This window comes from Megalobrama amblycephala, linkage group LG16 (assembly GCF_018812025.1).
Source record: "Megalobrama amblycephala isolate DHTTF-2021 linkage group LG16, ASM1881202v1, whole genome shotgun sequence".
NCBI classification, from domain to species: domain Eukaryota; kingdom Metazoa; phylum Chordata; class Actinopteri; order Cypriniformes; family Xenocyprididae; genus Megalobrama; species Megalobrama amblycephala.
This window is the reverse complement of record NC_063059.1, coordinates 37155949-37216994: the sequence shown is the minus strand read 5'-3', so window position 1 is coordinate 37216994 and position 61046 is coordinate 37155949. Positions and strand designations below refer to the sequence as shown.

General features: G+C 38.5%; 1 protein-coding gene across 1 annotated transcript; it reads right to left on the bottom strand.

Moving 5' to 3' along the window:
* Nucleotides 1-25681: 25681 nt before the first annotated feature.
* LOC125248701 (PH and SEC7 domain-containing protein 2-like) lies at nucleotides 25682-54458 on the bottom strand. Its single transcript, XM_048160821.1, has 5 exons — nucleotides 54362-54458; nucleotides 51777-51934; nucleotides 51477-51621; nucleotides 42039-42182; nucleotides 25682-28046 (listed from the first exon to the last, which is right to left on the bottom strand). The coding sequence occupies exons 1-5, from the start codon at nucleotides 54380-54382 to the stop codon at nucleotides 27840-27842; spliced, it is 675 nt and encodes a 224-aa protein (XP_048016778.1). The 5' UTR covers nucleotides 54383-54458; the 3' UTR covers nucleotides 25682-27839.
* Nucleotides 54459-61046: the final 6588 nt, after the last annotated feature.

Sequence of the window (61046 nt, the reverse complement as noted above, 5' to 3'; positions counted from 1 at the left end):
GGCTGGGCTCTTTTGATTCGCCAGCCAATAAGTAGTGACACAGCAACTTCATAGCCACGCCCTAGCAACCAATTACAGCACCCTAGCAACCAGTGCCGAATTTTGCCACTGCAAGCACCATTCACATTTTCTTCAGGAAATGTACATTCTAGTATTGTAATTACTATTCACCTGAACAAAACTTTGGCGCGTAACTCGTCCCACACCGTTTGTCGTAGACCCACGAATGAGGTGTCAAATCGACCGGCTTATTAAGGAGAGGTGTGCTAGGACTTTTCTAAGCGATCGGGTGTACGATGTTTGCACAGCGTACGAATAAACGGCTGAAAAAACTCCCATAGACTTAAACATGGGGGCCAAATCTGTGAGATCATATCTTTGGTTTAGAAGGTCATAGAGACTTGGGGCTGGGCTCTTTTGACTCGGCCTATCAAGCCGCCAATAAGTAGTGACTTCATGCCCACGCCCTAGCAACCAATTACAGCACCCTAGCAACCGAGTGGCGAATTTTGCCACTGCAAGCACCATTCACATTTTCTTTAGGAAATGTACATTCTAGTTAAGTTGGCTTGAAAAAGCCAACTTATTGATCTACGTCTTAAGCTTATTATTATTCTTCTTAGACTAAATTTCTAAATGCTACTCCTCCTAGACTGTTCAAGCTACAACCACCAAACTCGGACTAGACCTTCAGACTGTTCTGACTTAGTGTGCTATATCTTTTCAGACTGATCCGACTTACGGTTTTCCTAAAAATGCTGATTAAAACTGAAAAAAAAACTCCCATTGAAAATCTGAACATTCCATCAAACTCCAACTGTCAAAAATTCAAATCTAAACACACTGAAGCCCATTAAACTCAATGAAGCTTCCATTCTATGTACTATTACTGAGCCATTCAAACTCATTCAAACTTATCTATCTATCTATCTATCTATCACTTCTCATCTATCAATCTATCTATCTATCACTTCTCATCTATCTCTCTTCTCATCTATCTCTCTATCTCTGTATCTCTTTTCTCATCTATCACTTCTCATCTATCTCTCTTCTCATCTTACACTTCTCATCTATCTCTTCTCATCTATCACTTCTCATCTATCTATCTATCTATGACTTCTCATCTATCAATCTATCACTTCTCATCTATCTCTCTTCTCATCTCTCTATCTATCTATCTATCTATCATTCAAACTCATCTATCTATCTATCTATCTATCTATCTATCTCTTCTCATCTATCTCTCTTCTCATCTATCACTTCTCATCTATCACTTCTCATCTATCTCTCTTCTCATCTATCTATCTTCTCATCTATCTATCTATCTATCTATCTATCTATCTATCTATCTATCTCTATCTATCTATCTATCTATCTATCTATCTATCTCTCTTCTCATCTAACACTTCTCATCTATCTCTCTTCTCAGCGATCTATCTATCTATCTATCTATCTATCTATCTATCTATCTCATCTATCTTTCTTCTCATCTATCACTTCTCATCTATCTTTTCTCATCTATCACTTCTCATCTATCTCTCTTCTCATCTATCTCTCTTCTCATCTGTCTTCTCATCTATCACTTCTCATCTATCTCTCTTCTCATCTATGAATTCTCATCTATCAACCGCCCCGAGTACCCTAGCAACCGCATAGCAACACCCTAGCAACCGCCCGAGTACTCTAGCAACCACCCCGAGTACCCTAGCAACCGCATAGCAACACCTTAGCAACCGCCCCGAGTACCCTAGCAACCGCATAGCAACACCTTAGCAACCACCCGAGTACCCTAGCAACCGCATAGCAACACCCTAGCAACCACCCCGAGTACTTTATCTGTCTATCTATTAAAAACTCATTCAAACTTATGAACTCAAACTCATCAAATCTATCTATCTACTAAAACTCATTCAAACTCATAACTTTAAAACTAAACTTTATAAACTACTTTAAAATTTCTGGACCAACTTTTTCAAGCCAACTTAAAGTTTGTCTACAAACTTTTTTATCTAGTTATTATTATTCTTCTTAGACTAAATTTCTAAATGCATCTCCTCCTAGACTGTTCAAGCTACAACCACCAAACTCGGACTAGACCTTCAGACTGTTCTGACTTAGTGTGCTATATCTTTTCAGACTGATCCGACTTACGGTTTTCCTAAAAAAGCTGATCAAAACTTGGAAAACTCCCATTGACTTTCATTGAACTGCCTTGGCTGATCTGAACATTCCGTCCAACTGTCAAAATTCAAATTCAAACACACAGACTCAATTTAACTGCCATTCCTATTTCCAAGCCATTTAAACTCATTCAAACTCATCTATCTATCTATCTATCTATCGTCTATCAAACTAAATCTATCTATCTATCAAACTTAATCTATCTATCTATCTATCTATCTATCTATCTATCTATCTATCTATCTATCTATCTATCTATCTATCTATCTATCTATCTATCTATCTATCTAACTCATTCAAACTCATCTATCTATCTATCTATCTATCTATCTATCTATCTATCTATCTATCTATCTATCTATCTATCTATCTATCTATCTATCTACCTAACTCATTCAAACTCATCTATCTATCTATCTATCTATCTATCTATCTATCTATCTATCTATCTATCTATCATCTATCTATCTATCAAACTAAATCTATCTATCTATCTATCTATCTATCTATCTATCTATCTATCTATCTATCTATCTATCTATCTATCTATCTATCTATCACTGGTAGCTGCCAAGTCACTCCCTAGCAACCAAACAGAGTACCCTAGCAACCATATTGGAAAATCTATATCTCTGCATCAGAACATCGTACAGACATGGGGTTTGGTTTGTATTGTCAAGTAGCCTTTGGAGTATCATCATTGGTAGCTGCCAAGCCACTCCGTAGCAACCAAACAGAGTACCCTAGCAACCGTTTTGCAAAATCTATATCTCTGCATCAGAACATCGTAGAGACATAAGAGTTGGTTTATATTGTCAAGCAGCCTTTGGAGTATCATCATTGGTAGCTGCCAAGCCACTCCCTAGCAACCAAACAGAGTACCCTAGCAACCGTTTTGCAAGATCTATATCTCTGAATCAGAACATCGTACAGACATGGGGGTTGTTTTATATTGTCAAGCAGCCTTTGGAGTATCATCATTGGTAGGTGCCAAGCCACTCCCTAGCAACCAAACATAGTACCCTAGCAACCGTTTTGCAAAATCTATATCTCTGCATCAGAACATCGTACAAACATGGGGGTTATTTTATATTGTCAAGCAGCCTTTGGAGTATCATCATTGGTAGCTGCCAAGCCACTCCCTAGCAACTAAACAGAGTACCCTAGCAACCGTTTTGCAAGATCTATATCTCTGCATCAGAACATCGTACAAACATGGGGGTTATTTTATATTGTCAAGCAGCCTTTGGAGTATCATCATTGGTAGCTGCCATGCCACTCCCTAGCAACTAAACAGAGTACCCTAGCAACCGTTTTGCAAGATCTATATCTCTGCATCAGAACATTGTACAAACATGGGGGTTATTTTATATTGTCAAGCAGCCTTTGGAGTATCATCATTGGTAGCTGCCATGCCACTCCCTAGCAACTAAACAGAGTACCCTAGCAACTGCAACCACCAAACTCGGACTAGACCTTCAGACTATTCTGACTTAGTGTGCTATATCTTTTCAGACTGATCAGACTTACGGTTTTCCTAAAAATGACTGTTAAAACTCGGAAAAATCCCATTGACTTTCATTGACGGAATGTTCAAATGAGCCAAGACTTTCAAATTCCAACTGTCAAATTCAAATTCAAACTACGGAAGCCCATTAGACTCAAAAACTCAATTAGACTCAAGTGCCATTCTATGTACTATTTCTAATCCATTGAAACTCATTAAACTCTAACTATCTATCTATCTATCTATCTATCTATCTATCTATCTATCTATCTATCTATCTATCTATCTACTCATCTTCATCTATCTACTCATCTATCTATCTATCTATCTATCTATCTATCTATCTGTCTAACTCATTCAAACTCCTCTATCTATCTATCTATCTATCTATCTATCTATCTGTCTAACTCATTCAAACTCATCTATCTATCTATCTATCTATCTATCTATCTATCTATCTATCTATCTATCTAACTCATTCAAACTCATCTATCTATCTATCTATCTATCTATCTATCTATCTATCTATCTATCTAACTCATTCAAACTCATCTATCTATCTATCTATCTATCTATCTATCTATCTATCTATCTATCTATCTATCTATCTATCTATCTATCTATCTATCTATCTATCTATCTATCTCATTCAAACTCATCTATCTATCTATCTATCTATCTATCTATCTATCTATCTATCTATCTATCTATCTATCTATCTATCTATCTATCTATCTATCTATCTATCTATCTATCTATCTATCTATCTATCTATCTATCTCATTCATTCAAACTCATCTATCTATCACTTCTCATCTATCTATCTATCTATCTATCTATCTATCTATCTATCTATCTATCTATCTAACTCATTCAAACTCATCTATCTATCTATCTATCTATCTATCTCATTCATTCAAACTCATCTATCTATCACTTCTCATCTATCTATCTATCTATCTATCTATCTATCTATCTATCTATCTCATTCATTCAAACTCATCTATCTATCACTTCTCATCTATCTATCTATCTATCTATCTAACTCATTCAAACTCATCTATCTATCTATCTATCTATCTATCTATCTATCTATCTATCTATCTATCTATCTCATTCAAACTCATCTATCTATCTATCTATCTATCTATCTATCTATCTATCTCATTCAAACTCATCTATCATCTATCTATCTATCTATCTATCTATCTATCTATCTATCTATCTATCTATCTATCTATCTATCTATCTATCTATCTATCTATCTATCTCATTCATTCAAACTCATCTATCTATCACTTCTCATCTATCTATCTATCTGTCTATCTATCTATCTATCTATCTATCTATCTATCTATCTATGTTCAAATCAGAAGGTCGTACAGACATGGGGGTTGGTTTATATTGTCAAGCAACCTTTGGAGTATCATCACTGGTAGCTGCCAAGCCACTCCCTAGCAACCAAACAGAGTACCCTAGCAACCGTTTTGCAAAATCTATATCTCTGCATCAGAACATCGTAGAGAGCAACACCTTAGCAACCACCCCGAGTACCTTAGCAACCGTATAGCAACACCCTTGCAACCACCCTGAGTACCCTAGCAACCGCCTTAAGTACCCTGACTCTATCTATCTATCTATCTATCTATCTATCTATCTATCTGTCTATCTATCAAACTAAGTCTATCTATTGAACTAAATCTATCTAATAAAACTTAAACGTTCAAACTTCAAACTTTTAAAACTACTTCAAACTTTCTGGACCGGCTTTTTCAAGCCAACTTAAAGTTTGTCTTCAAACTTTTTTATCTAGTTCTTCATGCTCCCTCCCAAATATTCTTTCACAATTAGGTAAAATTAGGTAAAAAGTAGGTAAAACATGTGTCCTGACAGTCACACTGTATTATCACATTATGTCAAATTCATGGGACCACAACTTCAAAATAGTACAATGAAAATCCATGCCATGTAATTCCTCGAGATGAATCACACCCTCTTTATGGTGAATATGTGTTTTTACCATCTGGACGAAGGTATAGGGTACCGTTATTACGGACAGCCCATGCACAAAGATCTTTCATATTCTTGAGTATAGCTCTGCTAAATGAATTCCTGTGATATCACAGTTGTCACTGTACACCTATGACAGTAATTACAGTTTTTCTCAGTCGCTTTGGTGCATTTCTCACATCACTGTTTACATTTGCACAACAGTTCATCCACAACAGCAATCTCCACAACATTTAGTCATGTGTGCACATCATAGTAGCAGTTTCTCATTCCTTCGAACAAATTGCAAATGCTTTTGGACATGCATCAATTGCTTTCATACAACTCTCTGCTGTTTTATAACATTATCATTTGCTTATGTCATGTCAGTCAAAATTAACTATACTTGTGAATACTGAATAGTCATTCCATATAAAACTAATAATCATCATTTCATTGCTTGAGTCATTACATACAAAAATGTTGAACTAGTTGTCAAAATCTGTCAAGCAAATTTTACACATTTTTTAAAATCTTTTTTTCCTGAAAATGTCTCCTAAATTGAACAATTTCTCTCAAGTGAATCTCAACTTTCACTGATGAGAAGGGGTGTGTGAAGCATTAGTTGCAACCAATGATAAGCCACTTCTCTACAATCTACAATGAATCCCATAAACCCCCACTTTACAAGCATATACGAACCAAGCAGATGTACCATTTCTACAATACTGTGACACAGAAATGGAAGGTCAGCCTCGTGGAAGAGGGGTAAGGGTGCGGGAAGAAGGAGAAGGGGACAAAACAGGGGAAGAGGAAGAAGAGGCCAAGTACATAGGCAGATCCCTGATGAAATCAGGGCTACAATTGTGGATCATGTTGTCAATCACGGCCTCACAATGGCTGAGGCTGGTCGAAGGGTGCAGCCAAATGTTGGGAAAACCACTGTAAATTCAATTATTCAAACATTTTGTCGGGAGAACAGGTGTGTATAAATGGACAGTAATTCAGCACTAAACAATCTGCACTGCACTACTGTCATTGTGTCATACATGAAGCTTGCAGTGGGACAAGAACTTGTCACTGTACATTTTACATTTAGACGTACAGCTTTACTGCATCACACATTTAGTGTATTGTAGTGTACAGTAGTGTTACAGTAAAGATTTGCCATATGTACTTCAATATTGTTTACAGTTGTGCACAGCTCTACCCAAAGGGAGTTTATGTTTGTTGCAAATAAGGGTGTAATTTTTCTTTTGCACAATGCTGTGAACAGAATTGCAAAGAGCATATGCAGTAAAAATGTGAAACATACATATTCAATACAGTAATGTGTAACTTTACTGTATTTTTCAAATGGCTGTGCAAATAGTATATAGTGCTGTCTTGAGCATTTTCAGGTAGTGTCACCAAGATCTGACTTTTTTGCATTGGAAAACACTGACAGAGTAAACTGTCATAATGAAAACATGATAAAGCCATTTGACTATCTTGTTCATAAACAATGGTGTCAGGACTTTTCATCTTGATGACACTGACACTTTCATTGACACGAATACTTGCTTTTGAGGAATGAACTATCCATTTTGAGCAAGTGACACGCTTTTGCAGGTTATCAACTAGGTTTTGCAGTTTGTACTAATTGTTTTGAGAACTGCATTAACTGTTGTGCAAATGTAAATAGTGATGTGAGAAATGCACCAAAGCGACCGAGAAAAACTGTAAGTTGGCTTGAAAAAGCCAACTTACTGATCTGCTATATAAATTTATTATTATTCCGTCTTCTTCTTCTGAGCCAAATTTTAGACTGCATCTCCTCCTAGAGCTTTAAAGCTACAACCACCAAACCTTCAAACTGTTCTGACTCGAGTTGCTATATCTTTTCAGACTGATCCGACTTACGGTTTTCCTAAAAATGCTGATTAAAACTGGAAAAAACTCCCATTGACTTACATTGAAAATCTGAACATTCCATCAAACTCCAACTGTTAAAATTCAAATCAAAACAAACTGAAGCCCATTAAACTCAATGAAGCTTCCATTCAGTGTACTATTACTAAGCCATTCAAACTCACTCAAACTCATAAACTAACTTTCTAACTATCTAACTAACTTACTAACCATCTGACTAACTATCTATCTAACTATATCTATCTACACACACTCACTCACTCACACTTACTCATACATTATCTAGCTTTTAAACTACTAAACTAAAACTTCAACTATTTCAAACTAAAGAGCTTCAAACTCCAAGCTTTTAAAATTAATCCAAACCTTCTGGCTAGGCTTTTTCAAGCCAACTTAAAGTTTGTCTTTGAACTTTACTCATCTAGTTCTGCTGTTGGTGTTCAATATTGTTTTTTTTTTTGTTGTTGTTGTTTTTGTATTGTGTTGCAATCTGTTGATGTTTGTTTGTATTTTCTAATTGTTGTTATTGTTGACAGAAGGGTGCCACAGATGCAAAAAGATTTTCAGAAAGGATAATAAATAAACTAAACTAAAACTAAACCAAACTAAATATCTGAATGTTTGCATGGTGATAGACAAGAACACTGGGTATAAGCCACTTACAGTATGAATCTTTCAACACACCCTCGAAGACAGCTGAGATATAGCGTCTATAAATGGGCCAACAAATGTCTCATTCAATGGCTCATTCAATTCAATTCACATTTATTTGTATAGCACTTTTCACAATACATATCATTTCAAAGCAGCTTTACAGAAAATGCATGTTTCTTTTTTCAAAATAGTCTTACAGAACAGCCTTTTATAAGAGATAATATTAGAAAGTACATTTGTAAGATAGTACCAATTTTAGTATTTACAAATATCAAATATGCATTTAAGCAAAATTAGTGTGCATTTTAAAGCAATGACAACTTGATCATTTTGTGATTATCCAGATCTGATGTCATTCATGGGTGTTGGGTCATCTGAAGTATTCATAAGAGGCTGGATCCAAACTAATCTCTAGTTACCTCAGGATATAGGCATTCTGAGGTTGAAACAAAAAAAGCAGATGGAGAATAATTAGCATAGCTACTGTTCATAACATTTCAAACAAAGATAATAATTTAAGTTTAATACAATATAAATGGAGTGCCAGTTTTGAGATGCATTATGTGAATGCTTGGTTTAAGAGATTTGTTTTTAATCTAGACATAAAATGAGAAAGCGTGTCTAAGCCCCGAACAGTCTTAGGAAGGCTATTCCAGAGTTTAGGAGCCAAATGCAAAAACACTTTACCTCCTTTTATGCACTGGCCCTAACCCAAACCCTAACCCTAACCTAACATAACCTTAAAGCTAAATGTGCTGAAAGCAGGCCTGGATTGTCTAATCAGGAGCACCGGGAGAATTCCCGGTGGACCGGTCTGTTTACTTGGCCGCGAGGGCCAGTGTTGTCATGGCACTGGGTTGAAATATGGATGCTCTAGAAACTGTCGACGCGGCCAAATGTACTAAGTTGAGTAGAACTTTTTTCCTTAAAACCAGTCAGTGATGGATTTAGGCCTGGACGACATGGGCAATGGCCCAGGGCGGCATCTTGCCAGGGGCGGCATGGGGAACCCGTGCAAGAAAAAAAAAACAAATTAACGAATGCGCGATCGGGTTTTTACCGCTCATTTGTACGTAACATCAATGATATCATGTCACTCTATGGGTAAATTAACCTGGTCAGGAGGGACTCGGAGTGTGCGCCCGGAGAAGACAACTCACTCAGAAGTATACGAGAAGAAGGGATGAGGTGACGTCTGTAGGGGGAGCGGGACAAGTTCTAAATCAACACTAAATGATGGTAAGGCAAAAGGTCTAAGCCACCGGAGGCCGATTTAAGTAACGTAAATAAATAAAAAGAGGGGAAACACGCAAAAGATAAAGCAGCTATTACTCATATTGTAATAATAGCAGGCAAATAATAAAATATAGGGCCTATCACTTATGTTATATTGCTAGCTATGCTATTACACATTGGCCAACAATATTAATTTTTCTGTCCAACTAGCTTACATAACCAGACAGTAAAATGTGATTTTGTAACATACTGTAACTTTTTTTTAAACAAACGTAATACTTTAATATTTTACTGTAAAGTTGTGCAATTTTGGGGGATTTATGGTATTTTGTGTTATTTATTTGCCTCAATTTGTAATAAATTAAATACATTTATATAAAATAGCAAAACTTTTTGTTAAATCAACTTTAATAAAAATCTACATTTCTCAATTTCATTCATAGTGATAGACATGAAAAATGTGCCTGGGTTTAGTGGATGATTGCTCCCATCTACTGGAAAGCAAACACATAATTAAATTAAAATTAAAATAACATGAAGTTTTAACTGCAGCCACTAGATGGCTAGAGAATTAATCAATGGTTCACATTATAAAATCATTATTATAACAATAAAAATGACTCTATATCAAATTTTAGCATTTTTTGTACTATAATTTTTGAAGATATTTTTGAAAAATACAATTAATTACAAGGCTGTAGAGAACAGTGCACTATTGCAGACTTATATACTGAGGTTTTAATTACATTATTTTAATATTGTCAGTCGTGAATTAAAGTGGGCCGGTCGGTCTAAGGCATGAAACTCCAGGACTGAAAATGAGTCCCAATACAGCCCTGGCTGAAAGCCCAATAGGCAGCTGCAAATTTGGATTTTATTAGAGAAGTACTTCTACTATAATGTCCTTGTAGCCACTGCAACACAGTCTCTGTGCAGTCGAGAAACATCGTCGTGAAACGGGCTAAAATTGTGCCTTATATGCCATTGTGCATGTAATAATGGTTCATAAAAAATTAATTATAAATAATAATTTAATAATAAATTAATTGGCACAGAAAAAAATGCTAAAAATATTTTAATTTCGTTAATGGAGTAGCTCTACTATAATGTCCTCATGTCCTCTTTAACGCACCCTCTTTTGTGGCCAAGTAACAGCACCACAAATTGGGCAGAAAATGCAATATATGCCAAGTTCAACCAGGGCTGGAGTGGGACCCATTTTCAGCCCGGATTAAATGCCCAAGACCAGCCTCTACAAGCAACCCCCCAACCCCCAAAAAACAAGTGGCATGATATAAATAAAGCATCTGATCGGATTTAAATCCATCTCACAAGTGTTTCAGAAGGCATTTACACTTGGTCTTTTCAGGATTGAATAGCTATCCGATCAGAGAACATGCATGAAGTGACCAGGTGTAAACAGGCCCTAAAACTGTCAGGGAATTCAGGGTTGAGTCCCATTCAGAACTAAATTTCATTGAAAACTAAAGTCAGTTCTAGAAGTTGTATTTCAAAAATGAATTTAAAGATTTAAAATTAAATAAAAATAGAATGATATATTATACATATTTCGGTAACACTTTACTTGAAGGGGTGTGCATAAGACTGACATGACACCTTCATAATCTTGACATGACACGTGTCATGAATATGAAGGAGGTTTTATGCATGTTTATGACAACTGTCATTAAATGTCATTCGCTCAATTATGTCATTTTTAATGCAAAGATGACATTGTTTAAGATGTCTTTGTTACGACAACTTGACATAAACCAACACATCATAACCTGTCAGTGTCTTTGTCATGACAACTTGACATTAGCAAAACATCATAACCTGTCATAAACATGACATAGCAGATTAATTATCAAACTTAAAAAATCTACTTAGCTTTATGGGTTAACATTACATTACATTATTTTGGTAACATTTCAGTATAGGGAACACATATATAAACGATTAACTATGACTTTTCCCTCAATAAACTCTTAATTTACTGCTTATTATAGTTAATTGTTAGGTTTAGGTATTGGGTAGGATTAAGAATGTAGAATAAGATCATGCAGAATAAGGCATTAATATGTGCTTTATAAGTACTAATAAATAGCCAATATTTTAGCCATATGAATGCTAATAGTAATAAGCAACTAGTTAAAAGACCCTAAAATAAAGTTTTACCATTATTTTATAACAGTGTCATCTTTTTTACGAAATTTGAAATTGTCTATTATCTGACCTTCTGTTGGTGGAAACTTAAAAAAAAAAAAAAAAAACAAAACAAAAAAAAACATGAAATGAAAAATAGTCATGACGCTGTTATAAAATTATTTGTCAGAGTATTGTCACTTAATGACATTTTAATGACAAGTTCAATTTGTACCACTGTACTTGAGCTCAAGATACATATTCATGACACTATTATAATGGCCTCACGACAGCCAATGTCAAAACCAACCACATGACAGTTTAATGTAATGTTAACCCATAAAGCTAAATAATGTCAAGTTGTCACGACAAAGACACTGACAGGTTATGATGTATTGGTTTATGTCAAGTTGTCATAACTCGGACATCTCAAACAATGTCATCTTTGCATTAAAAATGACATAATTGAGCGAATGACACATTGGGCCCTATCTTGCACCCAGCGCAATTGACTTTGTACACCGACGCATGTGTCATTCCTATTTTGCACCCGCGCAAAGCGCGCTTTTCCCTCCACAGAAGCACGTCGCTAAACTAGTGAATGAACTTGCGCTCCCTGGGCGGTTCAGCGCAAAAAAGGAGGTGTGTTCAGGCGCATTGCCCGCGCATTGCTATTTTAAGGAGCTGAAAATAGACTGCGCCATAGACCAACTCAAACCTGGTCTAAAGTCAATGGCGCAATATTTTTTTGTTAGAGCGCGTTGGTAGAAACTGCGCCTCTGGGCGCGTCCACAGTGCGCGTTGACTTTGCTTATTACACACAGGGATGCGCATCACACAAACATGCCAAATATTAAAAACAAAAGGATTACAGTGTAAAAGAATATTATTGTGTACATAAATATAAAAATGTAATGATGAACAGTCATTGCGTGTATTAGAATTAGGCTACCTATTTTCAATTCAGCCTATTACTACTTATAATGATGAACGAAATTGGCTAATTAATTGAACAATCGTGCCAATACACACACACACATATATATTAACTGACTCATCGCGTGTACGCCATGTAAATAGCAATCCGCCATGGCGCGAGCGCATCTCGCTCTTAAAGGGAATGGGAGATGACACTCTGATTGGTTTATTTCACGTTACGCCCAAACCACACCTATGAATAATGAAGCTACTTCAGACCAACCCATTTTAGATTTGCGCCGGGCGCAAGAGCCATTTATCCCGCAGGGAAAATAGCAACAGCGCCGAGACCCGCCCACAAAGTTACTTGCGCTTCGCGCTTTGACACTTGCGTTTCAGATCGTTAAAATAGGGCCCTTAATGACAGTTGTCATAAACATTCATAAAACCTCCTTCATATTCATGACACGTGTCATGTCATGATTATGAAGGTGTCATGTCAGTCTTATGCACACCCCTTCAAGTAAAGTGTTACCCATATTTCATATAGAAAAAGGTTTTAATACTACATTTCATTATTAGTATGAATTCATTTCATCAAAATGTCACATTTCCAGAAGTATTCCAGGTTCCAGAAATATAAGATAACATTCGAAATGCCACTCATCAAAATTTATATTTAATAATTATAATATATTTTAATATATTATACAAACTACAGATTCAAATTGGGGAATCTGGTGTGTAGTGAAAATTAACTCAAAGGGGAAATATTAATAATTATTCATAACTCATTATGATTATTAATTATGATTAATTATGAATATGCAAATCCGTTAATCAGATTAACTGGACGTAGCTACATTAAAATTAACATCACAATCAGTTAACCTGTTCGTCCAGTGAACGCTCAGTGTTGATTGTTTATTAATTCTAAGAAATGTCAATTTCCAAGTTATGGAAAAATAATATTTCTTATTGTACTGTACTACTCAGAGCACGTAGTCCGGATCTATCACTTAAGAGGCAATTCATTAGCAGACGGAGTCAGAACCAAACGTGTATTGTGCACAATCTTTATTAACTAACTCACAAACACATAACTAAACTAACAAACACATAACATAACATACATAAAGGGTCACACACACACACACACACACACACACACACACACACACACACACACGCAAGTCAGAATGAGTAATGATAGAGTTGAACCGGAAGAGATGCTGTTACTAGAGCTACATGAAATGTCAAAGGCAATCTGGAAAGGAATCATCAGTTTCTTCAGCAATAGCAAGGTAAGTCTTACAAATTAATACTAACTCGCTGTTTAGTGTTAAAATGTACGATACTTGCAAGATGCCCTTAGGCTGAGGAGCATTGGCTCTGCCATCTGAGGAGAGATCTTGGGTGATTCAGTCCGAAGTTATTGCCAGTCTTTTCCATGTGGGATGAGGAGCACATGGCTCGTTTGTAGGCCGAGGCCTACAGGCCTTGCAGGCCTGGCCTAGGCCGGCCGCAAGTAGATCGATTCGGTCGTTCAGAAGCAAGGAGAAAAAGAGAAGAGAGGGAGTGTCACTGTTCGCTGGGTTTTTAACCTCTGGTCAAAGTCACACCTCTCAGTTGTTGACCGGACCAATGAAGATGTTGTAATTCCGGGTGGCAACACCCCTCCTGTCAGGGCTTTTACAACCCAGAAAGATTAACAAGCTGAGTTCTTGAATCAGATCTATTAAAGATTCTTGTAATACTGATGTGTTGCACAGGTATGGACATACCGCATACACAAGCATTTAAATCTTCCCGCTACGAACGTATAGACACTAAACATGGCATGATTGAAGTTACCGTGCAGGTCATAACATTTAACAATCATCAAACATGTAAATACAATGAGTACAATACAACATCAGTAATAATGGATACCATTTCCTGAGAAGGATTCATTTATAGCACAGTCTGTCTATACATTAATGCCATAGAGTCTGTGTTCTGTGTGGAAAATGCAGGGAAGATGCAGATTTTCTGTGTCTCTACTCTGTTCTCCATGCGGCAACCACATTCCTCAGCGCAATAAACTTGTAACTGAAAACTTCCCGGGGGATGGGGACAGACTCCAGAGTGAGCTTAAAACTATTGGTTAACTAACCAATAATTGTGTCTGATTTGCCTCAGTCATTACATAATTCCCCCCCTTTCGCTCGTTGTTGTCTCTCTTATGACAACAGTGAGCGACGTTGACGGTGCCGGAAGATCAGACACATCACTGGCACACAAGGCTGGAAGGCTGTGATGGGCCCTGGTTGTGTGTGTCTCCTGGAGTGGTGGTCGTTTCATGGCGGTTGATGCAGACAGTCTGCAAACTCAGGTCTCTGAGCTGGTGCTGCAGGAATCAAAGCATCCAGTGCCTTGACAGTGTGTCACCTGACAGTTAGTGTTGGTACCGTTAATGCGGGCAAGATGTTTGCTGGTGGCAAGGTTCAGGTCTCTGAGCTTGCTCAGCAGGTGTTGAAGTAGTCGTCTGGACGCCTGTGAAGCAGGTGGTTGTAGGAGGAGGTTACAGGAGTTGTAGTGTGAAGAGGGTTTCAGACTCACCTAGGTCTGATGGCAGAGGAGCAACCGGTGATTGTAGCCTCTGCTCTCAGTCAGAAGCAGCCTGAAGTTTGCAGTGTCACTCTGCTCTTGTGGCGTGGCTGGCTTGAGCAAGTCTGAGTGGTCTTGTTTGAGTGGTCAGAAGCTTGTGCTTCTGAGTACTTCTCAAGTAAGTACTGTTCAAGGGGCTCCTTACTAGCGTTAGAAGCTCCTGCAGGTTCGATGCAGGCATGTTCAGTCGCCCTTGTGCTACCTGACGTTTGAGATCATGCGGTGTCTGCAGGAAGAGGATGTTTCCATCCATGGCTTCTCCCTGTAGTAGGTCTGGTGCCTGGGTCTGTCTGAATTAATCCTTCTCCTTCTGTAGCTTTAGAGGATTTCAGGCAATTAGCTGATAAGGTGTCAAGCAGAAGGCTTTGGCTCCCCCCTCTGTACCTCTGTGCTTGGCTGGGGGAGGTTCTTCTGCTGCAGGCAAGAGAGTCTTAGTTCTCTTTGGGCCATGTCAAGTTCATCTTTGGTGTTGTCCAGCTGCTGGGTCAGAGCTTCAGTCCCAGATCTGGACACATCCAGAGGACGTTCACAGGTCCTGATTGTGTCATCTTTGACCTAGAGTTCAGAATTTGCTATTTTTAACAGTGACTATTTGTGAAAGAGTTCTTTTACCACGTCTTCTCTGGCTGCCTTTTCCAGCTGCTCTCGTTGCGGAGCAGCTGTCAGAGCCGTTTGCAGTTTGTGGCTTTTCTTCTGTGTCTCTATTCTGTCAGGGTCCTTGTGTCTGTCCCGAGCCTCCATCTCTAGCTGGTCTATGTGGCTTTTAGCATGCATCAGCTCCTTGTGAGTCTCTGTGATCTGGAGTTTGAGGTTGTTCACCTCCTGTTTCAAAACAGTTGAGGATGTGGGCCAGGAAGAAGTTGACTTCAGTCAGATCATTGTGACCATACCTCTGGTTTGAGTCATCTGCCTTTACTTCTCTTCCATCTTTGTCCAGTTGCTTTTGGTTAGGTTCCTCACGACACCTAACCAGTCCTTTTGGTCTGCCATCTGGGCAGTTAGGCTGAGCATCTGCAACATTTAGGCACGCTTGTGGTGAGAGTAAGGGCAAGAGACTACTGCAAGATCAAACAGAATTTAGGGCTAAAGGCACAGTGAGCAGCCAGGTGTATAAAATTCAGCTAGGTTTAACAAATGACTTAAGATGGTTCTTGTGGTCAAATTATTTCTTAGTATTTCTTACTGATGGCTCACGACAGGCTTGACCTCTGAACAAATAGGAAAGTAAAAGGGAGAGGACGAGGAGAGCTTTCCTATTAGATTCTGCTTATTAGTGGTGCTCAAAATTATGCCCTAGTAATTGTTCAGATTACTTTGTAGCTGGCTTATAAAATTGAAGCAACTGTTGTAAATAAACAAAATCAAGAAGGAGAGTATGTCTAGTTGCTTTTGGTTATATTGGGAAATTAAACCACACAAGAAAAAAGGAAGATGTAAGTAAATCACAAAGATGAAAGAAATAATACTAGTAAAAATTAATAGCTGACTGCTATTATAATTAAAATCAATAAAAAGATTTAAAGAAGTGACTAAAACAGCAGAATGGGTTTAGATCAGTTCACACTGCATACACACAAGCTGTAGTTAAAGGCTTCACATAAATGATGCTAACCGCTAACTGTAGAAGCTATTAGTTAGCTTAGCCTGAGCGGAAGGGTTGCTAGGTGGGGTTAGCTTAGCCACCTAGCCTGGTTTGTTTACACCATGGCATCACAAGGTGATGAGTTAGCACTTCCTGTGACAAGTCATTGTCATGGGAACCAATGCACACCACAGCAATTCAAACAGTTCATGAAGACTGTCTGCTCATTTCAAACTAGTTACGTACAGAGTTAAAATGTGAAGCTTATACTTTCAGATTTTCAAAAACTTGATATTACATTCAGTAAAATGCAAATATGTTTTGGCATGTAAACTCTTCTCTCTACTTTAAACAACGTCTTGTACTTGTTTAAAGGGTAATTACACAGTTTGCTGTAAGTCAAAGCTTGTTTAAGCATATATAGTTAAGTCCGTCTTGTGCAGGTATACTGATATTCCTTTCAGCGAGTGAAACACAGTTTTGGTCAAGAGGTAGCTATGCTTGTAGATGCAGCCAAAGTTTAGATGAATGACATCAATCTTAACTATAAAAGGGGAGCATTACCCAAATCTACATTTATATAACACTGTACTGAGATTCATTCATCAGAAACAGGTTAAGCAATACTGCAATTGGTATTTCTCCAACCAAAGCAGAATAATCAATTCTGGTACAGTTTACATGCCGCTGAGCTGAGATTCCTTCGTCAACACAGGCTTACGCTCTAATACTGAGATTAGGATTTCTTCGCTAAAATCAGATTAACTTTACACTGATACCATTTGAACATATGCTAAAATGTCTTAAGACTCTTTCTGTTACGGCAGAGGTGTCACTTCAAGCTATAGTTTTATCTGCATCTAACAAGCCAGCACCATCGATCTACATGCGAATCAAACGTTGTCAAACGTCATGTCGGAATTATCAATTATTAAACACACTTTTAGTTGGACGATGGTTTAAGCGAGTGGCGTTAGGCCATGCTGGCTTAACCGGCTCAATCTAGTGTCATATTTCAAAATAGCTCGTCGTGGATAGTCATGAGCATTTGAGATTTACACATTCACACAAGGTTTCCTTCCACTCCTACTGCAGACTCCTGCATTTCTGCGAACACACATTTTCATCTACTTTAAAAGCTTTATGCCCTATGCTGCCTAGGAACCTTTATAGAAGCTATGGGTAAAGCACTGCGTTTGCAGTTCAAAGTCATTGGGGTCTTGAGAACCCCCTGCTGAGGGGCCTTGTGTGTTACAGGCCCTCTGTGTCAGGTCACATGAGTGGCACTGTGTGAGGGCAGGTTGTGCTGTCCAAAGGGGTGACTAGCTGTTGTAGGAGGCAAAGGTCCTGTTGGTGTCCTCCATTCATTCCAGGTTTGTCTGAGTTGGTGGCAGTAACCTTGGGACTTTCAGATCTGCCCTGCTTGGTGTCGGGGGCAGCACTCAATCTGCATTCAGGCTTCTGGGTCTGAGAAATCCTTTATGCAGACTGGCTTCAGCTGCTGATAGCCTAATTGGAGTTTTTCTGGCTGTTAAGTCAAAACACATAGTGAATCTGGTGGGGTGTGATCCAGAACAGAGAGCCTGTCTTGGTGGATCACACCAGTCAGGGACTTTGGAACAAAAGGGAATGTCTATTATGTTGGCATTGGTGCTGTGGTCTCCTAAGCTGCAGGCTCTGGCCCCTCCCCCCTTTGTGAAGGGTTGGGGGAGCTCTCGCTGCTGCTGCGAAGTCCATCAGGTTGCAAGTTCCTTGTGTGGTCCATTTGTAGTTGTTCGGGCTGTTTCAGTTCTTTTCGGACCACAATGTGTTTGTCTCTCACGCTGCTGAATTGTGGAGTCAGTGTTTGATTTTCAGTTCTGCATGCGGGTGGCCCTCAAGGGCCTTAGCTTTAGTGTCTCTTTAAATTCAAACCTTACGTTCTTTAACTGGCAAAGTTCAACAGCTGTCAGAGCCTCCTGAAGACTGGTGACCTCCCTCAGTTGCTCTGCTCTGTCATGGTTCTTGCATCTGTCCTGTGCCTTCTCATGCTGAGTGGGTTGGTTCTCTGTGGAACTCAGTGACTTGCAGCGTTCGTTCAATTACCTCCTGTTGGAAGCCCGTATGAGCATGGGCTAAGGAGAAATTGAAGCTCCTTTTGGCTCAGGTCAGGTGTCAAGTGTCTGCTGGTGCTGCCGATCTCGCTGTCCCTTACTCTGCTTTTGCAGGTTGTTGACTGCTTTAGCTGAAGGGCAACCATCACATTGTTCCGCTGGGTCTCCAGGGGGTCCTGGATGGCAGGGCTGGATGTACTGGGCAGACAGGCACACTTATGGGGACATGAGAGAAAGAGATAGCACAGGCAAATGCAAGTTCGTACAGCTATGTGGGCCATATAGGAAGTGGCTAGCTGAAGTGGGGGATGCCAGCATGAGACTAAGGTGTTTAACTATCTTGGATGACAGCTGTAAGCTGTGTTGACTGATGATGGGGCTGGTACACGTCATTAAACTATTACTCAGAGTACAGATGATTCCTTTCCAGAAATTATCACCATAAGGTAAATGAATAGAACAAACTGGTAGAGAGAGAGAGAGAAAAAAAAAATGAAATAAGAAAAGGGAAAGGAAGGAAAGAGGTTTTTTACCCATTTAGTCTTGCTAGATATGGTTAAGCAGGTGTCACTGGTTCAAGTGATGACCTAATCTCTAGACTAACAGAGAAAGACCAGATGCCTTGAGGTCGAAAGGAGAAGAAACAACGGGAAGAGTTTCTAGTCCTTTCCGGAGCCCCAAGTGCACTGGACGGTGGCCGTACTTCATGTACTCAGCACTAAGGAGTGAGGAGGGGGAGCTGAGAGATAGGTGTTAGCGTAGTAATAACCTATAACTCATTATGCCTCATTAAGGAAACAACAGTTTCTAGAACTACTGTAATCCTATAGAAAAAGGGAAGAGGGTGATAGTAGAATAACACAAAAAAAAAATTAAATAAAATAAAAACAGAAGGTCCCTTTAGACCTAGGGAATGTGAATACCCAGGTTGATTTAATTAAATGCTAAGTTTAATTAAATCCAACTTGGCCGAACAGAGATATAGAAAGAAAGTGAAGGAAATAAAATGACACGTAGAGGAGGAATGAAGTTGAACAAAATAAAATTAGAATTTCCTAGTAGATTTAGAAATCTAAAAGGAAAGTTAAACAGACAAAATTGATTTAATTAAATTTTCAAATTTAACCAAATTCAACTTGGCTGCATAGGGATAAGTCAGGTGAACAAAGTATTAGCATGAAGTAGAGATAGGCAACTAAACAAATTGATTTAATTAAATTTTAAATTTAATTTAAATTTAACTTGACTGAATAGAGGTACTCAGACTTGACAACGTGAGTGACGCCACATACGCACACACACGCACACACATACAAACGGTTTAAACCAGAGATGGGTGCCTTTTGAGGCGTGCCTTGTGAAGCTTTGGAACTCAAATGAATCGTTTGTGTTGCATCAGTGATTCGGAGCGTGTGTCAAACTGCCACAGTCACGTGATTTCAGTAAACAAGGCTTTGTGATGCGTCCTAGCAGTTTCAAAGTGTTTCAATAAGCGCTACAGTTTACTGAAATATCATGTCTTGACAGAAACCTCAGGTTTAAGGAGATTAGATGATTCATTGATCACATTTAATTGATAACATTTGTGAATGGTTTATTAAAGATGTCTCATATTCGCTATTCGTATTCATGTGTCTCTAGTATTCACTACGCTTACTGTTCCGACTCGCAAAGGGGCGCTTTGAGCGGTTCGAACAGTGAATCGTTTGTGACGCAATTGATTCATTTGATTCGGTGTTTCACAACGCATTGTGTTCCCATCAGCGGTTCAAATCAAAATCCCTCCTAAAGGGAATCCCAAAGTCTATAAAGTCTTTGGCTTGAATGCTTCATGCTTGCACATGTCTAGGTCTTATAGTCTTTTAGTCGAGGTAAAGGGTTTTAACTCGTAGGGTATACGCGTAGGGTTTCTATAGAGCTAGATTCGGCTACGCGTGATTCGTTGTTTGCACAACAGTCTGTGATGTGGGTGTGCTGGTATCAGACTTTCAGAGGTGTCTGCTCTACACGCTCTGTTGTCATGCGTTGCCAGGAGACCAATGCCAGCCCGCAACACGATCAGAATGGAGCAGAATTCTAACCACGTTGCAAGCCCGCATTAAGAACTCCAGTGTGGTCACGCATAACTCACAAATCACAACAGCACATCACTTCACAGACGGTGGTGGATTGCTAGTTAGCTACGCTAGAATTTACACCACAGGTTCGTTGCGTGTGTTTCATATGTGCGGTCCTGCGCATGAATATGAATACAGTGACGGAACGAACAGTAAAAAGGCCTTTAATCGGTGACTGGGGAGTCTCGCCCAGAACACCATTACAAACGCTGTAGTGAGATTTCTTCGTCACACAGGTAAATTTTTGCTGCTTAATCTGGAATTCCGTCATCAGAAAAAGGCTTATGCATTTACAGCTGAAAGTGGGGATTTCTTCGCCCAGATTCAGGTTAGTTTATTTGTTTGTGCTGCTAATCTGAGATTCCATCGTCAGAAAGACTTATGCATTTAAAGCTGAAAGTGGGGGTTTCTACGCCCAAGTTCAGGTTAATTACTTTTGATACCCTTTTGTACGCGCTACTAATCTGCGATTCCGTTGTCAGAAAAGTTTTACGCTAATTTAGCAACTGAAATTATGATTTCTTCGATAATTTCAGGTTAGCTTCTTCATACAATTTAAACATGCATTATAGCATCGAGGAACGTTCTGCCGTTCAAGGGAATGCGCATTCAAAGCCCCAGTTTTGCTGATTTTATCAGAAATTTGTATGTGCATGTATAAGATGTCAATAAAGATTATCAAACACATAATTGATTACTGGTCCATCTGCAAACAATTGTTTAAAATGATGCCCGCATTCTCCATCAAATATGTAGCGAAAATTAACTCAAAGGGGAAATATTAATAATTATTCATAACTCATTATGATTATTAATTATGATTAATTATGAATATGCAAATCCGTTAATCAGATTAACTGGACGTAGCTACATTAAAATTAACATTACAATCAGTTAACCTGTTCGTCCAGTGAACGCTCAGTGTTGATTGTTTATTAATTCTAAGAAATGTCAATTTCCTGAGCACGTAGTCCGGATCTATCACTTAAGAGGCAATTCATTAGCAGACGGAGTCAGAACCAAACGTGTATTGTGCACAATCTTTATTAACTAACTCACAAACACATAACTAAACTAACAAACACATAACATAACATGCATAAAGGGTCACACACACACACACACACACGCAAGTCAGAATGAGTAATGATAGAGTTGAACCGGAAGAGATGCTGTTACTAGAGCTACATGAAATGTCAAAGGCAATCTGGAAAGGAATCATCAGTTTCTTCAGCAATAGCAAGGTAAGTCTTACAAATTAATACTAACTCGCTGTTTAGTGTTAAAATGTACGATACTTGCAAGATGCCCTTAGGCTGAGGAGCATTGGCTCTGCCATCTGAGGAGAGATCTTGGGTGATTCAGTCCGAAGTTATTGCCAGTCTTTTCCATGTGGGATGAGGAGCACATGGCTCGTTTGTAGGCCGAGGCCTACAGGCCTTGCAGGCCTGGCCTAGGCCGGCCGCAAGGAGATCGATTCGGTCGTTCAGAAGCAAGGAGAAAAAGAGAAGAGAGGGAGTGTCACTGTTCGCTGGGTTTTAACCTCTGGTCAAAGTCACACCTCTCAGTTGCTGACCGGACCAATGAAGATGTTGTAATTCCTGGTGGCAACACCCCTCCTGTCAGGGCTTTTACAACCCAGAAAGATTAACAAGCTGAGTTCTTGAATCAGATCTATTAAAGATTCTTGTAATACTGATGTGTTGCACAGGTATGGACATACCGCATACACAAGCATTTAAATCTTCCCGCTACGAACGTATAGACACTAAACATGGCATGATTGAAGTTACCGTGCAGGTCATAACATTTAACAATCATCAAACATGTAAATACAATGAGTACAATACAACATCAGTAATAATGGATACCATTTCCTGAGAAGGATTCATTTATAGCACAGTCTGTCTATACATTAATGCCATAGAGTCTGTGTTCTGTGTGGAAAATGCAGGGAAGATGCAGATTTTCTGTGTCTCTACTCTGTTCTCCATGCGGCAACCACATTCCTCAGCGCAATAAACTTGTAACTGAAAACTTCCCGGGGGATGGGGACAGACTCCAGAGTGAGCTTAAAACTATTGGTTAACTAACCAATAATTGTCTCTGATTTGCCTCAGTCATTACAGGTGGATAACTGATATTGTGTTTGTAGTTTGAGGAAAATTAAAATCTGTTAATAGATAGCATGACAATATTATGACAATTCCTCTATTATGTGAATTTCAGTGCTCCGGAAATACAATCCCATTAAGCATTGTGAATGACAATAACTTACTTTAATTCATGCACTTCTAAATGAAACAGGAACTTCAGGCAATGAAGAACAATCTTTCTATTTTTTATTTATGCCACAGCCGAGAACTATGATGTGATATTTGCTACTCAGGTGGGTCACATAAGCATTAGATTGAGTTTGGCATTATATATATATATATATATATATATATATATATATATATATATATATATATATATATATATATATATATTAGGGGTGCGAGACTAAAATGTGACGAGGCGAAAAGTAGTCTCGTGATATTACCATGACAGAGTGTTAGGATGATTAGGAAAGAGGAAAGAATATGCCACCGCTACATTTACATTACGCCTCCACTGTCGTTTTGCTTCGTATTTAAATAAAAAACATTTAATTCAGTTGAATAACGATCGCCGCCGTTCCATATTTACAGAATACGCGCGGAAGTGAAAGTAAACGCGAACACGCATTCAAACGCGATTTCAATACCCCGCATTTTGAAAGCGGCTCCCTGATGAATGCAAATATCTCTCAATATGAAAGCTATTTTAGCCTGGGCAGTGTAGTTGTAACCATCTCTTAGCTCTGTATCAAAGGAAAATTTGGTCTTATTTGCACTTGAATATTGAGAGAGTGCGATTATGGTTGTACTTATTGTAAAGTGTTACCATAAAAATGAATAACAGTTTTCTCTTAATCTTATTAAGCACAAACAATAAGGTTTCATTTGTTAACATTAGTTAATGCACTGTGAACTATCATGAACTAACAATGAATGACTGTTTTTATTAACTAACATAAAGATTAATAAATACTGTAGCAAATATATTGCTCATTGTTAGTTCATGTCGGTTAATACATTAATGTTAATAAATGAGACTTTATTGTAAAGTGTTACCGTTTTTATTTATACTGTTTTTATTTCTATGATACGTTTGTGGAAAGGAGTTCAGTTAGGAGGTCAAAAGTTGTAGATGTTACGGTTGGTGTTGTAAGGATGAAGCATTCACGGACTTCCACAGCAAATGGGTATTTAATGATACAACGAAGAGATACAACATCAACACAACGAATAACATATACGAACAGACAAGGAGTGAAGGGAGTGAGTCCATATATATAGGGAGTGCAAACGAGGAAGTCCAGGTGATGATGATAAGTGATGAAGGGGAGATGACGAGGGAAGTGAGTGCAGGTGTGGAGAACAGAAGGATCATGGGAATTGGAGTACTGGAGACAAGGGATCTGTGACAGTAGAAGCTCATAAATCATGTACAATAAGTTCTGAAGAGACTGAAATCATACAGAAGAGAAGTCAGTCAGTTGAGTTTGTGGCAAAACCTTTTACAGTGCTTGAGTATTGTTGTCTTTTACTGCATATGATAGAAAGTAGAACTGAAATGACATTCATTACAAGATGATTAGTTAAAACATTTCAAATACACCTGCAGAATATTTTTTATAGTCATGTATTTCGCCATTGAGGATTTCTTAAATATAGTGTGTAAAAATCTTGTCTCGTCTCGTTGTCGTGAACTCAATCTCGAGTCCCGTCTCATGAGCTACCTGTCTCGTCACACCCCTAATATATATATATGTCCTCATTGAAGGCTATTGCAGACAATGTACTTAGAAAATGATTAGAAAACTCTCACAGAATATAAAAATGCATTGGCTACAAATGTTTTGTCAAGTCTGACCTACACCCAAAAAATTTCTGAAATTGCGATCTGAAGGTAATCTTTACATATGAACAATTTTATGTATTTCGTAGCCTGAATAGCTTACGTTTGGCTATAAACGAACTACACCATGTTTTTGACAACTTTTTCAATCTTTATTTAAAATTTACAAATTTGAATTTTTTTTGTTAGAATAGTTTGCAAGAGTATACTGTAAACACAATGAGGCTGTAAAAGCAACTAGTGAAAAGATTTCCTGTTCTGTGGGATAACATAATAATGTCACTGACAACCTCTGTAGTCCAATTATGCCACTTGTTAGCAACTGCCTTTTTCAAGACATGCTAAAGCTTAAAAAAATCATGAATATGGTATTACTGGTGTATTTTATGTGGTAGAATAAAGTGTAAAAAAATACCTTGAGCTTGTGTAAACCACAGAGCTTATTTGAGGCATTTAACCAAAATCCCATTAAAAAAAAAAACGAAAATGTGCGAAAATGTGAACTCATATCTGGGATTTAGGACTCATTCCTTCAGCACTCTAGTTTCACTGACATTTTAACCTGAATTCATTCCAAAGGAAACTTGCTTCCTCTACAAAAACTTCCTTTTTGAAGAACATCAAACAGAAGTAAAATGGCTTGATGTTTCATGATGATGCCATAGACTTGTTAATTGGCTTGATAGTAATGTGTAATAGGATTTCCCAAGAAAATCTATGACTTTTGGATTAGAATGAAGACATTAGAAATTAGTTCAATGATATACCAGTTTTATAAGAAATAATAAACGAAACACTTAGCAAATGAGATCCTAACCTGTGTAACAGGAACAAGGAGTATTTAAATGAGATGAAACACAGGGATTCCTTCCACATGGGAGATAAATAATCATCACAATATTTCATTACAACAGCATCTTAGTTCTACCCTAAATGGGAAAATCATGTTAGCACAACAGCCAAAGCGAAAAGTAGGCTATAGAGGTCCCTTTAAGAAAGCCATTACTAAGAATGTATAAAATTGCAGCTCTTACATCACTCCAACATCCATAAAGCATAAAAGAGCCGAAAGCTCATTCTCTCATTTTCACTGTCCTCATGCTTTACAACAGGACTATAAAAATCTACTTGTACTTGCTCAAAGTTTGTACCGTTAAGTTTCAGGGTCCTATTTGGTGGCTCATGAACAACTATCTTCTTCAAAAGTGACACTTTTCCAGGACTGAGACATTTGGGTTGGCTACAGTGATTCAGATGAAGAGGCTGAGAGATTCATTGCATGTTGTTTGCAGCCCTGCTGCTCAATGTTCAGTCCAGGTTGAATTTTCTGCAGGCACATAGATACACAAAGGTTTTGTGGTCCACTGAATAGAGAAAATGAGGGTGTCACTTTAAGTCCGAAATGTTCTTCCTCTTCTTCATTGCATACTCAGGCTCAGCTTTCCTTGCTTGTGCGCATACAATTACATACCCTGTCCCATGTTAAGACACTGCACTTTCCAACATCCGTTATATCCATGGATCCATCATCAACCATCAGCTCCTTAGTTAAATGAGTTTAAAATAAACAAAACACAATGGTGTGGGTTAAACTAATCAAGGGTCAAATGTATTCATCTTTACAAGCGTCTTCCTGTAGTCCACTATATTGGCTCCAAAAAGAGAAATAAATTTACAATTCATAAATATAATAAATAATTACAAAGGGGTAGTTGTTTAACACTACAGACAGCCCACATAAATCTTTACATGCACCCCAGCGTGTGGCAAAGCCCTTAAACTGGCTACTTCGTGAGGCTGATACTGTGAACGTCTCACAAGTACATCAAATGCTACATCTAAACTAGACCTGACAATCAGGAAGCCATTACCGCAGCCTTAGGATAGACACATTGTGATGTCATAAAGAATGTCAAACACTGCTAAGTAATGTCATGAATTATTTAAAGGTGAAGTGTTTCATTTCTGCACCACTAAGGAATTGCAACAACTTTTCAAACTGATTTTCAGAGCACTCCCTGTCTGCCATTGGTCAAACTGATGCTATTGGTTGTACTATTGTCATGTCAGGCTGGTCAAACTTATTGAGGGAAATATTTACTTCAAAATCATTGTTGTCTCTGCATATTAAACTGAGATTTTAACATTAAAAAAATGACACAAGTCATATTTAAATTCTTAAACCATCACATTGTTTCTTTGTGATGTCATAAGTTTTTTTTTTTTTTTTTGTCTTCATAACATGGTTCTTAAAGGGACAGTTCTCCCAAAATTGAAACTGAAAATGAAATACACAAAAACTGTATGACATTCTTTCCACAGAAGATATTTTTGGAAAATGTCTCAGACAGTGTTTTTTTGACAATACAATGAAAAGAAATGGGGTCTGATGTTGAATGTTGGACTCCAACATTCTTCAAAATACCTTTTTTAATGACAGAAGACAGAAAATCATAGAGGTTTGTAAAGGTAAGATGTCAGAATTTAAATTTTTGGGTGAACTGTCCCTTTAATCTAAATTAAAATCTTTGTATGACAATGTGATGTCATAGTAAAGTTCTAAATGACATCACAACGTGGCTGCATGTCACAGTGCATCTTGCAAAACACATTTGTGATGCTGCAGTTCACTTTCTCTTGACAGTATATGCAGTGTTTTCATTTCTTCCCACTTTTACAGTCTTGGTCTCCTCATTTTTTCATATTTGGCACATAATAATATTCATAGTATTATTAACAATGTTTGTAATAATAATATTAATAATACATATAATGGTCATAATAAATTTACTGTACATTGAAATAATAATGATATTATACTGCTACGTTTGTATGTCTCTCAGTTGAAAACCCACTGCAGTCGGAGTCAGACAGGAGTCTGTCACATGAGTTCAGAGGTCAAAGAAGGCTCTTCAGCTATTGTGCTCTGGGGTGTGTTTATGACTGGCCCGTCCATTAACCCCTTGACTTTGGCTGATTGAAGGGCTAGACTGAGTTTTGCGCAGGTAACCTTCTTTCCCCTCCCCGCTAAACAAACTGCCTTCAATCTTATCCAAGTCGTCACTTCCCGCACGGAACTTGGCCTGCAGGAGGCTGACGTATGTCTCATAGCGACATTTCTGCAGACAGAAGAAAATAAAGATTAAATCAGCTTTCAATCAAAATTATAGTTTTTTGCTAGCAAAACAAATATGCACTGAGTGTTATATATATGTGATTTGGATCAGTGGTTCTCAACTGAATTTGCTTCACAACCCAGATTACAAGACCCAATATAGTTTTTTTTTTTTTTGCACAAAGGTGAACAAAAGTGATGTCTGGTCTAAGAAAATTGACCTATGCACCCTTTATTCAAATATTATTAAAACATTTATTAAAGATTTTGTAATCAAATTGCATACTGTAATGTGTGTGTTCAGGCAGACAGATGAAGACACAGATGAATATCGATCCAACACAAAGTTTACTAATAATATCCAAAGCAGGCAAGAGAGTTTGCACACATATCTTTTGACGAGACTGGACAATGAACACTGAAAACACATGAACTGATATACAGACGATAATGAGGGTAACACAGCTGAACGTGATGGCAAATCATATTAGTGACCATGACAACCAAGGAGTAGTGGAAAAACTGAATATACGAAAACATTTGACTAATGAAAACAAACTGAATGTCAATGAAAACGAAAAAAAACCGAACATAACTGTGATATAATGGCCCCTCCGAATAGGCGCGACCTCGCGCTGTAAGAACAACAAACAGATGAAGGAGGGAGGGTGGAGGCTTTGGAGGCAGATGAGGCGTGGACAAAAGGCTGGCAAAAGGCAGGTAGGCAGACAGTATAAACCAGGGAGGAGATGATGGTACTAATGACCATGAAGGAACCGGAGGTGGTAATAGCCAGTGAGGTGGTTTATTTGGGCAGAGACCGGATGAACTCCAGATGCCCAGGCAGGTAGTGCCCCATGGTGGCGTTGCCGGAGGGAGGAGCCATGGTGGTACAGCATCCAACGCTTCCATGGGGACGGACGATGGGGACGTTGCTGGAGGAAAAAGAGTCCTGGGCGCAGTTGGAGGGTTGATGGATCCGTGCAACACCGCAGGCATCAGCGGCCGCGACGGAGCTGTCACGACGTACCCCTGAGGCGGAACTGGAGAACCGGAGGGCTGCGCTGGAACTGACGCAATTGAGGACTGATGTGGAGCCTGAGGGAGGGCGGAGCTAGATGAGCTGCAGGAGTGGAGAGCCGGAGTGTAGTGGTAGGCGCACAAGTCCATGGCGAAGGGCTGGCGATGTCCGACATAGGTGAAGCTGGCAGGTCGAGGGAGCCCGGTGACGTCATGGGCCCGGTGGTTGACGGTGAAGCCGAGGGAGGGAGGAGTGGTGGTGGAGAAGTTAGGACAATGGGCCGAGGTGGAGTGGTGGGGACAGCGGCCGGAGGCGAAGCCAGTGAATCCCCTAGACCGGTCGAGGATGCCTCAGGTGAATCCCAAATGCAGTGAGGAGGTGAAGGGTGAACATTAGGGCAGACAGGAGATGACGAAAACAGGGCTGGAATTAGAAGAGGTGGTGGAAGAGGGAGGGCGGGTGAGACCAACGTATCCATTTCCCAGTGCAGTATGCACTCACTCACTACGGCGAGGCTGTGGGCAGGGAACTCCCTCGAACTCCACTAATATCTCCTCTGTCATGGACTAATTGGCCGGCTCGCACGCCAGGTCAGACGTAAAGGGCTCAGATTGTTGCTCCATGATGGAGGGTGGTGGGCTGGGCTCTGGGGTTGCTTTCTGCTGCAATCTGGATTGGGGGTATGCGCGCTTGAAGACAGCGTCCCTCCAGTGAAGTCCCAAGGTGTCTGGAAGGTCAACTGGGTGGTAGTAGTTGGCCCCGATCCAATATAGTGATCTGAGGGTCTCGTTGTCATAGGGGGAGAGGATGGCGAGATGGCAGAATTCCACAGTGTATTGGATGAAGTCAAAACCCTTCTGGGCCAAAGCAGTGAATTGCACTGCTAAAGTCTATGGTCTGGTCTTCTGTAACGCGTATGTTCAGACAGGCAGATGAAGACACAGATGAATATCGATCCAACATAATGTTTACTAATAATATCCAAAGCAGGCATGAGAGTTTACACACATCTGTTAACGAGACCGGACAATGAACACTGAAAACACATGAACTGATATACAGACCATAATGAGGGTAACAGCTGAACATGATGGCAAATCATATTATTGACCAAGACAACAAAAGAGTAGCAAGAAAACTGAATAAAGGAAAATATGTGACTAATGAATACAAACTGAATGTCCATGAAAAATAAAACAAACATAACTGTGACGCGTACAGTAGTTGTGCTTGGAGTCAATTGTTTTATTTATGATAACGCAATGAAACATGCCAAATTGTGGGGACATAATTTTTGGCCAGGCTGTCATGCAAAGAAATTATGAACATATGCAATAACAATATGTTCTTTTCCTGAGATTTTTTTCTGATCTTTTTTTCTTGGCATAGTAAAATAAAACCTGTAGCTGTAGTGTGCCTTTTTTGCCAAATAATTCTGTCATATAAATACCTTTACCAAGTTTAGTGTTTTGTTCTTCCCTAATATTAAAGAAATATAAAATATTTTCTTCATATTTTGATGGTTTAATCAAACTTGTAAGGTCATTAAAAACAAATATCCCCTCCAAACCAATGTTAATTTCGTTAACGAAAACTATGACGAAAAATGTTCGTTGATGACTTTTTTTTCTATGACTAAGACGAGACGATGAGAGACGACACCAATTTCATTTAACGATAACGTGACTAAAACTACACGTGCAATATCGTTGACGAAAAAAGATGAGACTGAAATGTGGCTAAAAGACTAAACACTTGACCAAAATCACTCTTTTGAAATCACTTTTTGTTTTTGTCGAATAAAGGAGACAAAACATTACAGACTGTCTTTACGAGCGGCCACGCTTTTCTTAAAAGAACACGTTTTACTTAATCTTTGCAATCTGGCAACCCCGCACACGAGCCCTCTCTACACTGAAGCGCGGATGATCTGAAAACACAAGTAAGCTGGAGTTCAGCGCTCTTCATTTGAGATTTTCTACTTAAATTAAAGTGTCTATATCAGGGCCGTGCATGCTCCTTTTGAGGGGCATGTGCTGAAACTGAAAAAAAAGGGCACGATATATATATATATATATATATATATATATATATACACACACACACATATATACAGGGTTTCAGGGCTTCTTTAAAAATAATTACAACAGCAATCTTCTGTGAGCCATGTGTTTGAAGATGAAGATCAACACATTAATACACACACATTACATTCTGCATTATAAAATATAAAGAAGCACAGTGACCTGATGATTCTGTAATGTTTTTTAGTTCCTACAACATTACTGTAGTAAAACCATGTTTTACTATGTTTATACATGTGAAGAGCGGGGAGTATACAATACTAGATTAAAAACATTATCTAGCGAGCAAATACATATTAACATCGTAAACATTAACCATACTGTGTGACCATATATAATACGATTAAATGTTAATGAATTAAGTGTATGCAGATAGCCATCATAAATCAAAGAAGAAATTCCTTAGAAATATATTTTACCTAGCTGACGACGGGGATCACTCAGTCGCTTTTTTGTCAAATTCAAATGCAGTTACGCCGGGTTTTTGACCAGCGAATATGTGCAAATGTGCAATTGGTATTGGCTATGACTTAGAAGGCAAATGCTAGCCACCTCCCTCTCTCTTCGCCGCCGGTCTCAGGCCTCAAATGCATAAAATATGAAACTTTATAGACATACTAATGTTTCTTTCATAAAGACAACGTTGTAGCCTACTTATTCAAACAACAAGATATTTATTTACTGTAGCAAGACGTTCAGCTGCTCTGCTGTGGAACTTCAGTTCGCTGCACTCAGGGGGCGGAGTTAAGAGGTTTGACTGACAGTTTGAGCGGATACAAAAAGATTTTGTCACAAGCTCTTTTTAATACCTTTATTAGGCTAAATATATTTGTAAATTTATTGATTTTTTTCAAGAAAATTCATTGATTTATTCAATAAAATAAATAAAATAAAACACCTCCAAAAAAAAGGGCACTTCGGAGTGTAAGGACAAAAAGGGCATGTGATCTGCACAGGTTGAGCCCTACCTGTGCACGTGCCTGGTCTATATTGTGCTGCTTGTTTACTGACTAAATCTGGGACCAAAGTGCAGGCTGATATCCAGCAGTGGTTCTCAAACTGACGTACGCGAAAAGTGCTGTTCATTTTATTCTACTCCACCTTAAAATAACATGAATAACATGTATTTCTAGCAGGTAAAATGTTGTATATACACGACATTCAATCAGATTACCTAATCTTTCGCGGTCTATACTGACTGCACCCACACAAGCCAGCATCGCGCTACATTAGTATGTTCTCGACAATATAATGTTACCTTTGTGAAAGTGGGGATTTAGCACTTATTAGAATGAAGAACAAATATAGACACCGACTGCATGTAGATTTAAGATTAAAACTTTCTTTGATACAAAAACATACCCTTCTGCGAGTTACTGTTTTAATGTTGATCATATTATACCAGCAAGAATATTGCCCGAATATAATACAATATAATATCCTGAATATTGATTTTATACAACAACTCAACAAACAAAAGGGTAATATTAAGTGATGTGCATTTTTGAAACCATATTGTCAGTATTTTTACTCTATTTTGCAATGAAAGCCACAGCAGAGCAGCACAAAACTCTGTTTCGTGCACAAATCTGCGGCTTTGAATTCATATTTTTCATAAGCCTAAATTAATTGATCTAAAGAGAAAAAATTATAATGACAATTTTGTCTAAAGACTACATATAAAATAGCTATCAAAATTAATGTTGGTAACTGTAGTTTGACTAAAAGTAATGACTAAGACTTGACAAAAATGTGATGACTTTTCGTAGACAAACTAGACTAAAATATGAAAGACTAAAATGACTAAAATGTGACTAAGACTAAAGAGCATTTTCGTCTGAAGATAAAGACTAAGACTAAATCAAAAATGCCTGCCAAAATTAACACTGCTCCAAACGTCACTTTTGTTCCACTACTGTATATTTATTAATGCTAATTTAATAGTATTACTCAACCTGTTTGTTTTTATAGTTTGTTTAGTTTCTAAATGTCAATAGTACAATGCAAAACGCATTGTGGTCAGCATAAACCATGTTTATCCTCATTTCAGCTTTTATTTATTGTACACTCTAAAAAAATGCTGGGTTAAAAACAACCCAAGTTGAGTTGAAAATAGACAAACCCAGCGATTGGGTTGTTTTAACCCAGCGGTTGGATTAAATGTTTGCCCAACATGCTGAGCAGTTTCATTTAACCCAACTATTGTTTAAAAATGACTATATGGCTGGCTTAAGATGAACCCAAAATAGGTTGGAAATTAAAAATCAGACACATAATTACCAGAGGCAACAATAATAATCAAAAGGGTGAACATTTATTAATAAGCAATTTAATAATGTTTATTGTTTAATTATTATTCATTAAACTTTTTAATAAATGTTCATTTATTAAATATATTAATACATGTTAATTGTAACATCTGTTTAACTTATAACATGATAGTAAGTAAGGTTAATAATATAAGTTAGAGTACAAATTTTTCAGTTTTACTCAGATTAGGGTGATGCAAAAATGAGTACACCCCACTGAAAGTCTCTGGAGCAAAGCTAAATTTTAGACTACAAATGTCTAATTTAACAAGAATTCAACCACAGGTGAGTCTAATTATTCATTACACAGGTGTCCAGCAGACAGTTGACTATAAAAGGGTGTTAAAACCCCTTCCCATTTCATGCTGTCAGCAATGGCACCACATGGAAGAAAAATGTTACAAGACCTGAGAAAGAAAATAATTTCTTTACACCAGAAAGGTGAAGGCTACAAGAAGATCAGCAAAGCTTTACTCATCAGTCAGAATACTGTAGCAAAAGTGGTACAATTTTTTTTTAAAAAGATGGAATTGCAACCATCTCACAGAGACGTCCAGGTTGTCCACGTAAGTTAACACCTCGACAGGAGCGTCTTCTAATGAGAAGGGTTGAAGAAAATCAGCATGCAAGTTCACTGCAGTTATCTAAAGAAGTAGAAAGCCAAACTGGGGTGACTATTTCCCGTGACACAATATGGCATACACTGCAGAGGAATGGCATGCATGGGTGCTGTCCACAAAAGAAGCCTTTCCTAAAGCCGAGGCACAAAAAGTCCTGCCAAGAGTTTGCCAGGGCCCATGCTGACAAAGATGAAGACTTCTGAGACTCTATACTCTGGAGTGATGAGACCAAGATAAATGTTTTTGGAACTGATGGCTTCAAAACATCTCAGGTTACGTATGTAACCATGGTTCCCTGAGAACAGGGAACGAGACTCTGCATTTACCGCATTTGAGGAACGTCACACGTGAACCAATGTCTGAAAGCCAAGTATCAAATCACTCCAATCCTATTGGCCCGCGACAGCCTATGACATCATCATAGCGCGACCCGGAAGTATATAAGGAGTCCCTAGAGAATCAGTCAGTATCATATCATCTTGAGGGACTGTTTAGTACGTAACCTGAGACGTTCCCTTTCGAAAGGGAACTCTACTCTGCATTTACCACATTTGGGGAATGATATACCCATGCCGCCATGCTGCCATGCTTGAGGAGAGTGCATGTCAAGATGGCTAGACAAACGTCAAGCCGTTTCGAAAGAAACGCCAGATAGCAACTCACCCTCGGGTCACACAAAGGCTGTCAGTGACAGCATTCCCTACGGCCAACAGCCCACCACAGTAAGGTTTACTACAAAAAAAAAAAAATCACCCTGAGAGGCCAGCCAGTCAGCAACGTACTCAATAAAAACATTTTTTACTCTCAAAGTGAGAGGAGTACACAAATGAATGCCAACATGCTACACAGGAGGCCCAGAAGGCCTGCAACTTGCAAACACGTGGCATCGGCTAGTGGCAATCATGACCACACCAGCCAGTAGGCCATGCACTCAGTAAAAACACCTTTTACTCTTAAAACAAGAGGAATACACACTCCGCCACAATACTCTGCCAGAGGCCTTACCTAGAGCCTACTCTTAGCAGAGATGGGCGTGGCCAGTGGCGGTGATGAGCCATACAAAACCAACACAGAACTGTGCCAACGTGTAATCTGAAAGGAGGCCTTAGCGGGGCCTACATCTTCAACAACACGTGGCGCCAGCTAGTGGTTTTTAAAAGGGGACCAAGCTGAAAGGGGACAATCTCTAAACCCAACAAACAGTTGTGGGAAGCTTAACACAACCTGAGCTAAGTCTACACATTCCAACAGGCAATGTACCATAATTTACACAATTACAGGGGCACAATGAAATGCTATTATGGTCTAAGGGAGGCCTACAAAAGGCCTACTACCTCAAACAGACACGAGCATAGACCTGTGGCAGTGCTAAACTAAGTGAGCAAAACTCATGACCATACCATCAACACTTGTAAACACAAGCTGCTAAACTAGAAGGAGGCTAAATCCAATAGAGCCTACAACTCCTACAGTTATATGCAATATAGCTGTTGTGGCAATGATCAAACTAGCGGGAGCTAACAGAAACCAAACTGAAAGTGAGGTGAAACTGAAACAGGTGATGCACTCAGTGAAACACCACAAACCCTAACCGGGGAGTACAATAGTCACCATGCTCTTAACTAGAGGCTAACATAAGCCTACTATTTTGAGAACAGGTGCTAACCTGTGGCAGCACTAGAGTAAAGCTCACATACGTGTAGGGCAAAGACTATAACCCAAAGCAAACATAACGCTTTGTAATATACATGCTATCCTGAAAAGGATAAATGCTCTCACCAAACAGAATTAAAAATCTGTACTGAACCCTAGAGAATGGAAGCTAAAAATAAGCTAGCACCGTAAACTCAAACTTGAATGTTAATTCAAGGGGCTCAGGGGAAAGACAAATTCATAGCATGAATCAAGTTCTAGAGAGTGGGGCCTAGCATACACTTATCTACGCAAAGATAAGGGCCTACCACCTGAGACCACAGCATCAGGGAGGCTCATAACAGCCCACTACCTTAGCTGTTATCCTCAGCCATTGCACCTACACAATAAACAAGGGGAAATGAGCCTAACAACTCCCTCAGGAGGAGGCCAGAATTAGGAACTATACAACCTACCAAGGGATAGTAGAGTTCCCTTTCAAAAGGGAACTGTATGGCGTCTCAAATGTGAGGAAGAAAAAGGAAAATTCATGGTGCCTGCAGTGAAACATGGTGGTGGCAGTGTCCTTATGTGGGGCTGCATGAGTGCTGCTGGTGTCGGGGAGCTGCATTTCATTGATGGCATCATGAATTCAAAGATGTATTGCTCTATACTGAAAGAGAAGATGCTACCATCACTCCGTGCCCTTGGTCGTCGTGCACTTTTCCAATAATGATCCTAAACACACATCTAAGCCCGCTGTTGGATTTCTGAAGAAGAACGGGGGGAAAGTGATTCAGTGGCTCCTGATCTGAACCCAATCGAACACCTATGGGGAATTCTGAAGAGACAAGTTGAGCATCACTCTCCATCCAGCATCCAGTCTCTAAAAGAGGTCATTCTTGAAGAATGGAAAAAGATAAATGTTGCAAAATGTCTTGTTCATTCCATGCCTAGAAGACTGTCATTAAAAATCATGGAGGCCATACAAAGTACTGGATGCAGTAGTTTTTGTTGTGGGGTGTACTCATTTTTGCATCACCCTAATTTGAGTAAAACTGAAAAATGTGTAATCTTAAAAAAAGTTATATTATTAACTTTACTTTCATGTTATTAGTTAAACAGATGTTATATAAAACTTAAATATAAAGTCTTGTCAACATTTTGGAAATTGTTTTTGTGTTAATTGAGATATTGTTTAAAATGTTACTTTTCAAAGGGGGTGTACTCATTTACGCTGAGCACTGTATTTTGTGTTCATTTTAAGCAAGCAGTAAAGTAATTTTTAAACAATAGTTCAGTTAAATAAAACTACCCAGCAGGTTAGGCAAACATTTAACCCAACCACTGGGTTAAAGGGATAGTTCATCCAAAAATGAAAATTATTCCATGATTTACTCACCCTCAAGCCACCCTAGGTGTACAGTACAGTCCAAAAGTTTGGAACCACTAAGATTTTTAATGTTTTTAAAAGAAGTTTCATCTGCTCACCAAGGCTACATTTATTTAATTAAAAATACAGTAAAAAACAGTAATATTGTGAAATATTATTACAATTTAAAATAACTGTGTACTATTTAAATATATTTGACAAAGTAATTTATTCCTGTGATGCAAAGCTGAATTTTCAGCATCGTTACTCCAGTCTTCAGTGTCACATGATCCTTCAGAAATCATTCTAATATGCTGATTTGCTGCTCAATAAACATTTATGATTATTTTCAATGTTGAAAACAGTTGTGTACTTTTTTTTTCAGGATTCCTTGATGAATAGAAAGTTCAAAAGAACAGCATTTATCTGAAATACAAAGTTTCTGTAGCATTATACACTACCGTTCAAAAGTTTGGGGTCAGTAAGAATTTTTATTTTTATTATTTTGAAAAGAAATTAAAGAAATTAATACTTTTATTCAGCAAGGATGCATTAAATCAATCAAAAGTGGCAGTAAAGACATTTATAATGTTACAAAAGATTAGATTTCAGATAAACACTGTTCTTTTGAACTTTCTATTCATCAAATAATCCTGAAAAAAAATATTGTACACAAATATTTTGTACAATTGTACACATTAAATGTTTCTTGAGCAGCAGATCAGCATATTAGAATGATTTCTGAAGGATCATGTGACACTGAAGACTGGAGTAACGATTCTGAAAATTCAGCTTTGCCATCACAGGAATAAATTACTTTGTGAAATATATTCAAATAGAAAACAGTTATTTTAAATTGTAATAATATTTCACAATATTACTGTTTTTACTGTATTTTTAATTAAATAAATGTAGCCTTGGTGAGCAGACGAAACTTTTTTTAAAAACATTAAAAATCTTAGTGGTTCCAAACTTTTGGACTGTACTGTATATGACTATATTCTTTCACACAAACAGAATCGGAGATATATTCAAAAATATCCTTGCTCTCCAAAGATTAATGGTAGTGAACGGGGAGCCTGTTTTGAAGCCAAAAATAAATGCATCCACCCATCATAAAAATAATCCATATGACTCCAGGGGGTTAATAAAAGCCTTCTGAAGTGAGGGGATGTTTTTGTAAAAAAACATATATCCATATTTAAAACTTTATCTAAAATAACTAGCTTCCACCAGATGACTGTACGCATACTGCACAAGTTGACCTGCACCAAGTGAGTAACCGGTGACGCAATGTATGATGCAGGATGTAGGAGTAGCTCTCGCGGTTCAAACAAATAGGGTTGTGCAACAGACTGAAGCTCATCTTCTCTTATATCAACATTTAAATCTAATTCGTGACCAGTGTTTTGTTTTGCTCCATTCTCTGCGCATCCATGTTCGTCACTGCACATGTGTCAGGTCAGAGTTCACTCTTCCACTGTAAACTTTACTTTATAAAGTTTTAAATATGTATATTTTTCTTATAAAAACCCATTGCTTCATTTCAGAAGGCCTTTATTAACCCCCTGGAACCGTATGTATTATTTTTTATGATGGATGGATGAATTTATATTTATTTTGGGGTTTGTAGTATTTATTGTCAACCTTTGATATTAATAACAAGATGCACAGGGAAAGTTTTCTCCTCTTCTTTAAAAGTTAAAAAGTTTAAAAGCCTATTTATTTTGCTATTATAACATAGATCAGGGATCTTCAAGTAGTTTCATTCGAGGGCCAGATTATCAAATCAAAAAGTTGAGGTGGGCCGGGATGGGGGTGGGGGGTCTTATTGGTAAAAATATTTTATTAATTATTAGGCTTAAATTAAAATATTCTCACAGTGAGACTTGGTAATCACAGGTAAAACCATACATGGCTACTCACTACCACTGTCAAATGATATTATATTATGATATGTTATATAGGCCTATAAAAAATCACCTAAACACAGGTATAAACTACACCTTAACAAAGACATGAATTATATATTCCCCTACTCACCTAATAAATATTGCAATATAAATGGCTATAATAACAGTTTTCAATATAAATATTCCACATTTCCACAGACCATGGTAATTTACTACAGTTCATTCATAGTAAATGTTTGTAAGGGTGGTGATTTTGGGATTTAAAAGTCTTCTATCTTCATTCATGGCACTTTTCTCCTGTTTTCCTCATCAGTCTATTTGGAAATGTTGAGGCTGTTCCATCTTATTTAAAACTAGTTTAATCATCGAGTGATTTGTAGTTTGTAAATGAGAGGTGTGTGTCGAATTGAAACGCTTCTCACTAGATGTCGCAACGCTTTGCCACTGCGGCCACGTATCTAACCAAATTTAGCCGCACCACCAGGAAAAGAGGAGGAGGGAGGTTGACGTTGGAGTTGACAAGCCCTGACATACATGGTTATAAGGTTAGTTGCAGTTTATTATTTGCAGTTTGCAATGATTTCCCTGTTGACCATGACTATGATCAACAGACCTGTAACCTAATATTTGGTCATGACAGGGCTTAACATTAACACCTGCCAAATGTGGGTGGATTTCAGCTGTGGCAAACAGTCAAATGCACACAAAATAATGTAAAAATACCTGTCTTGGTGAGTATTCACGTAAACACAGTCAGTTATGTTTTAAGTGAACAAACAGTTGAGAAAGAAAACGCATTTGTGTAACAGTATAATGGGTCTATGCATCAGTTCTTAAAGTGACAGCAAACTAATATACCTGCTGCCAAATTATGAGATAATATTAAAAATATCTATATGGCAGTTTTTCCTGTGAAATTGGGGCCAGTGAAAATGCTGAGTGACTAGTAACTTTGGAAAAACACTAGCCACAGTAGCTGGTGAGCAAAAAAATTAATGTCAAGCCCTGGTCATTACCCACCAGCTGTGTTTTAGAGATTCTATTTTGTGACCTACAGTAGGTAGGTTTGCAATATTGCTCAGTAAGGCCTTAATTTACTTGTAAATGAAGGACATATTTACATGTAAGTGAAGATAAAATAATGAAATAAATTACTGGTAATAATAATAATAACAATAGTAATATAATTTGATAACATTTAATCTTGGATAATTATTATATAAGTTATTATAGAAATGTTCAAGCTATTTGACTATTGTTACAGTAAATTAATACAGTGATGGCAGTGTAAATGCTTACATTTTACTGTACAGTACTAGCCAGTATTTTAGATTATTACACAAGGTGTGCATTATGCCATAAAATAAATCAAATGATGGTGGATTTTAGGCGGAACAGTGATATAGTGATATAGTGTAGTTTTCTAACACATATATTTATTTAGCCTACTTTGTCAATATTGTGACCAAATTAGTGTGACCACATTATTTAAAAATAAAATGTTTGAAACAGCATTTAATAATTCACTGATGTATTTCAACAGGTCACACATGCATTTAAACATTTATTCCTGTACAACACAGAGCCCTGTGCATAACATGCAGAAAATTATTTAGAAAATTGTTGATAACTTTTTATTAAATCGTTCCTTTGTAAATGAATTAAAAAACTGTTGATCACTTTTTATTAAATCGTTCTTTGTGGCCTATAAGTTAAAACATGAGAACATTGTATTAATTCATTCATATGATTTGGAAAACGAATAAACAAATAATAAGTAGGCTAAAAGGTAGCCACAATTTAACTAATAACCTCATGTTTTAACTAAAACAAATGATTAATAAAACATGCTTGTGAGTTGATATCTTTTTTTCCCCATGTGCGGGTCTCCGTAATTGGCATAAACATTTTCAACACAGACCTTCATAAAGTCGGGGGACAGATAAACTTATTATTGCAGATTTGTACAGAGAGTTCAGTTTGTGTTCCCTGTGTGATGGAATGAATTAAAAAAGATAATATAATATTTAATATAAATATGAAATATTTAATATAAAAGGTTTATATTAAATAATCATTATTTTATGTTGTGTTAGTTTTTTTTTTTTTTTTCAATAAAACATAAACTGTGTTATTAGCCTATGAAAAAAATGGTGTTTCCCACAAAATGCAGAGCGGTCACTGATCCAGATTTGAACGTGCCCCCTTGCACTATAATAAAAAAACATACACCACAAGACCATCATGTCTCACAGTCAGTGCCAGAAATATCACCTAAAAATTAGGAGCAATGATGCTCATATCTTTACTATTGAGAAGTGAGACGAATGAAGAGCACTTCTCTTCCATGTGCGCAGACATCCTTGGTACTGATGGAAAAGGGAATTTCTAGGTATTTTGTGGAAAGTCAATTCATAGTCGAGTGGTAGAGTGTTGACCAACAATGCCAGTGAAACAGGTTCAAATCCTGAACAAATAGGCCTACAGTACTTCTGTTTTGTTTTGTTTGTTTGTTTGTTTTTGGGGGGGTGGGGGGTGGGGGGTGTCGGATAGCCTACCTGAAGAGTGTTTTAACTTATAGAGCAGGCAAAGGCAAAGTTCCTTTCAGGATAAATGTCTCGATGTGTCCAAATGTATCTTAAGTTATAAATATTGTAATGGATTTAAAGGTTTTACATTAAAATGTTTAATCCATTGTTCAATCCAAGAGTTTCAACTGGTTTTGTAGGTTTTTGGAGTGTTTGAGCTGTGTGTTATGATTGTCAACAACTGACATTATTACTTGAACTGCTGAGGAATGCATCAATGAACGCTGGTTGAGTACCATCTGTATTTTAATCAATAAAAAAAGTTTTTAATCAATAAAAAAACCATTCATTTGATAACTAAAACAAAGGTTAAAAAGTATGTATAACATAAATTCAACTGCAAAATGTTCTTCTCTATTAGCCTAGTACAACAGCTAAAGCATTGATGTAATATCTAAAAGGACAAACAGAAGCATTTGCATGAGCTCTGAGACAGATGACTTTGTATTGGTCTGACCTCATAGGATAAATAGTGCTCTTTGATTCGATACTCTTCTGATTCTTTGCTCTTGGGTGTCAGATCCGGTGGGCTTCTCTTGTGTTCCTCCAACTCCAGAGAGATCTGCTTCAGTTTGTTCTCATGGGACTTCAGTTGCTCCTCCTGCATAAATCATAAACACCGTCATGTGTATACTGTACACTGCCTTTTTTTTTTATTTTTAATAATACATAAAACAGTCAACAATAGGACTATACAATGACATACATTTCATCATTATTGCATTAATATACTATGGCCTAGGGCTGGACGGTATGACGGTATATATCATGGCTAAGGTATAAAATGTCTAGAGATTTTGCTATATCGAGTTTATTGCGGTATGTAAATATATACAAGTAGCACAGCACAACTGACATTTTAAAGTGATGAAATGCATAAATGAGACAAAGTGCTGGACTTGCTTGATAAAAATAGTGAAGTGCAATAAGTCATGAAAAAGAACTCGCGTGCTCGTGCTGACTGACACACTGCCAAGACATGCGGACGAAAGCTGCCTCTCTCAGAAGGCGATCATGAATTTGAGAGGTGCTTGATGATAAAAATAGTTATTGAGGACAATAAGCTGTGAAAAAGTGAGAAAAGTGAAAAAGCTGACTGAGTCTGACACACAGCTGAAGCACGTGCGGAGAAAGCCGCGTATCTCAGCATGTGATCACGAATTCACTTCTCTTTCACGTCTTATTGCTCTTGAAAGCTCAAATACACACATTTATGTCCAAATTCCCATTGTGCGGAGTATTCATGTAAACACAGTCGATTTTGTCTCAAGTGAGAGTAATACAGTAAAATAAGCACAAGTCTACCTGCCATACCAAACAAGACCACACGGAGATACCAAAGGACTGAATTTAAATACAATGCGGATCCATTCAAAATGATTAAATGATTAAATCACTGATCCTCTCAAAATTATCCAAAACACGCTTGTTCGGCGAGCAACCGTTATAAACAATTCACAGTTCATTAACTACTCAAATATATTAAACTGTGTTCATGCAGAAATACGATGTTATATCGATCAGTGAGTCGAGAGCGCATGTACGGTTTGTTTACGCATAATAACAGACTTGCGCATGCCTTATGAACGACTCCTGTATGTCACTGTAATCATCTTTACCTTCATTACAATCGTTCTACGGTTTGCGTTCGAGGGTCGAGCATATCAGTACAAAGTCCTGCCCTTTGGGCTGGCCCTGTCGCCCCTCGTCTTCATGAAGGTTGCGGAGGCAGTCATTGTTCCGCTCAAGGAACAGGGCGTTCGCATCCTTAACTACCTTGACGACTGGCTCATCGTGGCCAGCTCGCAAAAGCAGTTGTGCGAACACAGGGACATGGTGTTAGCTCACCTCAGCCGGTTGGGTCTTCGGGTCAACTGGGACAAGAGCAAACTCGCCCCCTGGCAGAGGATCTCTTATCTCGGTATGGAACTGGACTCGGTCGCCCGGACAGTGCGCCTCATTGGGGAGCGCGTCCAGTCGGTGTTGAACTGCCTGAGTACGCTCAAGCACACTTTCAGAGGCTCCTGGGGCATATGGAATCTGCAGCCGTGGTCACACCGCTTGGATTGCTCCATATGAGGCCGCTTCAACACTGGCTCCGCGGCCGGGTCCCGAGATGGGCGTGGCAGCGTGGTACTCTCCGTGTCCCTGTGACACCGAGCTGTCGTCACACTCTCACCAAGTGGTCAGACCCTTCGTTCCTGCGGGCTGGAGTTCCCCTCAAACAAGTGTTCAGGCATGCTGTGGTCCACACAGATGCCTCTGCCACCGGGTGGGGGGCCACGTACAACGGGCATGCAGCGTCGGGTCCGTGGACGGGGCCTCAACTGCATTGGCATATCAATTTGCTGGAGTTGCTAGCAGTACATCTTGCACTGGGCTGCTTCAAGGAGCTGCTGTCAGACAAGCACGCACTAGTCCGCTCGGACAGCACTGCGGCTGTTGCGTACATCAACCATCAGGGTGATCTACTCTCCCGTCGCATGTCGCAACTCGCCCGCCATCTCTTGCTATGGAGTCAGAAGCATCTGAGGTCGCTTCGTGCCATTCATGTCCCAGGTGTGCTCAACCGTGCAGCCGACGAGCACTCACGGCAGCCTCCACTTGCGGGCGAATGGAGACCTGTGGAACCTCCACGTGTGGTCCCTGCAGAGGTTCTGAGTGATCTCCCGCAAGCAGTCGTAGACACCATCACTTCCGCTAGAGCTCCATCCACGAGGAGCCTCTATGCATTAAAGTGGAACCTGTTTGTTGAATGGTGCTCGGTCAGATCTGTGCTTTCCTTCCTGCAAGAGGGCCTGGAGCGAAGTCGGTCTCCCTCCACCCTCAAGGTGTATGTTGCCGCTATCACCACACATCACCATGCAGTTGATAGCAAGTCCTTGGGGAAGCACGATCTGATCGTCAGGTTCCTGAGGGGGGCAAGGAGACTAAATCCGCCTCGCCCTTCCTCCATACCCTCTTGGGTTCTCACCCTGGTACTTACATCTCTCCGGGGTCATCCCTTCAAACCTTTGCAATCAGTTGAGTTAAAAGTACTGTCCCTTAAGACCGTCCTCCTGGTTGCATTGGCCTCGGTGAAGAGGGTAGGGGACCTGCATGCATTTTCGGTCGACAAATTGTGCCTGGAATTCGGGCCCGGTGACTCTCACGTTATCCTGAGACCCCGGCCCGGATACGTGCCCAAGGTTCCTACCACTCCCTTCAGAGATCATGTAGTGAACCTGCAAGTGCTGCCTTCGGAGGAGGCAGACCCAGCCCTAGATTTGCTCTGTCCCGTCCACGCTCTTACGGAGGCCAGCAGAAGGGAAAGGCTGTCTCCAAGCAGAGGATGGCCCACTGGATAGTGGATGCCATCACCCTGGCGTACGAATCGCAGGGCGTGCCTTGCCTGCTCAGGGTGAGAGCCCACTCCACCACAGGAGTGGCCTCTTCCTGGGTGCTGGCCCACAGATATGTAGAGCTGTGGGCTGGGCGACATCTAACATGTTCGCTAGATTCTATAGCCTTCGTGTAGAGCCGGTATCTTCCCGTGTACTTGCTTCCACCAGCCGGTAGATGCGTTGAACCTGCTCTAAGTGTCGGCTTGCAATGCCACTCCTGCCCCCTGGGCCGGATACGTGCATCCTTTTACTCCAGTCGAGTTCCCCGCTTGGTGAACCCTGTCGAGTTCCTCCGCCTCCCCATTCGGCTCGAACATCGCAGAGTGTCTGATGCCAGGCCAACGTCCGTCTCCGGCGTTGACGTTGGCTGGGTTCCATATGTTGCAACTCCTCTACGTGAGCGGCCCCATATGTGTATTTGTCCACGGTCAACTCCCTACAGTGAGCCCGTGTCTTTCCCTTAGCAGAGCCAGCTCTGCTGTCACCTGTCATATGAGTCTCCCCCTACCCAGCTGGAGCAATCCCAGGGACTCCATATGTGTACTGCCCACAGCCAGTCCATATGTGTATTCTCCACGTAAACTCCTCCCCCACAGGGTAGGTAGTGGCCTCCGCAGCGTCCCCTATGGGTTCGCTTCCCCAGTGTAGTCTAGTTTACTTAGTGGGTATTTCAGAACAGCAGTACACTCTCTCGGCGTAAGCTCGCCCCCTTCCTGTCCCATTGGTGTGCCGGATGGCTAGAGCTTGCGCTGGGCACTAGAAGGGGTTTCGTAACTGTGGCGCTTTAGTTGGGATCCCAATTTGTCGGCCTCTACTGACGTACGTCGAACGTGACTGACTGAAAGTATGGAAGTAAATTAATGCCAAATGTTTTTGAAATAAAAAGCTTGTTGAATTGCTTTAACTGAAAAAAAATATGCATTACATTAGCTGTACTTGCATTTAGATGCACTGTATTTTTAAGGCTTGCATTTTTATGGGATGAAATTCAACACAGTCGTATATTTAAGCTGTGAATATTTCAATTAAAAATATTTCACACACATTTTCATTATTAAAAATTAAAAAATTTATATTCAGATTTCAAATTTCACTTCCAAGATATTTATTCTGTTTAAAAATACAACCTATAAAATTCGACTAGCAATTTTCAGTCCATTTTATTTCACTTTACAAATTCGCTTCCACAAATTCAGTGGCTCAAATTCGGCAGAAAATTCAACATTTCACATCCGGGAACTGCAGGAAGAGCAGTAGAGTGCCGATGCATCATCTCTATCTGCTGTTAGTCTTCTTCACCAGCAGGTGCCGCTAGCGGCTGTTTAGGATGACCAAAGCAACGCTAGTAAGTCATTCATTCATAAAAACGGATTTACAGAATTAGAGCAAGCGGTAAGTGAATGTGTGATGATTATCAGGGCCAGTATAAATGCAGAAAAGCTGATAAAGACACAAAAGCTGCATTTATGTTTAATTCAGTGTCTTTACGCTTACTTTCCCTGTGTAGCTACAGCTTTCTCTACAGTGAACAAGATAACGTTATTGCCCGATGCTGGTGTATAGATCAAACGTTAAATCTGAGATAGACATATATTTCTCTCTGTTGTTTAGTTTCCTTAACTTTGTATCGCAGCGCTGTGTTGTAATACTAGGGCTTCCCTCATCCGTCATAGCTGCCATCAGGACATATAAACTCTTAACACAGCTTAATGGACTCGTACAGTGATATAAAAGACCAAACTCGCACCTCATTTGTGATGTAGGTTAGACTATATAGGCTCCAAGAAAGCAGATACTGGCATAAAGTTGATTTGACGCTGAACGTTTGATTATGATATTCGCAAATTTAGGGACCGTCTCTAAAGTTACGACATTCTGTATTCACGTTTCTACCTTCTACCAAACTCTTGTAGACACACATGCACATATACATATTCAAACACACCTCACTCAAAGTACATGCATATATACTATTTTTTTTTTTTTTTTAACACGTTCATCACACAATTTTTTTTACTTTGTTCATTTTTTATTTTACCTGATCATAGATTATCCTGCTTATACAAATTTTAAATAAAATTTAGAAATAAAATTAACTAAGTAGAACTAATTGTGTGATGAATGTGTAAAAAAAAGAAAACGTATATGTGCATGTACTTTGAGTTGAGTGTGTTTGAATATGTGTGTGTGTGTGTGTGTGAGAGAGAGAGAGAGAGAGAGAGAGAGAGAGAGAGAAGGGTGCATCACTCTTCGACCTGGCACCTATAGATGAACACTTCACAGGTAGTTTTGGTGATTGTAAATCATTCTCATCAAATGCTACTGAGCTTTAAATTATGGCATTTTTTTGTATGATCCAATACAGTAGTGAAATACATAGCAATCTTTACATATTACTTGACAGTTTAGTTGGAAACACTTTACAGTAAGGTTCATAATGTATTAACTAATGTGAACTATCCATGAGCAACACATTTGTTGTTGTATTTGTTAATCTTTGTTAACGTTAATAAAAATACAGCAGTTCATTGTTCATGTTACTTCACTGTGCATTAACTAAAGTTGACAAATACAACTCTTGATTTTAATAATGTATTAGTAAATGCTGGAATTAACATTAACAAAGATTAGTAAGTGCTGTAGAAGTGCAGTTCATTGTTCGTTCATATCAACTATTTAATATAAAGTGTTACCTTTTATTTTAATAAACATCAAAAATCTAAAAGGTTTGCATTATACCTGACACCTAGATGAACAATTTACAGTTGGTTTTGTGACTAAGTCATTCTCTTTAAATGCTATTGAAGGTAGAAACGTGAATACAGAATGTTGTAACTTTAGAGACAGTCCCTAAATTTGCGAATATCATAATCAAACGTTCAGCGTCAAATCAACTTAATGCCAGTATCTGCTTTCTTGGAGCCTATATAGTCTAACCTACATCACAAATGAGGTGCGAGTTTGGTCTTTTATATCACTGTACGAGTCCATTAAGCTGTGTTAAGAGTTTATATGTCCTGATGGCAGCTATGACGGATGAGGGAAGCATATGCGCCGATCCCGTGGGTGCTCGGGGACTGGAGCACCCACGGAAATGGTCGAGCACCCACGGAAATATACGAGATATTCTCCATTGATTTTAAACAATAGAAAATCAATTGGAGCTTTCAGGCACTATCCAAACCCTTTTTTATAGTTTAATAAGACCGTTTATATGGGAATATTTTAATGGCAAACGTCGAGAGCGCATCCAAGTGATGCGCGAGCACAAATGGCTCTTCTCTCGATCAGATACATGAGCGCGCTCAAACACTCCTTGCATCAGATATCAGCGAGAGCATGACTCGCGACAACGCTCGTGAAAAGAATGTGCTTTTTGGGTCGAAATTGTCATATTGCTGCACAGATATAATGCAAATAAAACATCAAGTTGACGTTGATTTGAGTTAAATAAGAAGCGAACTAGCGCTGAAACGTGTTGTTTTTGAAATCATGCGTGGCTCGCTCGTGTAAGTTAGTCTTCTGACATACGCGTCAATCTATCGCTTGACTCTTCTTTCCAGGGAAATCATTAACAAAATGCACACAGACATGTCCCTGCTCTTGATATACAAACATTAATTAACTTCTTTGAACTTTATGAGTGAAAAAAAAAAACGATATGAGGGTAGATTCGAACCACTGATAATTAGAGCACGGCTGGATTTTTGACTGTATTAACAACATTTCTACCACTACACTATTACGGAACACGAAAAGTAAGTGTGGATTTATCTGTAATATAATATGAATGTAATGGGGGGGGGCACTGGGCACCCACCGGCAGAAACATAAATCGGCGCCTATGGAGGGAAGCCCTAGTATTACAACACAGCGCTGCCATATAAAGTTAAGGAAACTAAACAACAGAGAGAAATATATGTCTATCTCAGATTTAACGTTTGATCTATACACCAGCATCGGGCAATAACGTTATCTTGTTCACTGGAGAGAAAGCTGTAGCTACACTGGGAAAGTAAGCGTAAATACACTGAATTAAACATAAATGCAGCTTTTGTGTCTTTATCAGCTTTTCTGCATTTCTGCAGCTTCCCTGATAATCATCACACATTCACTTACCGCTTGCTCTAATTCTGTAAATCCGTTTTTATGAATGAATGATGACTTACTAGCGTTGCTTTGGTCTTCCTAAACAGCCGCTAGCGGCACCTGCTGGTGAAGAAGACTAACAGCAGATAGAGATGATGCATCGGCACTCTTCCTGCAGTTCCGGGATGTGAAATGTTGAATTTTCTGCCGAATTTGAGCCACTGAATTTGTGGAAGCGAATTTGTAAAGCGAAATAAAATGGACTGAGAATTGCTAGTCGAATTTTATAGGTTGTATTTTTAAACAGAATGAATATTTTGGAAGTGAAATCTAAAAGGTGAATATGAATTATTGAATTTTTAATAATGAAAATGTGTGTGAAATATTTTTAATTGAAATATTCACAGCCTAAATATACGACCATGTTGAATTTCAGCCCATAAAAATGCAAGCCTTAAAAATACAGTGCATCTAAATGCAAGTACAGCTAATGTAATGCATATTTTTTTTCAAATAGTGCAATTCAACAAGCTTTTTATTTCAAAAACATTTGGCATTATTTTACTTCCATATGAAAGGGAGTGTCTTGGTTACGTATGTAACCCTCGTTCCCTGAAGGAGGGAACGGAGACGTACGTCCCGTCACCACAGTTTCTGTACCCTCGCTGCAGTGCAGACTAGGTTGTCTCCTCAGCGAAAAACAGAGTGCGATTGCATCTGCTTCCTATTTATATATACCTGTCGGAGGCGGTGCGCATTATGCAAATATCGCCATTCCATTGGCCTGTTTTAGTTCACTCAAAGCTGATAGGGCTCTCTAGCAATATACCAGTTCGTCGGTCTCTACTGACGTACGTCTCCGTTCCCTCCTTCAGGGAACGAGGGTTACATACATTACCGAGACATTTTCTTTTTCCAACTGAGAGAGTTTGCGTTTTGAGCTACCGTTCAGTCAATATTTCACAGCAGCACGATGTGAAACAGCCTGGGATGAACCGAAACAATCACAGAATACGTATGAGAGAGATGGTGCCTTGTTTTAAATGTATTTTTTAACTAATTTAATTTAGCTTTTTTTAATGTAACGTATTAATAATTAAATTAATAAATTATATTAATGTATTTATATTAATTTTAAGTTATCTCGCGGCCTACCTGGAGGATCACTGAGGACACCTAGTGGGCCCACAGGTTGAAAACCACTGCCCTAGACTAAAATATACAATTCCCAAAAGTCTTGTGTAAAAATATTTAGTATGTGTTTTGAGGCCTTATTTCAAGTGACTGTTTTTTTTTTTTTTTTTTTTTTTTAAACCACGCAAATACGTAATTCTTTTAAAAAATACAATGACAATTATCAAATGATGCTAAACTATTTGCTCAGGTGGTTGTGAGGGGTTTCTTTTCTCATCTCTATTAGCCTGCAACATGTTACCATTTGTTAAAGCCACATATAATGCACGTTGTAATTGGATATGTTTGAGCATTTTGGCTCAGGCACACATAGTCATAGGCCACTAGAGTTAAGCCATTCGGCATGGTTGCCCAGGCACACATAGTCATAATGTTCACTAGAGCTAAGCCATTCAGTGTAGTATCCTAGGCATACATAGTCTAATAGGCCACTAGAGCCAAGCCTTATGGCCCAAACTACTTAGTTTAGTGGCACGCATACACTGGTATGTAGGCACATATGTAGTTAACATCACATTGGCAAGTCACTAGGGACAACCCTTAAAAAAGGAGGTACACTAGTACACATAGGGCTACACTGGAAATGCTTCATGTGTCTTGTATGCACCTCATGGCAGCCCACATGTCTAATGGCTAGATCTGCTTGAGGGAATAATACGTAGGCAGATCTAGTCCGCCAAGGCCAAGCATATGCCCCATTTCTCATGCTCAAAACTAAAGGGTCAGGCACACATAGCTAGCATACACATGGTTTCTATGGCTATTTGGAGCAGCAGCAGTACATATGTTTTGACGGTAGATCTACTGGGGGGTGAGGGCTGAATCGTCATCTTGCCTCCTGCGTGACGGTTTTTTTTTGACGTACAGCACACTTGGCTTTTATTGTTTAAATATCATGTCACCTGCTTTGTTAGGAGGTAATTTATGTGTAATTTTGTACAGCAGCAGCATGTCTTGCTTGCTCACAGCAGCATGTTGTGTATGTATTGGCAGTAGTAAGTCCCATCAATGAGTAAATAAAAAATAAACAAAACTGATTCCAGTACATCTTTCAAACTGGAAATAGAAAGTCAATTTGGCCCTCTGCATCATGGGATACAGTATTCAAGCAATACGTTAACACTAATGTTAAATAGCTAAATTATTTATTAATAATCAAATTACAAAATTATTCCACTACATAATAAAATTCATTAGTCTGTAGTTTGTTTACAGTTGTATTTGTGCACCTGGTTGAGTCTAGTGGTGGATGATGGCAGCAGTGGTCTGCAGAATTTCTTCATGGAGCCGATGGCGGCAGGAAAAGCAGGAGCAGAGAAAAGAGCCGCAACTAGATTAATCCTGAAAATCCATGACATCATCTCCTCTTCACTCCTACACACATGCAATTAAAGGGAAAGTCAAACAATTAAATTGACACAAAGAATAAAAGCAATCTGACAAATGCCCATGCTAGTACACTGACAGTGTTAATTAAAAAACTGCAGTAAAAGCAACAAAAACAGCAGTTAAAGAAGTGTGATGCTTACGGGGCCTGCAGTAGGAAGACCCTCCAGTCAGAGGTCTTGAGTTTGAGGACGTTCTGTCTCTTGCTGTAGTCACAGGCCCTAGTAGCAAGAGCATGGTGAACCCGTACTGCATTTTTCAGGTCCACCTCTGACAGGTCTTTATCAGGCTTATACTCATCCTGGCCATATGGAGGAGACAGAGAATAGAATGAGTGAAAGCAAAAATGAAAATAAATGAGAGAAAGACAATGGTTGTGTTCCAAAACCAAAATGTAAATAAAATACATTTATTACATTCAATACTGAAAAGTAGGGATGGGCATATCGATATGAAGTATCGATATATCGATACTGACGTTGAGTATCGAAAGTATCGATACTCAAACAAAATATCAATACTAAGGTATGTTTTTTTACTAGTGATTTTGTTTAATTAACAATCAATTTAATGTATACAATATGCATTTAATTGGACAAATAACCTATGTTAGTGAATAATTGTGTTATAGAACTATTTTCCTGCTCATCTGAACACACAAATGCTGCAATATAGAACCAATCAATCACAGAAAGCGTTTGCTGCACTGCCGACACTACATTCAAACAGCTGCATGTGTTTAATATTGTAAGAAACCATTGATGCTTTTGGGAAATGCAGCCCTGAACAATGCTTAACAGAAGACAGAACAACCTAATATGTTTGAGATATTTCACAAACAAGAAAATGAAATAGTAGCCGACATAGTTTTTGCAATTACATTTATTTAAATTGAACATTAAAAGTTCGTATTGATGTTCTGTTATGTAACTACACTGTCAGAATACAAAGTTTGCATTTTATGGGTGCAACAGCCTGTCACTGGCAGTCCCTTATGAAACTGAACCATTACTACAGTGACCATAGTTCAGCTAAGCCTATGGTATTTGTAGATTTCCATGGTTACCACAACAAATAAACATTTTAACCATGTGTAAACAAAAATATAATCTAATGAATTGCAATAAAGGCGTACTGATTGTTAAAATACCTTTCAAATATAATGTTAAGTGAGTACCATTACCCATTTTACTCATAGTAATTAAATAACTTAAGGACTTAAATTATTAATAATTAATAACTTAAATTCAGATTAGAGGTATCGTATCAGTATCGATATCGGCAATTTTGTCCTTGAAAGTATCGGTATCGTATCGAAAACAAAATAAGTGGTATCGCCCATCCCTACTGAAAAGTACTTAAAATAAAACAATATTCATCACTAAGTATTTAGAAAAAAAGACTATCAATGTGCTGAAGAGCGTCCTAATGGTGTTTGGCCAATCGTCAGCCTAACCACAGGCTCTACTCTTCAGCACAATGGTAACCCCAAAAACTCAGAATACCAGAAACCATTTTAAATTCCAAAATAATAGAACATTAAACACTAACAGATCTCCCCTATATTAATATTGAAAAAAAAAAAAACACATGAAATAACACTTAATTTTAACATTTACTCTCCTTTAACATTTAGAAGAAAAGCATGCTGGGAACTAGAAATCTGCTGTAACCCATTCCGTGAATGTGTGAATATATGTTTGTACTGGGAACATGTATATGGGAACATGTATGTGCAATATATGTACACAATAAAGGATAAAACTTTATGAATATTACATGTAATGCTATTTTTGTCTTAATTTCTAAATATTTTATATATATATCAATATATAGACATACATGGTCAATGTAAATATTGCAGTACATAGAAAAATATAAGTACTAGTTTCCTATACATGGAAATGTATTATGTAATATATTACATTATATTTTGCAGTATATTCCCATATTTTTTTTTTTTACTGTAAGTGTTGAGCTTTGTAACTTTGCAGATGTTGTTTATGCTCTAACAGCAACATTACATACTAACTAAAGTTAAAAAAGTGAAATCATAATCAACCACCACTTTAATTTGTATTCCGAAGATGAATGAAGGTCTTACGGGTTTGGAGCGAAGGTTTGCTATCTTAACAGTATGCTAATGTCAGACTCCACTGAAATCAATTGTAAGTAGAGTTTCTTGTGTGCTTCTTGTGAGGAGCCCTATTTGTGTAGAATCATTGTATATGTAGAGCATTTCAAATCAGTCGAGGTTTGATTTCAGTTAGCATGTTGCCTTAGAAGAAAGCTGCCTATGTAGACAGCACACAGCAAGGCAGTTCTTTATGTTCAGAATGGAAAATTAGCATGCCACTTTTAGGATACTATATGCTATGATGTGTATTGCCTTTTATATTTTAAAAAGTGTGATAGAGTGTTCAGTATGTAACATTTCAAACTTCACTGTTGTCACATGACCTCACTAAGTTACATAATTCACTGACTGATCCAGTTATAATACTGGAAATGTAATCATTATTTGCCATTTTAAATCTAATTTTATGTGAAAATGTCTTAACTCTTTTGAGTCTGATGTCAAAAAGGGAAACTGACATCAGCATAGTGTGCTCTGGTTGCACATTTTGACAAATGTAGTTGGTTATCATTGTATGCAGTATAATACACATACTGCAGAGTATAGTATGACTATGTTGCAGTGTTTGTGTGGGAAGTAGATTTAAATTACTTTCTGCAGGTAGAGAATCATCCCCTTCAGCACGGCATAAAACTTCTTCCAGCCTCTGCGTCCTCTCGGGGCTGCAGAGAGACAGAATAAAAGAGAAAATGTGTGAGAGAGAGAATAAAGACACTTCACTAATGCGCTCTGTTGTTGTTTGCTGCAACACAAGTTGAAAAAAGAAAATCTGTAAACCAACTTCACCACTCAAAACTGAACTTCACCTCTCTGTATTGTCTGTAAGATACAACCTAATTGTTTGAATTAAAGCAGCTGCATTATTAAACAGAAGGAAATCTTGGTGGGTCCTAAAAAATGCTGATTTATTGCCTTCCTTGACATTAGTTCTGTTCTGTTGCTTTGCTATATAGCCTACATAGGCAGCTACCTACTATGACAACCATTATGGAATCTCATCAGTGACTTATTTGGAAAACAATGCTTGGCACAGGAGATTTGGCTTGTTTTCAATAGAGTTTAATGTTAGCATTGCGTGTGTATGTGTGTGTATGTATGCATGAAAAATTGTATACGTTTATAAAAATATATAGTTTCTAAACACACACACACACACACACACACATACACATATATATACACACATATATATATATATATATATATATATATATATATATATATATATATATATATATATATATTAGTGCTTTCAATCGCTTAAAAATATTAACTAAATTAATCACGTTTTCTGTGATTAATTAATGATTAATATACGACATTTTTATAATATTAATGATACCACATTGCTTATTTTCGAGCCGCAGTCTCTCTCTGAACAAAGTCCATTCTGATAGTTCTCAGAAAATGAACTGCAACTTAGTGAATACTAATCACACAAAAATGAAACATTCTAAATAAAAAATGAGACATTCTAAATAAACGTTGAAATATCAGGTTTTAAATCATTTAAGTCAAATAGTGCTCGCTAATAGCGCTCCCTATTCAGACGCAAATTCTGAGGCCATACATGCAACAGAGAGTGAATGACCGCGACAACACCTCGGAAAAACTCATCAAGCTTAGTCAGTTTCATGTACTTTTCATCGTTTTGAGATGCGGCGAGGAATAATTTAAAAAGGATTTGCCTCAGAGGATGAGCATGGCTGGTTTCAATTCAATTTAGAGGATCCACTAGATCAAGCTGATGATTGTGAATGGTAAGTTTTTTTTTTAATTCTTAAGTTCTTTATTCTAATCATGATATAGGATCTGTGAATATTAAACTGCAAAAAGACTGTTTAAATATGAATCTGTGTGTCTCAGTGTGAATTAATGGAGCAGATTGACGCTTGGTTTCATTTACTACACATAACTTACATTAGTAAATTGCCATGGCTATTCCCTAACTATATTGCTATACTGAGATGAGTGAAATCGACTGAAATACGTAATAAACACTGAAAAAAAATGTGTTAGCAATGTATTAAACTGCACATTAAAGGTTATTCCACCTTCCTATTCAACTTACGGAATGAACGCGGTGCCAGTTCTGTTATTTCCGTAAGTTGTATAAGGAAGGTGTAGGGCATACAGCGTAAGCTTTTTGAAGAATACGGAAGGCGGTCTGGCGGAAGCCCTTGCGAGGCGATCATTTGTGTTTATAAAGAATATACATTCTTATTTTATTTTTTTTTAGAAAATGACAGATCGTTTCGCTAGATAAGACCCTTATTCCTTGTCTGGTATCGTTTAAAGCCCTTTGAAGTTGCACTGAAACTGTAATTTTGACCTTTAACTGTTTGGGGCCAATTGAAGTCCACTATAAGGAGAATGAATGTTTTCATCAAAAACCTTAATTTCTTTTCGACTGAAGAAAGAAGGGACATCTTGGATGACATGGGGGTGAGTAAATTATCAGGAAATTTTTATTTGAAAGTGAATTAATCCTTTAACATTTAGGCTCTATAATATAACAAATATAATATATAAAATGCAATAGAGGTAATATGAATGTTTAGATGCTCTGCATCACAGAAATACATTATATTTTAAAGTTTATTAAAGAAAGAAAACCATTATTTTAAATTTTAATAATATTTCACAGTATTGCTTTTTTTTTCTGTATTTTTGATCAAATAAATGCAGGCTTGATGAGCATGAGACTTCTTTCAAATACATTATAAATAGTAATGTGTCCAATCTTTTGACTGGTACTGCAATTTAAAATATAGGCCTATACAAAATTTTCTTCACATGATGTGCAATACTATGTGTATGCATGAGAAAATAAAACTTGAGAAAATAAAAAATAAAACTTAACCAAAATTATGTTTTCTGTTAAGAGTGGACATTACATTAACGTTAATACAATAGCTGATAGCTGGTTTTTACTTTTATCTCACAGATTTGTGAATCATAGTGACCAGATATTGGCCCACACTGGACAATCTGAATGAACATAATGGTGAGATCACTGACTGGAAGCAGGAAAGGTTTTTTTTTTTTCTCCAGTGCAGAAACACCAAACACCTTGGAATGCCAGGTAAGTGATGTTCACTTATATCTTTGAACAGGATTTATTTCCAGGTAAAAATCTCTATCAAAATGTGCCCTCATTTATTCAAAATGTCTCTGTAAAGAGGTCAGTAGATGTGGGAAGAAGGAGGCGGGAACCGGCGAACATTCAACGTAACTTTAATGTAAAATAAACAAAGAACAAAACGAAAGTAATGCCGGCAGACCCTCGCAGACCCTCGCGGACGTCTGCCGGCCACACAAACATAATAAAACATAACGTAACGTCCAGGCCTGGTCCTCTCTCGTCCTTCACTGATGTCGCTCCTCCTTTTATGCCTCCGGAGCTCCTCCGTGAGAGACTCGAGGCCGGCACGCCTCGCAGGTGAAGCTCATTATCACTCGCGTCACTGGCCTCGCGCCGTTCCCTCACGGCTCTCGCCCGCCCTGCTCGTCACAGTCTCATTTATATTGTTAACTATATTCTGAATAAACTACCAAAAAAACTACTTTGTACTTTGATTTTTTTTTTTGTGTCCTCTCACATAGCCTACCTGACTGAAAGGGCTGATTACGTGGGACATTAAGCAGGTCATTATGTGGGTCTTTGTCTTCTCAGGTGTGAATCACAGCATTATTCATTAAGATTCACGCCTCCCACATACTGTCTTTCTTGACCAAAATGTCTTACAAAATTTAAAGGGATAGTTCACCCAAAAATTAAAATTTGATGTTTATCTTCTTACCCCCAGGGCATCCAAGATGTAGGTGACTTTGTTTCTTCAGTAGAACACAAATGATGATTTTTAACTCCAACCATTGCCGTCTATCAGCCGTATAATGGTTAAGGACTCAGTTTAATGAGAACAATAAGTGTACCGAGTTTGGTGACTGTAGGTTAAACTAAACCCCCCACTTTTGTCAAAAGGTGGCGCTGCGGAGCCCCTTCTCCCCGCCCGTTTCTAAGGCTTTGCCCATATCTACTGTATGACAATAATGATATGTGTGTCGAGTTTCATCCAATTTGAAGCATGTTAAGGGCCCAAGAACATTATAAAAGTTTGACGTGTTGCCAAGGCAACTATGTTTGACATATCACGACATTATTTTGGTGAAGTTTGAAGCAAATCAGATAAACATAAGATGGTGATCTCAATGAATTTTGAAAGTGACACACTTCCTGCTGCCAGTTGGTGGCGGTATAACTTTGACTCACAATAGCCACATCTATGTGATCGGACTACTACAACCAACACACAACCAACACACAACCAACACAAGTTTCATAAAGATCAATCAATGTATGCAGAAGTTATAACACACTTCCTGTTTCCCTTTTCTCACCATAAATTCGTTGCCTCGCCATGGCCAAACCGTTCGAGATATCAAAAATCCGCTGGCAATTTTTCATCATCAATGTCATGACTTCATGCTGACCGAGTTTGGTGGTGATCGGATTAATCGCCTAGGAGGAGTATATCAAATTCCAGAGCATGTGTTTTCCCAAACAACCCGTAATAGCTTACTTCCTGTTGAGGTGACGTATAACTTAGAGTACGAAAGTTGTTTGGCCCGATGATGTCTATATGTGTACTGAGTTTTATACTTATATGTGCAAGCGTGTTTGATATATAGACCAAAATTTCAGACCCTGTTCAAGGGGGCGCTGTCGAGCCCTCCTGCCATGCCCGGGTACCAGCTTCTGCCCGGCCCTGATGGCCGCAGGTTCCAATGTATGTGCAAAGTTTCATGAGTTTTCGAGCATGGTAAGGGGCCCAAAAATGCCTGAATAGTCGGAAGAAAAATAATAAATATAGCTGCGAGCAGCGATGGCGGGCCCAAGCCCGGTGGCACCGCCACCCCGGTGGCTTCAGGGCAACTGTGCACAGCGGGCAATAGGCACTTAAAACGGTTAAACATCAAAGGACTATGTCAAATTCACTCCACATTTACTGCACTACAAGGTGCCGCTATAGAGCCCCTCCTCCCTGCCCATTTTCAAAGGATTACATGTGCCAAGTTTTAACATTATTCTGATGAATTTTGAAGCAAATCAGGTAAAAATAAGAGGGTGATCTCAAAGTATGCTGAAAGTGACACATTTTCTTCTTCCAGTTGGTGGCGCTATGACTTTGAATCACAATAGTCACATCCATGTGATCAGCCTTGAACACCGAAGACTAAGCCGAAGTTTCATCAAAATCAATTAATGTATGCAGAAGTTATAACACTTTGTTTCCCTTTTCTTGCCATAAATTCGTTGCCTCGCCACGGCCAAACCGTTTGAGATATCCAAAATCCGTTTGCAATTAAACAACTTCAATGTGTTAACAACAAGTTAAAAAAAGCTTGGTGTAAATTGGATAAACCCTGTAGGAGTAGTAGTATAAAATTCATAGCCTGTTTTTAAAAAAAATTAACATTCAAACAAAAATAGCCGACTTCCTGTTGGTCGGAGCTAATGAATGTAAATTAGAAAATTGTCTGGCTTAATGAGAACAATATGTGTACAGAGTTTGGTGACTGTAGAAAAAACTAACCCCCCCACTTTTGTCAAAAGGTGGCGCTACTGTGCCCCTCCACCACGCCCATTTCTATGGCTTTGTCCATGTCTACTGGTTGACAATATTGATGTGTGTGTCGAGTTTCATGCAATTTGAAGCATGTTAAGAGCCTCAAAAACACTCAAGAATATTATTACAGTTTGACCTGTTGCCATGGCAACAATATTTCAAATATCAAAAATCCTGTCATAGGTCTACATCTGCTATGTATTGACATTACACTGATGAAGTTTGAAGCAAATTAGGTAAAAATAAGAGGGTGATCTCAAAGCATTTCAAAAAGTGATACACTTCCTGCTGCCAGTTGGTGGCGCTATAACTTTGACTCACAATAGTCACATCCATGTGATCAGACTACTACAACCAACACACTCGTGAAGTTTCATAAAGATCAATATATGTATGCAGACGTTATAACACATTTCCTGTTTCCTTGTTCTCGCCATAAATTCGTTGCCTCGCCACGGCCAAACCGTTTGAGATATCCAAAATCCGTCTGCAATTAAACAACTTCAATGTGTTAGCAACAAGTTAAAAAAAGCTTGGTGTAAATTGGATAAACCCTGTAGGAGTAGTAGTATAAAATTCATAGCCTGTTTTTTCAAAAAATTAACATTCAAACAAAAATAGCCGACTTCCTGTTGGTCGGAGCTAATGAATGTAAATTAGAAAATTGTCCGGCTTGATGAGAACAATATGTGTACCGAGTTTGGTGACTGTAGGAAAAACTAACCCCCCACTTTTGTCAAAAGGTGGCGCTACTGTGCCCCTCCACCACGCCCATTTCTATGGCTTTGTCCATGTCTACTGGTTGACAATATTGATGTGTGTGTCGAGTTTCATGCAATTTGAAGCATGTTAAGAGCCTCAAAAACACTCAAGAATATTATTACAGTTTGACCTGTTGCCATGGCAACAATATTTCAAATATCAAAAATCCTGTCATAGGTCTACATCTGCTATGTATTGACATTACACTGATGAAGTTTGAAGCAAATTAGGTAAAAATAAGAGGGTGATCTCAAAGCATTTCAAAAAGTGATACACTTCCTGCTGCCAGTTGGTGGCGCTATAACTTTGACTCACAATAGTCACATCCATGTGATCAGACTACTACAACCAACACACTCGTGAAGTTTCATAAAGATCAATATATGTATGCAGACGTTATAACACATTTCCTGTTTCATTTTCTCGCCATAAATTCGTTGCCTCGCCACGGCTAAACCGTTCGAGATATCAAAAATCCGCTGGCAATTTTTAAGCATCAATGTCTTTACTTCATGCTGACCGAGTTTGGTGGTGATCAGATTAATCGCCTAGGAGGAGTATATCAAATTCCAGAGCATGCGTTTTTCAAACAACCCTTAATAGCTGACTTCCTGTTGGTGTGGCGTTTAACTTAGAGTACGAAAGTTGTTCGGCCCGATGAGGTCTATATGTGTACCGAGTTTCATACTAATACGTGCAAGCGTGTTTAATATATGGACCAAATTTTCAGACTTTTTTCAAGGGGGCGCTGTCGAGCCCCCCTGCCACGCCGGGTACCAGCCTCTGCGGCGTCCTAATGGCCGCAGATTCCAATGTGTGTGCAAATTTTCAGGAGTTTTTGAGCATGTTAAGGCCCCCAAAAAGCCCCAGAAGACGGAAAAAAA

Bases quoted from the DNA above. Each gene is read 5' to 3' on its own strand.
- LOC125248701 (XM_048160821.1), bottom strand. From the start codon at position 54,382: ATGATTCTCTACCTGCAGAAA. The intron at 51,622-51,776 runs GTAAGCATCACA...GCATGTGTGTAG, and splicing joins GTCTTCCTACTGCAGGCCCC to GAGTGAAGAGGAGATGATGT. The intron at 42,183-51,476 runs GTGCACAAATAC...TGATTTATGCAG, and splicing joins CCACCACTAGACTCAACCAG to GAGGAGCAACTGAAGTCCCA.